The following is a 69,950-nucleotide window of genomic DNA, read 5'->3' on the forward strand; positions in this document are numbered from 1 at the left end:
TCCTCATTTTACAGGAAGCTGAGGCTCTAGGCTAACATCCCTGACAGCAACACCAGCCCCTGAGTACACAGCAGGATCCTTCACTTGGGTGCCCATTATGCAGAATTCCTCAGCACAGGGAAGGTCACTCATCACCCACAGGCCCTTGATCGTTATCCACCCTTTGATGCTGTCAGATTCCAGAACACGCTGCACTAGTCTCTTCCTTCATAGGGAGAGAGGGGAGGTGTTATGAGAAAATCTCTCATCAATCTGACCTAGCTCCCCCAAAAGATGTAACTTTTAAAATGTCAGATGGAAATATTTAAAAAGTGTTATATGCCTGTATAGTTTTAGTATTTTACTTAAAGGGAATGTGGCTGTCTTTACTGGCTACAACCAGTTTAATTCAAGAAGGGCTGCTGGTCATCAGGAGAACAAGCAAGGGTTGATGCTGCCCAGAGTCTCCAGCTAATACACAATATGGACATCCCCTTCCAGGGCAGCGGGAAGAGAGTGGCTCCTTGTGCAGTGAAGCTGACATCCACCAACTAAGGCTTCTGGAAGCATGTGGAGACTCACAGGGAGTGGGCAGGGTCTCAGCATCTGGATAGCGGTGAAAGACCCTGAGAAGAAGGTGCTTTCCGTGTGGATTGGCTCACTGTTCTTGCCCAGCAATGTTCCAGGCCTTTGGTGTCCACCTAGTGTGTATTAACCCACTGAACAGCCACAGAAACTAACAAGGAGTTAACAGACATCTAAAGAAGTGAAGAACTGGAGGAGGCCAAGCCAAGCGTGGTGGTCCACGCCTATACTCCCTGCATTTTGGGAGGCCAAGGCAGGAGAATCACAAGCTCAGGAGTTCCAGATCAGCCTGGGGAAGACAGCGAGGCCTTGTCTCTACTAAAAAGAAGTATCCAGGTGTGGTGGCTCACACAGCTGTAGTCATAGCTACTCAGGAGGCTGAGGTGGGTGGATCGCTTGAACCCCGGAAATTGAGGTTGCAGTGAGGTATGATTGTGCCACTGCACTGTAGCCTGAGTGACAGGAGACCTTTAAAAAACAAACAAACAAAAAAGCCTGACACAGTGGCTCACACCTGTAACCCCAGCACTTTGGTAGGCCTACTTGCATGAATCACCCAAAGTCAGGAGTTTGAGACCAGCCTGACCAACATAGTGAGGAAACCCTGTCTCTACTAAACATACACAAATTAGCTGGGCATGGTGGTGCATGCTTGTAATCCCAGCTACTTGGGAGGCTGAGGCAGAAGAATCATTTAAACCCCAGGTGGAGGTTGCAGTCAGCTCAGATGGCACCATTGCACTCTAAACTCCAGCCTGGGCAACAAGAGTGAAACTCTGTCTCCAATAAAAGAATGGGAGGAAACTGATTACAATAACCAAATTTCATTTAAATGCCTTGATTTTCTTGGGCTGCATCTTATTGATTGGACAACTCAGTCAGTGCCTTTTGTTTTTTCCATCAATAACTGAAGATTCCTGAGGCTTAAACTGGAAAACAGGTTACTTAATAATAGAGGGCACCAGACAGATTCTGCTCAGTTTTCCTTTATTTCTGATTGTTTCTTTACAACCATCCATGCAAGAGTAACTCCCTCATGTATTCTCAAGCCTGAATTCCACTCTAGACATTCAGATTCCCATTTTCGACTCTACAGGACACAGGTCCCCAAAGTCCCATCGAATCCATGGCAACATTTCCCCCAAGTCCGGCCCCTGCTTGATCAGCTTTCCTTTCCCACTTTCAGAGCCTATGTGTGAAATGATGGGTTCTGTGCTCCCTTTAGGATGTACCTAAGACCTAGGTTTTAGTTTCCAAGTGTCCAGAAGAAAGCGTTTGACATACCCATCCAAATAGGCAGGCATTCAACAGCAGTATTGATCTGCCTCCAGGTCATAAAATGACCTGTTGCCACAGTCAGGGCAGTAGTCAGTACAGAACAAGATCCTCTTGGGGTGCCTTAAGTCCCTCACTCTGTTCATCAGCTCAGCCCTAATTTGAGCAAATCTGCTCCAGCAGAGAGTACCATCAGCACCATAACTCTCCCGGGGGGCAGGATACAGCTCCACGCATAAGTTTTTGAGTATGATTGTGTGGCTCAGCAGGTTCTCCAGGGTGGCCATGCAGATGGGATTTCCACAGAAGCTGAAGGTGTTGAGCTCAAAGCAGCGGCTCAGGGCAGGCAAGATGGCGTTGACTTGGGAGTCTATGATGCCACAGTCATCTAAATCCAGGTACTCAAGGGTGGCTGCAACTTTTTCTAGGAGAATTTGGAGAGGCACAAGACTGTAATTGGTCAGTCTGATGCCACTCAGGTCCAGGGTCTTTAGTTGACTGATACTCGGGCACTGGGATAGATGCTTCAAGTCTGATTCCAAAAGCACACAGTTAGTTATTGTGAGGAACTTTAACGAGGTCTTCAGACAGCTGGGGAGAGAGAGCAAGAAGTTAATTCTGGGGAATCATAGGGGTGAGTGGAGGGTGGTGGGGAATGGCTTCAAGGTAATGGATGGAGACCTTTTTGCCCAAGTCCAGGGTCATTCTGATGGCCTGATGGTCAACACTTAGGATGATGTGTGATGAAGAGCTTTGCCACCGAGGTCAATTCCACTTTAGACCCGGCCCAGTAACTCACACCTGTAATCCCAGCACTTTGGGAGGCTGAGACTGGTGGATTCCTTGAGATCAGGAGTTTGAGACCAGCCTGCTGAACATGGCAAAACCTCCTCTCTACTAAAAATCCAAAAATTAGCCAGGTGTGGTGGGGGGAGCCTGCAATTCCAGCTACTTGGGAAGCTGAGGCAGAAGAATCGCTTGAACCCAGGAGGTGTAGGTTGCAGTGAGCAGAGATCATGCCACTACACTCCAGCCTGGGTGACAGAGAGAGACTCTGTATTAAAAAAAAAAAAGGAGAAAAAATAATTCCATTTGAGGCTGAGTCACTTCACCATCATTTATAGGAATGGATCAAGTTCACAGAATCCCTAAAGCTCCCTTTCCTCATCTGTCAGGCAGAAAACCACATCCCTGGGCCACAGGAGCCCAGTGGAGATTCAGGCATAAAGGACAAACCCAGACAGGATCCTGCAACATCAGCTACGGTGGGCGGGCTGCAGGCGTCCCTGACATGCCTGTATCATCAGCAAACCATCTATCACTTTCACCATTCTTTGTGCCTGCACCCTGACCCTCTGTTTCAGAATCATGCATTGCCTAGATAATTAATTTACCTGGAGCTCAAAAGAAACTTTTACAACAGGGAATTAGAGATGGGATCATTCATGTTCACCAAACTGTGGGGCACAAAGCTGATTTTCTGACAAGTGCAGGTTTGCTGAACATTCCCCTCTTCAGTGCCCACTTCACTTCCCTACTTCACATCATCTTCTTAAAAATTATCTTGTTGGCTGGGCGTGGTAGCTCTCGCCTATAATCCCAGCACTTTGGGAGTCCATGGTGGGTGGATCACCTGAAGTCAGGAGTTGGAGAATAACCTGGCCAACATGGTGAAACCCTGTCTCTACTTAAAATATAAAAATTAGCCAGGTGTGGTGGCTCACGCCTGTAATCCCAGGCACTCAGGAGGCTGAGGCAGGAGAATCGCATGAACCTGGGAGGCAGAAGTTGCTGCGAGCTGAGATGTCACAACTGCACTGTAGCCTAGACGATCAAAGAGAAACTCCATCTCAGAAAAAAAAAGTTATCTTGTTTGTTTTTACTTTTGTTTATTCATTTCTGACAGGGGTCTTGGTATGTTAGCCAGACTGGTCTTAAACTCCTAGGCTCAAGCTATCCTCTTGCCTCAGACTCCCAAAGTGATAGGATTACAGGCATGAGCCACCGCCCCTGGCGTATTTTTCATCATCTTAACTTAGACACACGTCCTCAGGAAGAATTCAGAAAGGCACCCTCACTAGATCTGAACCCCCCAGTAGCTGACTTCCTAGCATGGCAGCCTCTCCATAGCATCTCCCCTAGCTGATCCCTCTGCCTCTATTGGGAGGGTTGCATGATACCCATTTCAGGACAGGGCCGCCCACAGGACAATGCATGGACATTCTAGTGTCCCCTTCACTGTTTCATCCTCATAGGCTGGCTCACAGTAGATGCCCACTAGTGTTTACTGTAACAGGCTCTGCTGTGGTCTGCAGAGAAAGCTCACCACCCTCCCTCACCTGAGCAGCTGGTCCAGGTGGCCTTCGAGGAAAGAAACAGAGTTCATATAAAGCTTTTGGAGGCAGCGCAGCTTGAGGAACTGAGTGGTGAACTGGGTAACAATCTCCTTCTTCTGCTCTGGGGAAACGTAGCGAGAGACATCCATGTGGGAGAGAATGAGTTTCTGAAGATTCCTCATGTGGCCCAGGTATGGGGTAAACTGTGTCAGGATGGGCAGTACCCACTTGCAATTCACTTCCACCTCCTGGATACAGTCTAGGTTCACCATTTTCAGGATGCTTCTGATATTGCGGAAGGGCATTCCCAAAATTTTCAGCTTCTTACAGCACAGGTGTAGTAAATCTTTCCTCTGCTTGACCCATAGAAGGAGGCAGGTGAGGTATTCATCCAGAGTCCTGTTCTTGAGCCAAAGTTCTACGAACACAGTCAAGGGCTGCCGTCCTTTCATCCTTGGACAGTCCTCCACTGGTTTTTTGTTCCTCTTGGCATTGAGGAAGCACCCATGGGCCATAGCTTCAGACCAAACCATCCAGAAGTTCTCACAGACATCCTGTAAATCCAGCACTTGAAGTTTCCACCTCCTGTGGGAAAATAGAGGTGAGACTGAGAATTTCAGAACTCATTTCTGAACTTAAACTCCACATCCTGGATAGCAGCTCCTCCCCTCCCTGCTTCTTGTCCCTCTCTCTGACTTTTCTTCACTCTGTTTTCCCCTTGGATCCTGCCCACTTCCACATTGTTTTGTTTTTTTTTTGAGACCAAGTCTCCCTGTGTCGCCCAGGCTAGAGTGCAGTGGTGTGATGTCACCTCACTGCAACCTCTGCTTCCCAGATTCAAATGATTCTCCTGCCTCAACCTCACAAGTAGCTGGGATTACAGGAGCCCACCACCATGCCCAGCTAATTTTAGTATTTTTAGTAGAGTTGGGGTTTACCATGTTGGACAGGCTGGCCTCCAACTCTTGACCTCAGCCTCCCAATGTGCTGGGAATACATTGTGAGCCACCGTGCCCGGCCCAGTTCTCACTTTTCATGGTGCCTTTCAGTGCCATTAGAGGAGAGGTTCCTGTTACCTCCATGGACCTTGCGTGGTGAGCAGTGCTTTCCCTGAGGAGCTGGTGAATGGCCAAGTCCTCTCGGCTTCCTCACCACCACCATCCCCCTTGGGCCTCCTCACTTCTCACGACCCAGCTGTTCCTTCAGTTGGACACCTGGGCCCTCCCCACCAGCCCACCTGGGCCACCTCACCTGGGACGAACCCCTAGGTTAAGCAGTGCATCCAGCCCATCGAGCACAGCTTGGAAGGCCTCCAGACAAGGCATCTTTATCAGAGGCCTCAGAGGGAGGCGGCGGAAGGGCCAGGACTGCACCATCAGCTTCAGGGCCTCACAGCGTCTCCTGCTGAAGGCCTCCATGAACAGTGGGGGGAAAAGTTCTGTGGGCAGCTCCTCCAGGGTGGACATGGCCAAAGCTTGGTCCCTTAGCAGGCTCCGCCCTGCAAGCTCCAGGAGTCTGGGTGGAGTCCAGATGCTCATCTTCATGAATCTGCAGGGAAAACTTCCAGAGGACAAACCCAGAGAAAAGGCATCTCTCTCGGGCCAAGCCCATGCAATCTCATCCTCTCCTATGGCCAAACTCACTGCTCTGGCAATGGTGAAAGAGTCCTCAGTTTACTCCAATTCTACTCTGTACTCAGTGGCCATTAAGCCAGCATTCTGCCTCTGCTGCATCAGCATGAGCGTCTCCGAAGCAGTGAGGAAGCAGGGCCACCACGAGCCCTTCCTTTCTATCCAGTGCTCCATCCAGTGACTAGTGAGTGTGGAGGAACCTGAAAGTGAACCCCTCCTACCATTGGGGGAAACTACTAATTACTCAAGGTTCTAAAACAATGGGAATGGGAATGTCACAAGCCTACATGCCCACATTTTCAGTTCCTACAAATAAGCTTGTTGGGAACATTCATGGGGCATCCCTAGAACAGGTTCTATTTGTTTTCTTTTCATTATTTAAGCTTGCTTTCTCTTTCTCTCTCTTTCTTCTTTCCTTCTTTCCCTCTCTCCCTCCCTTCTTTCTTTCTTTCCCCCTCTCTCTCCCTTTTTTCTTTCTTGTCTTCTTTCCCTGCCTCCCTTCTCTCATTCTCTCTCTCTTTCTCTCTCTCCCTCTCTCACTCTTTCTGACAGAGTCTTGCTGTGTCACCCAGCCTGGAGTGTAGTGGTGGGATCTCAGCTCAGTGCAGCCTTGACCTCCCAGCTCAAAGGATTCTTCCTCCTCAGCCTCCCAAGTAGCTCGGACCACAGTTATGCATCACCACACCCAGCTCATCTTTTATTTTTTGACTTTTTGTAAAGACAGTGGATTTCGCTATGTTGTCCAAGCTGGTCTTGAACTCCTAGTCTCAAGCAATCTACCCCTCTTGGCCTCCCAACATACTGGGATTATAGGTGTGAGCCTCCACCCCAGCCTCATTATTGAAAATTTCAGTGAGAAGCTTTGAAAGCTATGTGACACTGTTATGCATCATTCTCAAGATAGATGTTTCCAATGCACACTTGTTACACATGTTCAAACTGAACCACTTTGGCTGGGTGCAGTGACTCACACCTGTAATCTGAGCATTTTGTGAGGCCGAGGCAGGTGGATCATCTGAGATCAGGAATTCAAGACGAGCCTGGCCAACATGGTAAAACCCTGACTCTACTAAGACAGCAAAAATTAGCCAGGTGCAGTGGTCTGCGCCTGTAGTCCAAGCTACTAGGGAGGCTGAGGTAGGAGGATCACTTGAACCCAGGAGGCAGAAGTTGCAGTGAGCTGACATTATACCACTCCACTCCAGCCTGGGAAATAGGCTAGATTGAACAGAGAGACAGAGAGAGCTACATTTGACTAGACTTCTTAATCTCTACCCAGTTAATCCTTATTGGATTTTTGGCTTTCTTAAAGATTAACTGATCGAATTAGATATTGATCCATCAAAATGAAAGATTTAGGGATAGGGTGAAAGTCCAGGACTCATTCACTGATTCCCTTCACAAACATGGAGTTTTACTAATATGTGTCCTTCAAAGTCCTGAGTGTGAGACAGGGAAGGGTTGAATCTCTTCCTGATATTAGACAGAAAGAAAGAAAACTTGAAAGTATCTTTGTTGAGGGATCCTTGGCCACATCAAATTTATCAAAATATTTCAGAGTTAAAACAGTTTTCAAAGACAGAGATGACAGTCCCTAAGAAAACACAATAGAAATCTTCATGTATCCGATGATCACCTGGGTCATATAATTGTTTTTGGTGCTGAGGGAGCTGAGTCTCACTTCGTCGCCCAGGCTGGAGTGCAGTGGCACCATCATGGCTCACTGTTACCTCCGCCTCCAAGATTCAAGCAATTCTCATGCTTCAGCCTTCCACATAGCTGGGACTACAGGCATGCACCCCCCACAGCCATGCCTCCATTTGGGTGGAAGAGGATGTGATTGGTTTAAAATTAAGGTCAAAGATCCTTTTTGATTGATTTTGTTTTTGTTTTTGGACAGAGTGTCTCTCTTTTGCCCAGGCTGGAGTACAGTAGTGGTGTGAGCATGGCTCACTGCAGCCTCAATCTTCTGGGCTCAAGTGATTCTCCCACACCAGCCACCCAAATAGCTGGGACTACAGATGCATGGTGACTCACAGCTGTAATCCCAGCACTTTGGGAGGCCAAGGCAGGTGGATCACTTGAGGTCAGGTGTTCGAGACCAACCTGGCCAGCGTGGTGAAACCCCACCTCTACTAAAAATACAAAAGTTAGCCAGGCATGGTTTCAGATGTCTGTGACACCAGCTTCTGAGGATGGAGACTGAGGCATGAGAATTGCTTGAACCCGGGAAGTAAAGGTTGCAGGGAGTTGAGATCATGCCACTGCACTCCAGTCTGGGCAACACAGTGAGACTCCATCCCCACCCTCAAAAAAAAAACGTTGTGCAGAGGAGGGTTTTTGTCATGTTGTCCAGGTTGGTCTCAAATCCCTGGGCTGAAATGATCCTCCCACTTTGGCCTCCCGAAGTGTTGGGGTTAAAGGCATGAGTCACTGCTCCCTTCAAGAATTTTAAAATGGCATCAACCAAAGCACAATCAACTTTTTTGAAATAAAGACAGAACTGCCTTTAGAGGAAAAAATTCAAAGCTTCCAATTGTTCATATAAAAAAAAAAAAAAAAGGACAGGATATAGCTCTGTGCCATCGTAGGCTGCACTGTCACCATCCCAGACCGACTGACTGTAGGTCAGATGGGAGTGTCCTTACAGAAATTAGTGACTTACCAGATCTGGATGTAGTCTAGAAGGTTCTCAGATCTCAGGAAGAACCAAGCAGGAACTCCAGGCTTGAAGACTTTGGGTCTCTCCTGTGGGTCCTTAGAAGCTTTTACTGACCTTTCTAATCACAACTCCCACCCACGCCCCTCCACGTATGCACTGCTAGCTTCCAATCAAAAAGCAATATCTGATTGCATTTGTGAAGCTCCACCCAGTTAATCCTGATTGGGTTTTTGGCTTTCCCCAGATTAATGGATTGAGTCAGATATCCATTCATATCACATATCTGTATTCAGTTCGTGAAGCAAGAAATTGACAGTGTTAGGGATAGGGTAGAAGTCAAGAATACATTCATTCAAGGGTGGGCGAGGTGGCTCATACCTGTAATTCCAGCACTTTGGAAGGAGAAGGTGAGTAGATCACCTGATGTCAGGGGTTCAAGACCAGTCAGGTCAAAAAGGTGAAACCCCGTCTCTACAAAAATACAAAAATTAGCTGGGCATGATGGCAGGCACCTGAAACCCAGCTACTTGGGAGGCTGAGGCAGGAGAATTGCTTGAACCCAGGAGGCAATGGTTGCAGTGAGCCAGATTTGTGCCACTGCACTCCAGTCTGGGTGACAGAGGGAGATTCTGTCAAAAAATAAAAAAATCATTCATTCATGAACTCCACAAACACTGATGGTATTTTATTAATATGTGAACTTCATAATCTTGAGTGTGAGGCAGGGAAGGATTTGATCTGTTCCCAACATTAGACAGAAAAATAAAATCTGAAAGTAGTGTTGTTAGGAGATCTTTGGCCACATCAAAATATAAAAATGCTTTCTACTTTAAAAAGCTTTATAAAAACAGAGGAGTCATCCCTACGATATCAGAATAAAAATCTCAATGTATTGAATGGTCTTTGGGATTTTATATAACCTAAGGTAGCAGATTACATGCTCGTTCTGGTGGAGGAGAGGTGCTACTGAGGGCGTGAGTGGTCTCAGTGCTTAGGTTAAGGCTTCTTTGGAAGAAATTGAAACCACATCGATAAACTTTATAAATTTAATCAGTGAAGAAGGGAGGGAGAGAAAGAAAAATAAACCAAGCTTGCAACACATTCAGCATTCATCAGGAGGTCTTCTTGCTCTCTGACCTGGTTCCTCATGGTTGCTGGCAGCCTACTGTTCCAAAATCATATAGACCTTAGATTACAGTTCCCCTTAACTTCCCTGCAGACAACGATTCAAGCATTGTAAAACATTAACTTTTTCATCTGAGATATTCTTTCAGGTTCTGCATGTCAGTGAAACTACTGATGCCAGCTGATCTGAAGGGCCATGCAATGCACCAACTCACCAAAGAATGCAGTTTCTACATCCTGTTGACTTCTTCCCTCTTACCGCTACCCCAACTTTCCGGCCCCTTGCTATCCAGGATCCACTGGAAACCTTCAGTACTCCTTGGGGAGATGAATTTGAGGATCTCCTCCTAGCTTCTCATTCAGCCACCTTGTGATCATTAAACTCTCTGCTGCAAACCCTGCTGTCTCAGAATATTGCTAAGCTACTGTGCAGCAGGCATAGGAACCTGATGGTCCTGTAATAAAGTCATGTCAAAATTACAAATGGAAGTGAGGGTGGAGCTGGTCAGGGTTGAGCTGGGTTTTTAATGGGAACCTGGGAGTGAAGCAAGACTTGCTGAACATGTTGGGGGTTATTGAGTGGGTGTAAGAGGAATCTATCTAACATTGCACTGATGCCCTTTTGGTTTTAATCCTTATGACCAAGTATGAGTCTTTCAAAACAATTTGTATAATCCTCCTTATTTTTCCTTTCAAAACCTTCAACTTCCTTTATCTCCCCAAATAATCTCGCATCTATTGCCACTTCTTTGCTTACTTCATAATAAACTTTTTTTTTTACAGAGTCTTCTTTTCTGTTAAGTACACCATATATGTTGTTGCCACACAAGATGAATAACCTGGTTCTATGGACAGAAAGGGTCAAAAGGATCCCATTCCTCAACAGCTGGGGGTGATGTAAAGGTCATGGTTATTCTTTGTCATATCTGCACCTGCATATTGCCAGTGAAAACTTGCAGGTCACATTGGGCAGGCTTCCAAATTCACCACCTGTGGAAGGTCTTTCGCTTGGCTTACATCCTGTCCCTGAGTAAAGAGTCTGATCGTGAGTTCATGAGTGCTTCAAACTCTACAAGTATTGATGAAGGCTTCCACCCACTGACAGTGAGAAGGCACTGATTTGATGCTGATCATGAAGTTCTGCTGGTTGTCTTGCAAGGAATATGTTTTATTCTTTTATCTTGTCATCTAAAGCCAATGATTGTAACCTCTGTTTGTACCTTCCAATGGAAAAAACAAAAACAAAAACTCAACTCTATTTGACCCTTGTCAGGTCAATAAAACAAAAGAAAATTTAAAAAAATAATTGATAGGAGGAGTTCCTTTCCCAGCCCAGGCAATAGAGTGAGACTCCATCTCAAAAGGAAAAAAAAAAAAATGGCCGGGCACGGTGGTGGCTCACACCTCTAATCCCAGCACTTCAGGAGGCCAAGGCAGGTAGATCACGATGCCAAAAATTGAGACCATCCTAGCCAACATGGTGAAACCCTGTCTCTGCTAAAAATACAAAAATTAGCTGGGCATGGTGGCGCCCACCCATTGTCCTAGCTACTCGAGAGACTGAGGCATGAGAGTCACTTGAACTCAGGAGGAGGCGGTTGCAGTCAGCCAAGATTTCACCACTGCACTCCAACTTGGTGACAGAGCGAGACTGTCTCAAAACAAACAAACACAAACGAACAAACAAAGAAAAAAGCTGGAAAAATAAATTCTGAAAGAATTTCCATCTCTATGAATTCATCTTCAGAAGTGATAGCATTTCCTGCTTGGCATTTTTTGCCTACATTTTTGGCATAAGATCTATCAACAAAAAGTATGAACCCAGGTTTGTGTAATGGAATATCTTAAACATCAATAGGAGGAGTCAATAGTTCTGATGCCACACACACACATGTATGGTCTTCTCCATCATCAGAAAATGGCAACAAAGTGGTAGAGTTATGCAGAGTGTAGCATTTGAAATGGAGATTTGAAGGTGACAAGGAAAGGATTTTGTAAGACATTAGTGTACAAGTTGAGCAATGTTGGTTCCTGTCACAATATTTTTATTGATTTATTTATTTTATTCATTTATTTTTTGAGATGGAGTCTCGCTCCGTCACCAGGCTGGAATGCAGTGGCACGATCTCAGCTCACTTCGACCTCTGCCTCCCCGGTTCAAGCAATTTTCCTGCCTTAGCCTCCTAAATAGCCGGGACTACAGGTGCATGCCACTACACCTGGCTAATTTTTTGTATTTTTAGTAAAGACGGGGTTTCACCATGTTAACTAGGATGGTCTCAATCTCCTGACTTCGTGGTCTGTCTGCCTTGGCCTCCCAAAGTGCTGGGATTACAGGCCTCAGCCACCATGCCTGGTCGGTTCACATCAAAATTTAAGAGGTATTCAATTGCATATGAAATTTGTAGGCAAAGTTTATTTCTTTTTTCTTTAAAGCATTAATTAATTTATTTATTTATAATGTATTTATTTATTAATTTTTTTTTGAGATGGAGTTTCACTCTTGTTTTCCAGGCTGGAGTGCAATGGTGTGATCTCGGCTCACTGCAACCTCTGCCTCCCGGTTCAAGTGATTCTCCTGCCTCAGTCTTCCAGTTAGCTGGAATTACAGGCACAGGCCACCACACACAACTAGTTTTTGTATTTTTAGTAGAGACAGAGTTTCACCATGTTGCCCAGGCTGGTCTGGAACTCCTGACCACAGGTGATGTATCCACCTCGGCCTCTGAAAGTGCTGAGATTACAGGCGTGAACCACCGTGCCTGGCCTAAACTCATCACTTTTAATACTTTCTACATCACATGAGGAAGAAGAGCAGAAACACTTGAGTACTTCATGAAGGTCAAGGTTGGTATGAGTTTGGGTTCTAATATGATCAATTTCTGCTTCTAGGGAACCAAGCAGTTCAGGTTAAGGAAGGTCAGGAAACTCTAGGGTTTTCTCTCCCTCCAAAGAAAGCTTTACGCATCAACTTAACAGAGAAAGCAAATCTCATCCCCATGTTGTCACTTAATAAAAAGCCATACTTTCCTAAAAATGGTCCAAATGTCATTTGGACTGCTTCAAACACAGGAATTTTCTGAACTTCATGTGAAACCCCTCCTCAGAAATATTTTCCTTTCTCCAAGGGATTTGCTGATATATTGGCTGTATACTGGATATGGCAGCCCTGGTTTCCACCAATTCTGTACCTAAGTCTGCAATGATCTTAATCTCACCTTCTCCATTTTTATTTAAGGCTATTATAGAAAACAATTTACCAGAGAGTTATTTTAAATTCCATCAATATGGAGACATCAGAAATGTCCTCTAGCTGGATGTGGTGGCTCCTGCCTATAATCCCAGCACTTTGGGAGGCTGAGGTGGGGGAATAACCTGAGGTTGGGAGTTCGAGACCAGCCTAACCAACATGGAGAAACCCTGTCTCTACTAAAAACACAAAATTAGCCAGCTGTGGTGGTGCATGAATGTAATCCCAGCTACTTGGGAGGCTGAGGCAAGAGAATCGCTTGAACTCGGGAGGTGGAGGTTGCAGTGAGCTGAGATCCCACCATTGCACTCCAGCCTGGGCAACAATAGTGAAACTCTACCCTAAAAAAAAAAAAAGGCAGAAAAGTAAAGAAAAACAAAGAAGAAATGTCCTCTATTGTGAACAACCTCTGGGACAAAAGCATTCTGTCCAATAGAGACCTGGTGCATAGGTGGACAATTTTCATTCCAATGGCCTGTTTCAAGGGTGGCAGGCAACTCTAGCAGGGTTTCTGTGTTTACACCAAACTGGATTTGAGTTTTAATAGTAAGGGGATCTCCCCCATAAAAAACCAACAGAAAATAATGGATGCTATGAAGAATATGGAGAAATGAGAACCCTGGTACAACATTGGTAGTTATGTAAATTCGTACAGCTACTAAGGAAAGCAGTATGGAGTTTCCTCCAAAAAATAAAAATAGGATTACCACATAAACCATAAATCCCACTGCTGGATATATATCCAGAAAAAAAAAAAGAAATATATTCAGGAGATATCTACACTACCATGTTGGTCAGGCTGGTCTCGAACTCCTGACCTCAAGTAATCCACCTGCCTCAGCCTCCCAAAATTCTGGGATTACAGGCATGAGCCACTGCACTCAGCTTGCACTCTCCTATTTATTGTAGCACTATCCACAATAGCCAAAATTTGGAATCAACATAAGTGTCCATCAACAGATGAATGGATCAAGAAAATGTGGTAAATATACACAACAGAATATCATTGAGCTGTAAACATGAAGGAAATCCTGTCATCTGCGACAACATGGATGGAACTGGAGGGCGTTATGTTGAGTGAAGTAAGCCAGATACAGAAAGACAAACATGGATGTTTGCACTCATATTTGGGAATTAAAAAACACGAAACTTAAAAATAGTAAAATGACGGTTATCAGAAGCTAGGAAGGGTACTGGGAAATAGAGAATAAGAAGGGGATGGTTAATGGGAACAAAAACACAGACAGGAATAAGATCTAGGGTTCAGTAGCACAATAGGGCAACTCGTGTTGACAATAGTTCATAGTAAATTTCTACATAATTAAAACAATGGAATTGGAATGTTGCTAACACAAAGAAATGATAAATTCTTGAGATGGTGGCTATTCCTGTTACCATGATTTGAACATTACACATTTTATGCTTATATCAGAATTTCAGGCCAGGTGCAGTGACTAATGTCTACAATCTGAGCACTTTGGGAGGCTGAGGTGGATGGTTTGCCTGAAGTCAGGAGTTCAAGACCAGCCTGGTCAACATGGTGAAACCCCCGTTTCTACAAAAAATACAAAAAATAGCCAGGCATGGTGGCGGGTCCCTGTAGTTCCAGCTACTCAGGAGGCTGAGGCAGGAGAATTGCTTGAACCCAGGAGGCAGATTTCTAGAGACTTCTGATGTATAAATGTCTAAAACAGGTTGATCAATCATGGAAGACACCAGAAAGTTTCCATTCAGGTTCCATTTATTTTTGACATTTTTAAATAACCATCCTTGCAGGGGTAAGTCCTGCATCACTCTAGAACTTCAGGTTCCATTTCTAAGTCTAGGACACAGGTCCCTGAAGGCCTCATTGATGCCAAGTCAGCATTTTTACCCAGTCCTGCCCCTGGCTGAGTCACCTTTGTTTTTCCACTCACAGTGAGCACGTGCCTCAAATACGTGGCTGTGTGCTTCCTTTAAGAAGCGGCTGACCGGGCCCTGCTGCTCACACCTGTAAACCTGGCACTGTGGAAGGCCAAGGTGGTCAGATCACTTGAGGTCAGGAGTTTGAGGTCAGCCTTCGCCAACATCGTGAAGCCCTGTCTCTACTAAAAATACAAAAATTAGCCGGGCGTGGGGGCATACACCCACAACACCAGCTACTTGGGAGGCTGAGGCAGGAGAATCACTTGAACCCAGGAGGTGGTGCTTGCAGTGAGCTGAGATTGTGCCACTGCACTTCATCCTGAGGGACACAGTGAGACTCTGTCTCAAAAAATAAAATAAAATAAAATAAAAATAAAATAAAATAAAAAATATAAAAAATAAAATAAAATTTTAAAAAATGCACCCATGTACAATATTTTAGTTCCCAAGTGTCCAGAAGAAAGCTTATCCATCCCACGAACCAGGCCTTCCCTAGGAGCAAAGATGGAAGTCCACTTTCTCAGATGGCCATGAGCCACAGTTAGGGCAAGGGACGGGACCAAAGAAGATCCTCTTGGGCTGCCTGACTTCCCTGAGTGTACGCATCAGCTCAGCCCGAATTGGGGTGAGGATCTCCCAATTGACATGACCCTTGTAGTCAAGACTCTCCAGAGGGGCAGGATACAACTCCAGGCCTAACTTGCTCAGCCCACGTGTGTGACGCAGCAGGTCTTTCAGAGCATTCATGGAGGTCTCATTTCCATGAAAGTTGAAGGTGGTGAGCTGGGAACAGTGGCTCAGGGCAGGCAGGAGGACCCTGAGTTGGGGGTCCTGGATCCGACAGTCCTTTAAGACGAGGGTCTTGAGAGTAGCAGCAACTTTCTCCAGCAGAACTCCAAGGGGCTCAAGATTGGTGGTCCACATTAGGATATGAATCAGACGCAGCTCCTTTAGCTGACTGAGGCTTGGGTACTGAGACAGACACTCCATGTCCCGATCAGTTAGGTAAGCATCACTGAATATAAAGGCCCCCAAGGGGTTCTTGAGGTACCTGGGGAGAGCAAGAAGTTAGTTATGGGCAATGGTGCCAGTTAGAGGAGGGGGGTGGGAAATCATCTCAATGGTAAACTTGAAGTGGGCATTGAGTAATTCTGCACCTTACTACCACACAGGTGTTATAGTAACTGCAATGGGGAAGCCTGTTTTACCCAAACACAAGTTTGTTCCCATCATCAGATGATGGTCTGCATGCAAGGTGCTGCCTGATGAAGACTCAGATCATTCAGGGGCCACTCCATTTTAGGCTCAGTCCTTTCACCCTTGCCTGTGTGATTGGTACCACTCTCACACCTACTCCCTCACCCTCCATCCCAGAAGCATGCACTTCTGATATCAATTATCTTTCCTGGAGTTCAAAACAACGTTTTACAGACAGGGAATTAGAGCAGTTTGCTAAGCTGCTGAAGACAGAGCTGCTACTGTGGAATGCACAGGTTTGATGTACTTTCTCTTTTTTTTTTTTTGAGACAGTCTCACATTGTAACCTAGGCTGGAGTGTAGTGGCACCGACTCAGCTCACTGCAGCCTCCACTTCCCTTGCCTCAGTCTCCCAAGCAGCTGGGATTACAGGTGCCTGTCTGCATGCCCGGTGACATTTTTTTTTGTATTTTTAGTAGAGACGGGGATTCACTGTGTTGGCCAGACTGGTCTCAAATTCCTGACCTCATGATCTCCCTGCCTTGGCCTCCCGAAGTGCTGGGATTACAGGCATGAGACACCACAACCGGCCACACCTTCCCTTCTTTCATACCATCCTCTGTATGAAGAATGTGTTTTCATCATATTAACTTTATACACTGTTCCTCACAAGGAGTTCACAAATGCACCCTCACTAGATCTGAACCCTCAACTAACCGGCTCCCTACACACCTCTCTCTGTGGCATCTACCCCAGGCCATCCCTCTGCCCTTATTTGAGTGGTCTTGTGATACCCATTTCAGGATATAGAGCACTGAAGAGCATAATGAGTTGACATTCTAGCGTCCCATTCCCTATGACATCACCGGTGGCTGGCACACAGTAGATGCCCACTAACATTTACTGTGAAAAAGAACATAAGTCTGTGGTATGGTCTGCAGAGAAAGCTCACCATCATTTCTTACCTGAGCAGGTGCTCCAGGTGCTCTTTGATATTACTGATCTTTTTTATATAAAGCATCTGGGGGTAGTACAGGCAGAGGAATGGAGAGTCCAAGTCAGGAATGCACGGCCACTGGACGCTCACGTACAACTCACGCTCATAACCGAAGGCTAAAAAGAGTTCACGAAGATTGCTCATCTGGCTCAGGTAAGGGGCAAACTTTCCCGTTTTATTGAGAGAGCACTTTTTCCAGACTTCCAACTCCTGGATACTGTCTGGGTATATCCTTTCCAATAGATTTCTGAAACTTGAAGTGGGCATTGAGTAATTCTGCACCTTACTACAACACAGGTGCACTAGGCCTCTTCTGTAGTGGATCCACCCAAAAAGGTAGCTCAGGCATTCATCCAGTGTACTTTCCTTTAGGCAGAGGTCTATGAACACCTTCAAGGGCTGGCGCTCTCCCATCCTTGGACAGTCCTCCACTGTCTGCCTCTTACTCATGGCCTCTGGGGAGCAGGAGAGGACCCTGGCTCCAGACCATATGGTCCAGAAATTCTCATCAACATCCCTCAAATCCAGCACTTGAAGTTTCCACCTCCTATGAGTAACATAGGGGAAAAGCTCAGAATGTAGGCAAGGACCCACCCCTGACCTGAGCTTTCACTCCACATCCAGGACATCAGTCAGCTGCTCCTGTCCTCAGTGCTCCTCCTTCTGTCTCTTCTCCATCCTGCTCCCTCTTGGATTCTGCCTGGTACCCACTTCTAGTACCTTTACTTTCTGCTGGGAGGAAGCAAGCTCCTGTTTCCTCAGTGGACCCTGTATGGTGAGCAGACCTTTTCCAGAGGATCTGGGCAATGGCCAAGGCCTCTCATGGGCACCGTCAGAAGCCTCTGAGCCACCCTAGCTCCCCAACCCCACTACTCCTCCTGAGCCAGCTGTCCCTTCCCTGGATGCCTGGACCCTTCCCCGAAAGCCACCTGAGTCACCTCACCTGGGGCGAACCTTCTGGGCCACCAGTGTATCAAGTCCCCTCAGGACAGCTTGCAAGGTCTCCAGATGAGGTGTCTTCATCAGGGATCCCAGAGGGAGGCGGAGGAAGGGCCAGGCCTGCACCATCAGCTTCAGGGCCTCAAAACGTCTCATGCTGAAGGCCTCCATGAACATCAGAGGGAAGACCTCCCTGGGCAGCTCATCCAGGGTGAAGATGGTCAAGAACTGGTTCCTCAGCAGGCTCTGCCCTGCCAGCTCCAGCAGTCTGGATGGGGCCTGGAGGCTCATTCTGACAAATCTCCGAGGGAAAACTCTAGAGGACAATCAAGTGAAAAGGCAAGTTTCTCGGGCCATTCCCCAGCAAGCCCCACTTCTCCTAGGGCCAAAGTCATTTCTCTAGCACGTGTGAAAGAGCCCTCAGTTTACTCCAATTCCGTTCTGCAATAAGTGGCTACAGAGGCATGGTTCTGCCCTTCTGGTACCAAGAAGAGTGTGTCCCAACCTCTAAAGAGCAGGCAAGATCCTTCCTAGTCCATGAATTATTAGCCACTGTTGCAATAAACTCATAGCACTGGGAAATGTTACCGAGGATCTCTGAAGCTCGGATCTCATGCCCAGCTAATCTTTTATTTTTTGACTTTTTGTAAAGACAGTGGGTTTCACTATGTTGTCCAGGCTGGTCTTGAACTCCTAGACTCAAACATTCCACCCGCCTTGGCCTCCCAAAGTACTGGGATTACAGGCGTAATCCTCTTCCGGGACTCATTATTGAAAATTTCACCAAGAAGCTTTGAAAGCTGTGTGACAGTGTTATGCATCATTCGCAAGACACAGGTGTTTCCAATACACACCTCTTACGCATGTTCAAAATGAACCACTTTGGCTGTGCGCAGTGACTCACACCTGTAATCCCAGCACTTTGGGAGGCAGAGGCATTGGATTATCTGAGGTCAGGAGTTTGAGACCATCCTGGCCAACATGGTAAAACACTACCTCTACTAAAATTACAAAAATTAGCCAGGTGCAGTGGTCTGCGCCTATAGTCCAAGCTACTAGGGAGGCTGAAGCAGGAGGATCGCTTGAACCCAGGAGGCATAGGTTGCAGTTAGCTGAGATTATACCACTACAATCCAGCCTGGGAAATTGGCTAGATTCAAAAAAGAGAGAGAGAGAGAGAGAACTACATTGGATTAGACTTCTTAAGCTCCATCCAGTTAATCATGATTGGATTTTTGTCTTTCTTCCAGATTAACTATCAAATTAGATATTCATCCATGAAAGTGAAATATTTAGGGATATGGTGAAAGTCCAGGACTCATTCACTGATTTACTCCACAAACATGGAATTTTAGTAATATGTGACCTTTGTAGTTCTGAGTGTGAGATAGGGAAGAGTTGAATCTCTTCCTGACATTAGACAGAAAGAAAAAAACTCGAAAGTATCTTTGTTGAGAGATCCTTGGCCACATCAAATTTATCAAAATATTTCAGAGTTAAAACAGTTTTACAAAGATAGACATGACAGTCCCTAAGAAAACACAGTAGAAATCTTCATGAATCCAATGATCACCTGGGTGGTATAATTTAATTTTTTTCGTGTCGGGGTAGCTGAGTCTCACTTCATCACCCAGGCTGGAGTACAGTGGTGCCATCTCAGCTCACTGTAACCTCTGCCTCCCAGGTTCAAGTGATACTTATGCTTCAGCCTTCCATGTAGCTGGGATTACAGGCATGCACCTCCACACCCATGTCTCCGTTTGGGTGGAAGAGTTACAATGAGGATGTGATTGGTTTAAAATTAAGGTCAAAGATCCTCTTTGGTTAAGATTTTTTTTCTGTAATAGGGCCTCGCAATGTTGCCCAGGCTGGAGTACAGCAGTGGTATGAGCATGGCTCACTGCAGCCTCAATCTTCTGGGCTCAATTGTTTCTCCCATGTCAGCAACCCATACAGTTGGGAAGACAGATGCATGCTACCATGCCCGGCTAATTAAAAAATATGTATATTTTGTAGAGGCCAAGCACCAGTGGCTCATGGCTGTAATTCCAGCACTTTGGGAGGCCAAGGCAGGTGGATCACTTGAGGTCAGGAGTTTGAGACCAACTTGGCCAGCATGGTGAAACCCCACCTCTACTAAAAATACAAAAATTAGCCAGGCAAGTTGGCAGTTGGATGTAATACCAGATACTCAGGAGGCTGAGGCATGAGAATTGCTTGAGCCTGGGAGGCAGAAGTTGCAATGATTTGAGATCGTGCCACTGCACTCCAGCCTTGGAAACAGAGCGAGACTCCATCCCCCCTTCAATAAAGAATATTTTATAGAGATGGGTTTTTGCCGTGTTGTCCAGGTTGGTCTCAGACCCCTGGGCTGAAATGATCCTCCCGCCTTGGTCTCCCAAAGTGTTGGGGTTAAAGGCATGAGTCACTGCTCCCTTCAAGAATTTTGAAATGACATAAACCAAAGCACAATCCAATTTTTTGAAATAAAGACAAAACTGCATTTAGAGGAAAAAATGCAAAGCTTCAAATTGTTCATATGAGAAAAAAAACAAAACAGGATATAACTCTATGCCATCTTAGGCTGCACTGTCACCATCCCAGACCAGCTGACTGTAGGTCAGTTGGGAGTGTCCTTACAGAGAGATTAGTGACTTACCAGATCTGGACTCAGTTTGGAGGGTGCTCAGACCTCAGGAAGAACTAAGCAGGAACTCCAGGCTTGAAGACTTTGGGTCTCTTCTGTGGGTCTTTAGAAGCTTTTATTGACCTTTCTAATCACAACTCCCACCCACACCCCTCCACGTATCCACTGCTAGCTTCCAATCAACAAGTGATATCTGATTGCATTTCTGAAGCTCCACCCAGTTAATCCTGATTGGGGTTTTGGCTCTCCCCAGATTAATGGATTGAATCAGATATCCATTCATATCAGATATCCATATTAAGTTCATGAATCAAGAAATTGACAGTGTTAGGGATAGGGTGGGAATCAAGAATGCATTCATTCAAGACCGGGCAAGGTGGCTCACTCCTGTAATCCCAGCACTTTGGGAGGACAAGTTGGGTGGGTCACCTGAGTTCAGACATTCAAGACGAGCCAGGCCAACAAGGTGAAACCCCGTCTCTACAAAAATACAAGAATTAGACAGGGACGATGGCACATGCCTGTAATCCAGCTACTCAGGAGGCTGAGGTGGGAGAATCGCTTGAACCCAAGAGGCAATGGTTGCAGTGAACCAAGATTGCACCATTGCACTCCACTCTGGGTGACAGAGGGAGAATTTGTCGGAAAAAAAAAATTCATTCATTCATGAACTTCACAAACACTGATGGAATTTCACTAATATGTGACCTGCATAGTCCTGAGTCTGAAGCAGGGAAGGGTCTAATCTTTCCCAGATATTAGACAGAAAACTAAAATCTGAAAGTAGTATTGTTGGGAGATCTTTGGCCACATCAAAATCACAAAAATGTTTTATAGTTAAAATAGCTTTATAAAAACAGAGGAGTCGTCCCTACAAAATCAAAATAAAAATCTCCATGTATTGAATGGTCTTGTGGGTTTTATATCACCTAAGGTAGCAATTTTTTCACTCCTGCTGGTGGAAGAGAGGTGCCACTGAGGACCTGAGTGGTCTCAGGGCTTAGGTTAAGGCTACTCTGGAAGAAATTGCAACCATACTTATAAACTTTATAAATTTAATCAGTGAAGAAGGGAGGGGGAGAAACAGACATAAACCAAGCTTGCAGTGCATTCAGCATTCATCATGAGGTCAGCTTGCTCTCTGACCTGCTTCCTCATGGTTGCTGGCAGCCTGCTGTCCCAAAATCATGTAGACCTTAGATTACAGTTGCCCTTAACTGCCCTGCAGACAACAATTTAGGCCTTGTAAAACATTAACTTTTTCATTTGACATATTCTTTCAGGTTCTGCATGTCAGTGAAGCTACTGATGGCAGGTGATCTGAAGGGCCCTGCAAGGCACCAACTCACCAAGGAATGCAGTTTTGACATCCTGATGACTTCATACCTCTTACTGCCACCAAACTGCACCAACTTTCCAGCCTCTTGCTATCCATGATCCTCTGAAAACTCTCAGTACTTCTTGGGGAGATGAATTTGAGGGTCTCCTCCCAGCTTTTCATTTTGCCACCCTGTGATCGTTAAACTCTCTGCTGCAAACCCTGCTGTCTCAGAATATTAGTATGCTACTGTGCTGCAGGCATAGGAACCTGATGGTCCTGTAAAAAAAGTCATGTCAAAATTACAAAGGGAAGTGAAGGTGGAGGCTGGTCAGGGTTGAGCTGTGTGTTTTAATGGGATCCGGGGAGTGAACCAAGACTTGGTAAACATGTTGGGGGTTATTGAGGGCGTGGAGGAGGAATCTTTCCAACATTGCACTGAGGCCCCCTTGGTGTTGATACTTGTGACCAAGAATGAGTCTTCCAAAACAGTGTATGTAATTCTCCTGATTTTTCCTTTCAAAACCTTTGTCTTCCTTTACCTCCCTGAATAATCTCACATCTATTCCCATTGCTTTGCTCATTTCATAATAAAAATCCTTTTTTTTTTTAAAAGAATCTCTTTCTCTGTGAAGTAGACCATATATTTTATTGCCACACAAGATGAGTAGCCTGGTATTATGGAGAGAAAGGGTCAAAAGGATCCCATTCCCCACCAGTTGGGGGTGATATAAAGGTCCTGGTTATTATTTGTCATATGTGCACCTGCATATTGCCAGTGAAAACTTACAGGTCACATTTTTCAGGAGTCCAAATTAACCACCTGTGGAAGGTCTTATGATTGGCTTACATTCTGTCCCTGAGTAAAGAATCTGATCTTGAGTTCATGAGTGCCTCAAACTCTGCAATTATTGATGAAGCTTCACCCACTTACAGTGAGAAGGACACTGATTTGATTCTGATCATGAAGTTTCACTGGTTGTCTTGCAAGGAAAATGTTTAACTTGTTATGTTGTCAGCTAAAGTCAATGATTGTAACCTCTGTATTGTACCTTCCAATGGAAAAAACAAAAACAAAACAAAAACTCAACTCTATTTGAGCCTTGCCAGGTCAGTAAAACAAAAGAAAATTTAAAAAAAAAAACTGATAGGAGGAGTCTCATTCCCTTCTTTTAACTTTTCTCACAAAAGCATTCCAACTTGTAACAGACTTTGGAACACACCCACTTTGTTGGTCTGTGTCTTCCACATTGATTCTCACATTTAGCTTCCAATGAAGATTTATTTAATTATTTCTGCCTTAAGCGCCTTACCTTCCACTGACACCAGGTTGCATGGTGACAGTTTGAACTGGGGTGGGATGAAAAAATATTTTTATGAATTTTATTAAATAATCCTTGCATGTCATCTCCATTGAAGAATGAATAGGGTCTTCTCCAAATATGTGCTGAGTATGGATGCATCCAATAAATGAAACTATTGTTTATTTCATATAGTAGAGCTATAGATGCATTCTATTTGCCTCGAGTTTCCAATGAACAAATGTCTAGTTTCAGTAAGTTCTCTGATTATATGGCAGAGGATAACATGGTCATGTTCTGATTCTGTGTCTATGTCAATACTTATAGCATTTCAGTCTTCATAATGTGTGTCAAATGAAAGAGTTCGATTCTAGGGGGAGTCTGGGACACTACCTAGATTAGACCCGGTTACACTAATGTTTCCTATGCATGGAGATAAGTTACAAGTAATGAAATCAACAATAGTCATAGGCCACCCATTTGCATCTATAGCTTCTGCTCAGTGCCAAGTCATTTAATTATCAATATTAACCAACCGTGTGTGAGAGCAGGTTCTACTATTAGTTGTGATCCTTCCCATTCATCTAAATGACTCCATAGCCAGTAATTGCTTTGGTTAGTGAGAATGGCTAAATTTTGAATAGGAGAACTTAGAAAGTGTTTGCTTTGACTGGTGAAAGTACGTAACAAAATAAAATGTAGGCTTGATCACTTTGTGTTAATACAAAACAAAACCAAGTCTCAGTCAATGGAAGGAGATCAAATGGAGTTTTGTCCCATTTTCTTAAAAAAGCTGTCTACCATGTGATGATGTCTGCTTCTAAGAAAGACTTTGTTCCTTGGTTATCCTTAATTTTAAGTCACCTGGTATGGTCCCATCCAATGCTGCTCATGGGCAGATTTCCCTTGGTGTCATTTTAAAAGATGCAGTCTCCAAATGGTAGGGCATGAAGGTCCAGTGATCATCGAAACCCTCCTTCACCAACTGGAAATAGGCTTTGAAAGGTCTTGCAGTACTGAGTCATATTGTTACTGAACGATGGGCTCACTCTCCTAAGTGCATAGAAAAGCAAAAAAGGCTGGGCATGGTGGCTGACACCTATATTTGCAGCACTTTAGGAGGCCAAGGTAGGCGGATCACAAGGTCAGGGGTTCGAATCCAGCCTGGCCAATATGGTGAAACCCTGTCTCTATGAAAAATACACAAATTAGCTGGGTGTGATGACCCATGTCTGTAATCCCAGCTACTTAGGAGGCTGAGGCAGAAGAATCACTTGATCCTGTGAGGCAGAGGTTGCAGTGAGCCGAGATTGCACCTCTGCACTCCAGCCTGGGTGACAGAGCAAGACTCCATTTTGGGAAAAAAAAATTTATTAACAGTTAACTGGGCTGGGCACAGTGGCTTATACCTGTAATCCCAGCACTTTAGGAGGCCAAGGTGGGCGGATCACAAGGTCAGGAGCTCCAGATCAGCCTGACCAATATGGTGAAACTCCCTCTCTATTAAAAATACAAAAATTGCTCTCCCTCTCCCTCTCCCCACAGTCTCCCTCTCCCCACGGTCTCCCTCTCCCCACGGTCTCCCTCTCCCTCTCTTTCCACGGTCTCCCTCTGATGCCGAGCCGAAGCTGGACTGTACTGCTGCCATCTCGGCTCACTGCAACCTCCCTGCCTGATTCTCCTGCCTCAGCCTGCCCAGTGCCTGCGACTGCAGGCGCGCGCCACCACGCCTGACTGGTCTTCGTATTTTTTTGGTGGAGACGGGGTTTCGCTGTGTTGGCCGGGCTGGTCTCCAGCTCCTAACCGCGAGTGATCTGCCAGCCTCGGCCTCCCGAGGTGCCGGGATTACAGACGTAGTCTCGTTCACTCAGTGCTCAATGTTGCCCAGGCTGGAGTGCAGTGGCGTGATCTCAGCTCGCTACAACCTCCACCTCCCAGACGCCTGCCTTGGCCTCCCAAGGTGCCGAGATTGCAGCCTCTGCCCGGCCGCCACCCCGTCTGGGAAGTGAGGAGCGTCTCTGCTCGGCCGCCCATCGTCTGAGATGTGGGGAGCGCTTCTGCCCCGCCGCCCCTTCTGGGAGGTGAGGAGACCCTCCACCTGGCAGCCGCCCCATCTGAGAAGTGAGGAGCCCCTCCACCCGGCAGCCACCCCGTCCGGGAGGGAGGTGGGGGTCAGCCCCCGCCAGGCCAGCTGCCCCGTCCGGGAGGGAGGTGGGGGGTCAGCCCCCCGCCCGGCCAGCCGCCCAGTCCGGGAGGTGAGGGGCGCCTCTGCCCGGCCGCCTCTACTGGGAAGTGAGGAGCCCCTCTGCCCGGCCATCACCCCGTCTGGGAGGTGTACCCAACAGCTCATTGAGAATGGGCCATGATGACAATGGCAGTTTTGTGGAATAGAAAAGGGGGAAAGGTGGGGAAAAGATTGAGAAATCGGATGGTTGCCATGTCTGTGTAGAAAGAAGTAGACATGGGAGACTTTTCATTTTGTTCTGTACTAAGAAAACTTCTTCTGCCTTGGGATCCTGTTGATCTATGACCTTACCCCCAACCCTGTGCTCTCTGAAACATGTGCTGTGTCCACTCAGGGTTAAATGGATTAAGGGTGGTGCAAGATGTGCTTTGTTAAACAGATGCTTGAAGGCAGCATGCTCGTTAAGAGTCATCACCACTCCCTAATCTCAAGTACCCAGGGACACAAACAGTGCGGAAGGCCACAGGGTCCTCTGCCTAGGAAAACCAGAGACCTTTGTTCACTTGTTTATCTGCTGACCTTCCCTCCAGTATTGTCCTATGACCCTGCCAAATCCCCCTCTGTGAGAAACACCCAAGAATGATAAATAAATAAATAAATAAATAAATATACAAAAATACAAAAATTAGCTGGGCATGGTGGTGCATGCCTGTAATCCCAGCTACTGGGGAGGCTGAGGCAGGAGAATCACTTGAACCTGGAAGGCCAATGTTGCAGTGAGCTGAGATCATGCCACTGCACTCCAGCCTGGGCAACAGAGTGAGACTCTGTCTCAAAGAAAAAAATAAAAATAAAAATAAAAAAGAGTTAACTGACAAGCAGATAGGAGACAAGTTCTAAACCTGTCTCCCCAATCTGGGGATGGTGGAGCAAGCTTGCATCATCTTTCCAACTGGTTTCAGATGATGCCAATTCAAACAGTCCGCCTGGCTGTGTTAATAGTTAAGAGGTTAAACCTTTTTCCCATCGGACATGCCTGAGCAATTTGGGCTTTGCGTCATCACCTGTAACAACTTAAGCAATGACTAATCTGTTGGAGTTGATCCTCTGGTTACATGATCAGAGCTAAAAAGTGCAGGGGATACATAATGTTCTATTATCAAAGGCATAGGTTCTCCAGTAAATACTTAATTATCAGTGTTTCTGATTGCAGTTGGTGAAAAAAAAATACCTTATGGGGGATCTGGCTGTGTTTTCCCATAGGGGGTGGTAAAAATTTCATTAAAGTAATCCAGTCTTGCTGGACATGATGGCTCACACCTGTAATCTCAGCACTTTGGGAGGCCGAGGCTGGTGGATCACTTGAGGCCAGGAGTTGAGCAATCTGGGCAACATGGTGAAACCCCGTTATCTACTAAAAATACAAACATTAGCTGGGTGTGGTGGTATGCCTGTAATCCCAGCTACTTGGGAGGCTAAGGCATGACAATCACTTGAACCCAGGAGGCAGAGGTTGCAGTGAGCTGAGATAGCACCACTGAACTCCAGCCTGGGTAACAGAGACTCTGTCTCAAAAAAAAAAAAAAAAAAAAATTAACCCAATCTCCTTTGTTAGTTTAGCTAATTTTAGTTTCAAGATACCATTTCTTCACTCGACCTTTGTAGAATACCAAGGATAATGAAGTTAATGGTAGTGCCATTGGATCTGAAAAATCTTATCTGTGTGATCACCTGCCCAGTAAACGGAGTTCTCCTACCACTGGAGATTTCTCCAGAGATGCCCCAGAAAGGAAACACATTTTATAACCATTTATTCACTATGGCTGTGGCATCAGCCTTTCTAAAAAGGTAAGCTACAACCCATCCTGAAAACAGACACACAATCACAAGAATTGTAGCCTTTTTACATGGCTCACTGACATCATTGGTCCATGACATTCCCCTTTCTTGCAGCTATATGTGTGTATGTCTATCTATTCCTATCTATATCTATACTTAATTTTTATTACCATGATTCACTTCCACTCCCCTTTCCATAGATAGCCACTCTACTCTTTGACCTAGCCTTGAATTTGCATGTGACCTCTTAGAATATAAGTATATAGAAAGTATTTAGAATATATACTTAAGATGGCTGAATAGGAACAGCTCCAGTCTACAGCTCCCAGCATAAGTGATGCAGAAGATGGGTGATTTCTACATTTCCAACTGAGGTACCAGGTTCAACTCACTGGGGAGTGCCAGACAGTGGGTGCAGGACAGTGGGTGCAGTGCACCGTGCGTGAGCTGAAGCAGGGCGAGGCATCGCCTCACCTGGGAAGCACAAGGGGTCAGGGAATTCCCTTTCCTAGTCAAAGAAAGGGGTGACAGATGGCACCTGGAAAATCAGGTCACTCCCACCCTAATACTGCGCTTTTCTAATGGGCGTAACAACTGCACACCAGGAGATTATATCCCACACCTGGCTTGGAGGGTCCTGTGCCCACGGAGCCTTGCTCATTGCTAGCACAGCAGCCTGAGATCAAACTGCAAGGCGGCAGCGAGGCTGGGGGAGGGGCCCCCACCATTGCCGAGACTTGAGTAGGTAAACAAAGCAGCCCAGAAGCTGGAACTGGGTGGAGCCCATCACAGCTCAAGGAGGCCTGCCTGCCTCTGTAGACTCCACCTCTGGGGGCAGGGCACAGACAAACAAAAGAAAGCAATAACCTCTGCAGACTTAAATGTCCCTGTCTGACAGCTTTGAAGAGAGTAGTCGTTCTCCCAGCATGCAGCTTGAGATCTGAGAACGGGCAGACTCCCTCCTCAAGTGGGTCCCTGACCCCCGAGTAGCCTAACTGGGAGGCAACACCAAGTAGGGGCAGACTGACACCTCACACAGCTGGGTACTCCTCTGAGACAAAACTTCCAGACGAAAGATCAGACAGCAGCATTTGCGGTTCACCAATATCCACTGTTCTGCAGCCTCTGCTGCTGATACCCAGGCAAACAGGGTCTGGAGTGGACCTCCAGCAAACTCCAACAGAACTGCAGATGAGAGTCCTGACTGTTAGAAGGAAAACTAACAAACAGAAAGGACATCCACACCAAAAACCCATCTGTACATCACCATCATCAAAGACCAAAGGTAGATAAAACCACAGAGATGGGCAAAAAACAGAGCAGAAAAACTGGAAACTCTAAAAATCAGAGTGCCTCTCCTCCTCCAAAGGAACGCAGCTCCTCACCAGCAATGGAACAAAGCTGGATGGAGAATGACTTTGATGATTTGAGAGAAGAAGACTTCAGAAGATCGAACTACTCCGAGATAAAGGAGGAAGTTGGAACCAATGGCAAAGAAGTTAGAAACTTTGGGAAAAAATTAGACAAATGGATAACTAGAATAACCAATGAAGAGAAGTTCTTAAAGGACCTGATGGAGCTGAAAACCATAGCATGAGAATTATATGACGAATGCACAAGCCTCATTAACATATGCAATCAACTGGAAGAAAGGGTATCAGCGATGGAAGATGAAATGAATGAAATGAAGTGTGAAGAGAAGTTTAAAGAAAAAAGAATAAAAAGAAAAAAACAAAGCCTCCAAGAAATATGGTACTATGTGGAAAGACCAAATCTATGTCTGACTGGTGTACCAGAAAGTGATGGGGAGAATGGAACCAAGCTGGAAAACACTCTGCAGGATATTATCCAGGAGAACTTCCCCAATCTAGCAAGGCAGGCCAACATTCAAATTCAGGAAATACAGAGAATGCCACAAAGATACTCCTCGAGAAGAGCAACTCCAAGACACATAATTGTCAGATTCGCCAAAGTTGAAATGAAGGAAAAAATGTTAAGGGCAACCAGAGAGAAAGGTCGGGTTACCCACAAAGGGAAGCCCATCAGACTATCAGCTGATCTCTTGGCAGAAACTCTACAAGCCAGAAAGAGAGTGGGGGCCAATATTCAACATTCTTAAAGAAAAATATTTTCAACCCAGAATTTCATATCCAGCCAAACTAAGCTTCATAAGTGAAGGAGAAATAAAATACTTTACAGACAAGCAAATGCTGAGATTTTTGTCACCACCAGGCCTGCCCTAAAAGAGCTCCTGAAGGAAGCACTAAACGTGGAAAGGAACAACCAGTACCAGCCACTGCAAAAACATGCCACATTGTAAAGACCATCAAGGCTAGGAAGAAACTGCATCAACCAATGAGCAAAATAACCAGCTAACATCATAATGACAGGAACAAATTCACACATAACAATACTAACCTTAAATATAAATGGGCTAAATGCTCCAATTAAAAGACACAGACTGGCAAATTGGATAAAGAGTCAAGACCCATCAGTGTGCTGTATTCAGGAAACCCATCTCACGTGCAGAGACACACATAGGCTCAAAATAAAGGGATGGAGGAAGATCTACCAAGCAAATGGAAAACAAAAAAAGGCAGGGGATGCAATCCTAGTCTCTGATAAAACAGACTTTAAACCAACAAAGATCAAAAGAGACAAAGAAGGCCATTACATCATGGTAAAGGGATCCATTCAACAAGAAGAGCTAACTATCCTAAATATATATGTACCCAATACAGGAGCACCCAGATTCATACTTTTTTTTTTTTTTTGAGCAGTAGCAAGATTTATTGCAAAGAGCGAAAGAACAAAGCCTCCACACTGTGGAAGGGGACCCGAGCGGGTTGCCCCACCCAGATTCATAAAGCAAGTACTTAGTGACCTACAAAGACACTTAGACTCCCACACAATAATAATGGGAGACTTTAACACCCCACTGTCAACATTAGACAGATCAATGAGACAGAAAGTTAACAAGGATATCCAGGAATTGAACTCAGTTCAGCACCAAGCAGACCTAATAGACATCTACAGAACTCTCCACCCCAAATCAACAGAATGTACATTCTTTTCAGCACCACGCCACACCTATTCCAAAATTGACCACATAGTTGGGAGTAAAGCACTCCTCAGCAAATGTAAAGGAACAGAAATTATAACAAACTGTCTCTCAGAACACAGTGCAATCAAACTAGAACTCAGGATTAAGAAACTCACTCAAAACTGCTCAACTACATGGAAACTGAACAATCTGCTCCTGAGTGACTACTGGGTACATAACGAAATGAAGGCAGAAATAAAGATGTTCTTTGAAACCAATGAGAACAAAGACACAACATACCAGAATCTCTGGAACACATTCAAAGCAGTGTGTAGAGGGAAATTTATAGCACTAAATGCCCACAAGAGAAAGCAGGAAAGATCTAAAATTGACACCCTAACATCACAATTAAAAGAAGTAGAGAAGCAAGAGCAAACACATTCAAAAGCTAGCAGAAGGCAAGAAATAACTAAGATCAGAGCAGAACTGAAGGAAATAGAGACACAAAAAACCCTTCAAAAAATCAATGAATCCAGGAACTGGTTTTTTGAAAAGATCAACAAAATTAATAGACTGCTAGTAAGACTAATAAAGAAGAAAAGAGAGAGGAATCAAATAGATGCAATAAAAAATGACAAAGGGGATATCACCACTGATCCCACAGAAATACAAGCTACCATCAGAGAATACTATAAACACCTCTACGCAAATAAACAAGAAAATCTAGAAGAAATGGATAAATTCCTCGACATACACACCCTCCCAAGACTAAACCAGGAAGAAGTTGAATCTCTGAACAGACCAATAACAGGCTCCGAAATTGAGGAAATAATTAATAGCTTACCAACCAAAAAAAGTCCAGGACCAGTTGGATTCACAGCCGAATTCTACCAGAGGTATAAGGAGGAGCTGGTACCATTCCTTCTGAAACTATTCCACTTAATAGAAAAAGAGGGAATCCTCCATAACTCATTTTATGAGGCCAGCATCATCCTGATACCAAAGCCTGGCAGAGACACAACAAAAAAAGAGAATTTTAGACCAATATCCTTGATGAACATTGATGCAAAAATCCTCAATAAAATACTGGCAAACTGAATCCAGCAACACATCAAAAAGCTTATCCACCATGATCAAGTGGGCTTCATCCCTGGGATGCAAGGCTGGTTCAACATACGAAAATCAATAAACATAATCCAGCATATAAACAGAACCAAAGACAAAAACCACATGATTATCTCAATAGATGCAGAAAAGGCTTTTGACAAAATTCAACAACCTTCATGCTAAAAACTCTCAATAAATTAGGTATTGATGGGACGCATCTCAAAATAATAAGAGCTATCTATGACAAACCCACAGCCAATATCATACTGAATGGACAAAAACTGGAAGCATTCCCTTTGAAAACTGGCACAAGACAGGGATGCCCTCTCTCACCACTCCTATTCAACATAGTGTTGGAAGTTCTGGCCAGAGCAATCAGGCAGGTGAAGGAAATAAAGGGAATTCAATTAGGAAAAGAGGAAGTCAAATTGTCCCTGTTTGCAGATGACATGATTGTATATCTAGAAAACCCCATCATCTCAGCCCAAAATCTCCTTAAGCTGATAAGCAACTTCAGCAAAGTCTCAGGATACAAAATCAATGTGCAAAAATCACAAGCATTCTTATACACCACTAACAGACAAACGGAGAGTCAAATCATGAGTGAACTCCCATTCACAATTGCTTCAAAGAGAATAAAATACCTAGGAATCCAACTTACAAGGGATGTGAAGGACCTCTTCAAGGAGAACTACAAACCACTGCTCAATGAAATAAAAGAGGATACAAACAAATGGAAGAATATTCCATGCTCATGGGTAGGAAGAACCAATATGGTGAAAATGGCCATGCTGCCCAAGGTAATTTATAGATTCAATGGCATCCCCATCAAGCTACCAATGACTTTCTTCACAGAATTGGAAAAAACTACTTTAAAGTTCATATAGAACCAAAAAAGAGCCCGCATTGCCAAGTCAATCCTAAGCCAAAAGAATAAAGCTGAAGGCATCATGCTACCTGACTTCAAACTATACTACAAGGCTACAGTAACCAAAACAGCATGGTACTGGTACCAAAACAGAGATATAGACCAACGGAACAGAACAGAGCCCTCAGAAATAATGCCGCATATCTACAACTATCTGATCTTTGACAAACCTGACAAAAACAAGAAATGGGGAAACAATTCCCTATTTAATAAATGGTGCTGGGAAAACTGGCTAGCCATAAGTAGAAAGCTGAAACTGGATCCCTTCCTTACACCTTATAGAAAAATTAATTCAAGGTGGATTAAGGACTTACATGTTAGACCTCAAACCATAAAAACCCTAGAACAAAACTCATAGGTGTTCTCACTCGTAGGTGAGAATTGAACAATAAGAACACATGGACACACGAAGGGGAACATCACACACCGGGGACTGTTGTGGGGTGGGGGGAGGGGGGAGGGATAGCAATAGGAGATATACCTAATGCTAAATTATGAGTTAATGGGTGCAGCACACCAACATGGCACATGTATACATATGTAACAAACCTGCACGTTGTGCACATGAACCCTAAAACTTAAAGTATAATAATAATGAAAAAAGAATATATACTTGCATTTTGTGTGTGTATTTATTTTAATCCACGTATATGCTCTAGTGTATGGTGCTACAGAAGAGGGCCTGACAATTAATTGTCCAGTCCCAGACACTTTGGAGAGTGAAGAGACGTGTTGTTATAATTAATTGCTTTTTTTTTGGAGATGGAGTCTCACTCTGTTGCCAGGCTGGAGAGCAATGGTTCGATCCAAACCATATCACAGGGGGTAATGCTGTCAGACAACGTATTTCTATTTCACTAGTAAAATTTCTTTGGAATAACAGATTTGGCAGTGAATATAAACATAGCAAACATTAGACCTGATGCTCTGGACCCCAACTCTTGCACAAGCCTCTGACTGTGGAGTTTTATTTGAAAGGATGAAAATGAGCAGCACATTGCAGGGACTGGGACAGTATCATGTCACCGCCAAAGATGTTGACAAACAGACATTCCGTCATTCCAGTCCCACCACTTACAGGCTGTCTGGCCTTGAAAATTTCTCCCTCTCTCTTTGAATGTGTCTCTTTCTCCATCAAATGTGTAGAAGGATAATCTCAATCTTCAGGTAAAAATGCTGAGCCCAAAGCATGGGGCATAATAAACCCTCCATAAATGTTGGCTACTTTTGTTGACATTCAAAGACAACAGGCATAATCAGGAAAACAGTTGAGGCCACAGGGGATAACTCAGCCCTGTGCCAACCACTCCCTCTGCCAGGACACAAGCTTCACATCCACCCCAGGAAGAATTAAGAGCAAGTCCTGCTGACTCTGCCTCCAGGACGTCCCTATGCTGTCCATGGCCACTCAAGTGGACACCAGGACCTCCTGTCTGGACAGTGCAAGAATCTTCTGAAGCGTGTCCCTGCCCTCTGGTTGTCCCCTCAGGGAACACGGTCCTCTCAGCCACCTCGGGGATGTGGAAGATAGGCTTCAAGTGGCCTCACAACCCTAATCCCAAACTGCCAATGACCCCTGAGTCACCCTTGCCCCTGGCTGCACCTCTCCAGTCTCATCTCCCTGAGCCAATTCACAACCTGCCAGTTCAGACACTGGTCTTCTCATTCTCTCTGTGTTTCCCCTAAAGCACGTGAACTAGTCATTTTGTCCTTCTTGCTGGGGTCTGAGTCACTGGCCAGTCAAGGCCAAATGCTGGATCAATGAGACAGGAGGAGGCCAATGACTCCAGGCCCCAGGTGAGTGAAAGGGAGGCTTTTATGAACTGGGTGCTATGGGAGAACCGCAGGCCCAGTGGGCATCCCTACAATGACCTCATGGTGTTTACATGTTTATGTGTGTGTGTGGTCAGCTAGGAAGTCACAGCTCTCCAGCATGGCTCCATGGCACAGAAAAGTAAAATATCCCATGTCTCTAGCAGGGCAAGTTTCCCGTGAGTCCAGCAAGAAGGCATGGGATCTGTGGAAAGGAGGCCTCTGGGAAAAACCCCACCTTTGAGGATAATGTTAAAAGCTGAACTTGAGACCCTGAGAATCCTATGTCCTTCCCACTCCCCGCAGGGCTTCTCTTGATCCGGCCCTGACTCCCGGATGCAGAAGCCCAGGGAGGAGCTGGGAGACAGGGAAACTTGCTGGGACGCTCCATGCATTTGTCTCCAAGAGGGTCCCCAAACCCAGGTGCCTGCAGCATCAGGGAGGCTCAGAGTTCCTCTGTCTGCCTGAAGGAAGCCTCATTTGCATGGATCCATGTAAGTTCTGAGATTCCTTCCCACACGTGGCCACCTGCAGGTGCCCCATAAATTCATCTTCCCAAGAAGAGCCAATGGGGATAGGCGAGGACCCCAAACCTGCTCCCAACCCCACATCCACAGGACGGAGAGGGATCACCTGAAGCACAGGCCAGGGGGTGAGTCCTGACCCCACTGTCTCCTCCTAATCCCAGAGGGCAGTGGAGTGGCCACAGGCACCCCACCAACTCCTCCTGTACCCCAAGCCCAAGATGAACAAACTTCCTGACTCACTGGCCTATCCCAACTTAAAAAAAAGCAGGACAACTCTCCCAGGTGGAGAAGACACCAGCTGCCTCTGCGGTGCTGAGCCCAGGAAGAAGATGATCACTGTTCAAACTGCCTTGGCAAGTTGTTTCAAAGAAATAAAACCCTTGGCTTCTCAGTGCTTTGAGTCACATTGCACTTAGTAAATGTTCGTTTTACTAATGTTTTTCACTTCCCTGTATATTTATATTCAGCAGTGAGAGACCTCTTCATATTCCAACAAAAAGTGATTAAAGGATTTGGGACACCTGTGATTATCCCCATGGGTTATTATGATCGCTCTGCACCGCGCAGCCTGCAGAGTTATTTTTCTGACCGGGATTGCAGTGCTGAGCCTGGTGTCCTCTGCTGAGTTCATTCTCCAGCTTCCTTGCATTTTATTCATCTTCCCTGGTAGCACCCGGAATTGCAGGAAGCAATCCCTGGTGCTCAGTGAAGGTCTTTGAATGAATCAAGGGGAGAGGAGTCAGGGGGAGGCAGAGGGTGTGGGAGGAGTCACATGCGCCAGAATCTTCTCTTCAGACATGTCACAGAGAGTCCCCTCCAGGCACTCTTGTTGGGCCTCAGTGCTGGACATTGGAGGACTTTTCTGACTGAGGATCATTGTGCCCTCTCTGGATCCACTGGAAAGCTCTGGGCAGCCATGTGAGCCTTGGTTTGACTTCCATCCTCCATGATTTTCCCTTTGCTTGTCAGAGGAGGTTTGGAATAACTTGGATGTCAGGGACTCTGAGCCAGACCCCATTCTTTTTCATTCCCTCCTGAAAAGCCCAGTCCTCACCGTCCCATAAGGCTCTGACCAGTGAAAAGATGGAGCTGCACGATTTCCAAAGAGAATCCTTTCCTTGGCCTCAAGCCACAGCTGCTTCCTTCTGACCTGCTGCTTGTCTTTGGATCCAGGATGGACACTCGCCACCCGCTCTTCCTCTCCTGGGACTCCCCACTCTCCTGACTCTGTGCCCCTGGGGCAGGATGGGGCAGCCACTAAAACCTCATGCAGACCAGGGCACATAAAGTGTCTTGGGAACTCACAGACCCAAGTCCAAGCCCCAGTGCCCCACGGTCTCAGACACAAGTCCCTGCCTTTCAGAGACACAGCTCTATGAGAGCCAGAGAACCTGGCTCCCTGCTCTGCTGCCACCTCCCTCCTTCCCCTTTATTTCAGCCCCATCAGCTCCTCTGATCACTCCCCTTCTTGGCCCCATTCCTACTTTCAGTCCCTCTGGCTCTGTCCAGCCTGGAGTGAGGGTGCAGACCTCCTCCCACCCCAGGCTCTGAGCACCTCCCTCAGCATCAAGTGTCTGCTTTCAGGGTGACCTTGTCCTCAGACTTGATTGGAGGAAGAAAGAGAGGAAGCCCCTACTTTAGCACACGATGTGCATGAATCTGACCTGGAATCAGACCCGGTTGAGGACCAGAGAAGGGCAACAGGGCCAGAACAGAGATTTTGACTCTTAGAAATGCACAGAGGGTGAACAGCTCAGGCTAAGAAGAGACCTGACTTGGACAGAAACAGACTGACTGCATTCCAGGTGCAGCCTTGTCAGCTCTAAGGCTGACCCAGGGGAGCCTGGGAAGGGATGGCCCCTGCACCGAGACATTTCCCAGGACCTCTTCTCAGCCTGGCACCCATAGGAAGACCAGAGGACTCAGGTCTCCTTCTGCGTGCCAGGCAGGGTCACCCTCCAGCAGTCCTGTCCCAGGGGCCTCTTTAGGGCCAGAGCAGCAGCTGAGGAACTCCCTGCTTTATGGCTTCTCATGTTCACCAAAATAGCTCAATAGAATTTTGGGAGAATTCCTCAATGACTGCTCTGGGGTGAAGGTCTCCCAGCATTGTGGCCATGTTCTGTTGTTCAGGAGATTTGGGCTGAGGTATCCAGGATGCATAAAGAGATACCTGCCTTGACAGCTCAGTCTGCAGGAGGGAAACAGAAGCTCAGAAATATTCTAGAGACCCTGAGCAAGTGCCTGGGGGAGCTTTGGTATTCTGGTGGAGATTCTGTGAGTGGAGAAGGGGTCAGGTCATCTTCTCAGAGGGGCTCTGAAGGATGCTCTGAGTTTGACAGCAGATGAGCACCTTGAGAAGAACAGGTGACAGGACATGGTAGAAATGCCCCCAAGTGCGGGATTCTCACTGGGGTCCTGGGGGTGGTGCTGGACCTTCTGAATTGGGCAGGAAGGGAAAGTCTGTCAATCAGTTCTTTTCAACATTTAGATTATTGAACTCCTTAGGGGATCCTCTGAGCTCCTCACCAGAGGGGTCTGTCCATCATTTGCTGCCTGAACACGGGCAGGTTCCTCTCCCTAGCCAAGTCTCAGGGTCACCACTTTAAAAATGAGGAATATAGCAACATGCCTTAGATTCCTCGTGAGGGAGAGCTGAGATCTTGGATGAATGGTACCAGTCCCTGCTGTGCCTTGTGCATGCTCAATCAACAGAGACACTCAGGATCACCTTTGGTGCTGAGCTCACCCTCAGCCTCAGGCTCACAAAGTGAGGGCAGGTGAAGTAGAAGCCGCACTGAGCACGTTTCAGTTTAACTCGATTGCACACATAGCAGGGCATTGATAGTGAGGTCAGAAACGTGGAGAAAGAACATTTACAGAAATATTCCATGATGGAGAACATCCTTCAAAGTACTTCAGTTTTGGAAGCCAGTGGCATCTCCGGGCTGTTTGGGTTTCATATGGAATGGGAGAGAAAGGCCTGGAGGACTTTCTGGAGGCGGGGGACGTTCTTGCTACTTTGTGCCCTAAAATAGCAGAAGAATGACTGTGTGATCCTGCTTAGGATGGGAGCCATCCCTGAACTTAGCAGATCTTTTAACATGAAATAGAGCTTCCAGGTTTTGTTGGGGAAATGTATTGTACATTTGCACACAATACAACCAGATGTGTGCACCGTTCTTAAAGACAGGAAGGCTGAGTTTCTCTCTCTCTCTCTCTTTCTTTCTTTCTTTCTTTCTTTCTTTCTTTCTTTCTTTCTTTCTTTCTTTCTTTCATTTCCTTCCTTCCCTCCCTCCCTCCCTCCTTCCCTCCCTCCCTCCCTCCCTCCCTCCCTCCCTACCTCCCTCCCTTCCTCCCTCCCTCCCTCCCTTCCTTCCTTCCTCCCTCCCTTCCTTCCTTCCTTCCTTCCTCTGGCATCTGCCCCAGCTCACATTCTCAGATTCCATCTTCCCAGGCTGATTTTCCAAGGCGAGCCCATCATTTTTGGGAGTAAACACGCTTTCCCTTGTAGTAGAGGCCAAGACTGTATCTGCCTCCTCTGCCCTCAAAGACAATGTTGTGTTTGAAGAGTCTGCACTGTCTCTTTTGTAATTATTCCCTTTTTAATTTTTAAACTCAATCTAGACAGAGTCTTTCAATCCTTCTGTGGAGATGCCCACAAAATACCCACCATGTTTTATGCTGTCTTGGTTCCTTCCCAGGGTTCTACTAGAACACCCGGTCCCATCCTGCCCAGCCGCCACCTCACTTTGTCATTCTGTCCTGATTTCCTTCAGTGAAGCCTTGACCTTAGTCTTGTGATCAATCACACCCTCCGTGGTTCCCTTTTCAACCTGAACCCACATATGACCTGCCCTGTTATAAAACATAAAACCCAGGTGACCATTGGATAAAGGAGCTTTTTAATCCGTTTTCTTAGGGTGGACATCACTGTCTTTTTAAAGCTGTTTTAACTGTCTTAACGAAACGTTTTGATAATTTCGATGTGGCCACAGATTTTCCCATAAAGATATCATCAGGTTTTGTTTTTTCTTTCTAATGTCAGGAACAGATTAAACCTTCCATGTCTCTATGAAGGTCACATATTAGTCAAACTTCATCAGTGTTTGGGGAATAAATGAATTAATGAGTTTTGGACTTTCACCCTGTTATTTATTCTTTCACTTTCATAAATGCACATCTAATTTAATCAATGAATCAGAAGAAAGTGTAAAACTCAATCAGGACTAACTAGGTGGAACTTCGGAATCTAATCAGGTATCACTTTCTGATTGGAAGCTGGTGATTGAGAAGGGGAGGGTGTGGTTAGAAACATCAATAAAAGCTCCTGAGTTTGCAAAGGAGAGACCCAAAGCCCTGGTGCCTGGAACTACTGCTTGATTCTCTGAGAGATCCCAGCACCCTACAAACTGAGTCCAGATCTGGTAAGTCACCACCTCCTTAGGAACATGCCCATCTGATCTGCAGCCAGCCAGTCAGGGATGGTGACACACAGCCCAAAGTGGCACAGAGAATTTCCTGTCTGTTTTTTCAATTTAACAGATGTAGGTTTTGATTTTTCCTCTAAATATAGTATTCACTTCATCCCTCAAATTTTGATTTCTGCTTCATTTTTCTCATTTCAAAATTCTTATTGAAGCAGTTTTTTAAAAAAGATATTAAAAATTTACAGTTGGATGAATTTTTATGTCTTGACATGTGAAGTTATTTGTTTCTGTGCCCTTCAGCTACAGTTCACACACTTAGTTGTATTGTGATTTTCTCGAGTCTTGTTCTGAACATGGGATTTATCTCTGCCCTTAGACTCTGTCCCTAAGTGGGTGATTGTGAGTATGTAGAAGGGATGAGTATTGGATCCTTCATCTGAGACTTAGTGTTTCCACCCGCACCTTCCAAGTGCTCTAGAATACTGCCACACTGCTTTTATAGTTTCTCTTATAATTTTTCAAAATAAAAACAAGTGGCATTGATTTTAAGGAGTCACTTCAGTCTTCCCCAAGCATGCTAATTGTGTAAACTGAGAATGCAGGCTGTGTGGGGCCACAGGACAGTCATTCTCATTGTTTTTGGGTGGTAAGTAACAAAAAAATTTCCCTCAAAAAGGTGGAGCTTAGCTTTCAGGATCCTGAGTGACAGATCCCAGTAATCCTGAGTTTCAGTGGAGCAATGTATAGAAATTAATGGGCCACTGGCCACCTCGTCCCCTCCTTGGTGTTTGGAAGACATTCTTTGTGGTAGTCACAGGGGCACAGATACAGATTTGTGGCCACCAAGTGCAGAATGGAACTGGGGGGAATTGAGGGCTTTTCCACCTCCACCAGAGCAATGAGATTAGCAATAGGAGAAGATGAGGTGATCATATTTGGCCTGAGAGTGATGCCTTTTCTCTGGATTTGTCCTCTAGAGTTTTCCCTTGCAGATTCATCAAGATGAGCATCAGGGCCCCACCCAGACTCCTGGAGCTGGCAAGGCAGAGGCTGCTGAGGGACCAGGCCTTGGCCATCTCCACCATGGAGGAGCTGCCCAGGGAGCTCTTCCCCACGCTGTTCATGGAGGCCTTCAGCAGGAGACGCTGTGAAACCCTGAAAACAATGGTGCAGGCCTGGCCTTTCACCCGCCTCCCTCTAGGGTCCCTGATGAAGTCGCCTCATCTGGAGTCATTAAAATCTGTGCTGGAAGGGGTTGATGTGCTGTTGACCCAAGAGGTTCGCCCCAGGTGAGGTGACCCAGGTGTCCAGGTGGGGAGGGCCCTTTTGTCCAGGGTAGGGACAGCTGTTTCAGGAGGAGGAGGGGCACCATGGAGGCCCAGAGGTTTCTGATGGTGCCAGTGAGGAAGCTCAGGAAGGCCTTGGCCATTGCCCAGCCCCTCTGGGAAAGGACTGCTCACCATGCAGGGTCCACTGAGGAAACAGAAACTTCTCTTCTAGTGGCTCTGAAAGCTACAGGCAATGGGGATGAGGCAAAATCCGGAGGGAAAAGGGGTTGGACAAAATCAGAGAGGGAAAAGTGGCAGAGAGGAGAACAGCTGATGTCTGGGATGTAAATAAAAGCTCAGGTCCTTGCCTTAGTTTGGAGCCTCTCTTCTCCTTTACCCACAGGCAGTCAAAACTTCAAGTGCTGGACTTGAGGAATGTGGATGAGAACTTCTGCGACATATTTTCTGGAGCTACTGCATCCTTCCCGGAGGCTCTGAGTCAGAAGCAAACAGCAGATAACTGTCCAGGGACAGGCAGGCAGCAGCCATTCATGGTGTTCATAGACCTTTGTCTCAAGAACAGGACACTAGATGAATGCCTCACCCACCTCTTAGAGTGGGGCAAGCAGAGAAAAGGCTTACTGCATGTGTGTTGCAAGGAGCTGCAGGTTTTTGGAATGCCCATCCACAGTATCATAGAGGTCCTGAACATGGTGGAGCTTGACTGTATCCAGGAGGTGGAAGTGTGCTGCCCCTGGGAGCTGTCCACTCTTGTGAAGTTTGCCCCTTACCTGGGCCAGATGAGGAATCTCCGCAAACTTGTTCTCTTCAACATCCGTGCATCTGCCTGCATTCCCCCAGACAACAAGGGGCAGTTCATTGCCCGATTCACCTCTCAGTTCCTCAAGCTGGACTATTTCCAGAATCTGTCTATGCACTCCGTCTCTTTCCTCGAAGGCCACCTGGACCAGCTGCTCAGGTGAGGAAGGATGGTGAGCTTTCTCTTCAGACCACAGCAGAGCCTTTCTTTGTTACAGTAAACACCAGTGGGTATGCACTGTGAGCCTGTGAGGAAGTAAGAGTGAGGGGACACTAGAATATCCATGCATTATCCTGTTGGTGGCTCTGTCCTGATACGGGTATCACACAACCATCCCAATAAAGTCAGAGGGATCTCCTGGGCTAGATGATATAGAGAAGGTGCCAAGCTAGGAAGCTAGCTACTGCAGGGTTTAGATCTGGCGAGAGTGCATTTGTGAATTCCTCCTGAGGATGTGTGTCTAAGTTAAGATGATGGGAAATAGGGAGGTGAAGAGGGCACTAAAGAGAATGCCCATCCCACTCCTATATTTTAAAATATGAGGTCTATCCTCACCTGCCTAGTGAACAGGCAAAATCCTATGTTTCCCTGTCAGCACCCTGTTTTGAGCTCCAGGTCAGGTAATTAATGTATGGGAAATACATGATGATAGAATAGAGGGTGAGGGAGCAGGAGCAAAGAATGGTAAAAGTGATAGATGGTTTGCTGATGGTACAGGCATGTCAGGGTCCCCTGCAACCTGGCCAACCCAGCTGATGTTGCAGGATCCTGCCTGGGTTTGTCATTTATGCCTGTGTCTCCATCGGGCTCCTGTGGCCCAGAGATGTGGTTTTCTACCTGACAGATGAGGAAAGGGAGACTTAGAGTTCATGGACTTGATCCAATCACCTCGGTGATGGTGAAGGACTGAGCCTCGATTGGGACTGCACTGAAGGAACAGAGTCTCCATTCCCACACCCCAGGTGCTGACTATCCTCAGATGAGCAGAGCAGCCCTGGGTTATGGAGAGCATCATCTCTCACCCTGAAGTCATCCCCACCTCTCTCCTCTAACTCCTTCTTGTTCTCTCCCAGGTGTCTCCAGGCCTCCTTGGAGATGGTCGTTATGACCGACTGCCTGCTGTCAGAGTCAGACTTGAAGCATCTCTCTTGGTGCCCGAGCATCCGTCAATTAAAGGAGCTGGACCTGAGGGGTGTCACGCTGACCCATTTCAGCCCTGAGCCCCTCACAGGTCTGCTGGAGCAAGCTGTGGCCACCCTGCAGACCCTGGACTTAGAGGACTGTGGGATCATGGATTCCCAACTCAGCGCCATCCTGCCTGTCCTGAGCCGCTGCTCCCAGCTCAGCACCTTCAGCTTCTGTGGGAACCTCATCTCCATGGCTGCCCTTGAGAACCTGCTGCGCCACACCGTCGGGCTGAGCAAGCTAAGCCTGGAGCTGTATCCTGCCCCTCTGGAGAGTTATGACACCCAGGGTGCTCTCTGCTGGGGGAGATTTGCTGAACTTGGGGCTGAGCTGATGAACACACTGAGGGACTTAAGGCAGCCCAAGATCATTGTGTTCTGCACCGTCCCCTGCCCTCGCTGTGGCATCAGGGCCTCCTATGACCTGGAGCCCAGTCACTGCCTCTGTTGAATGCCTGCCATCAGGGTGGATATATTTCAAGCTTTCTTCTGGTCATTTCGGAGCTGAAACCTAGGCCATGAGTGCATGTTAAAGGGAGCACAGACCCATCGTTTCAAATGCCTCCTCAGTGTGAATGGGAAAGGAATGAGGATGCAGGAGGGGCAGGACTGGGGGAAAAGTTGACTTGGAGTGGATGGGCTCTTTAGAGACCTGTGTCCCAGAGAATCAGAAATGGGAATCTGAATTGCTAGAGTGAGAATCAGGGAGGAGAGACACATGAGAGGGTTACCCCTGCACAGATGGTTGTAAAGTAACAGTCAGAAATAAAGGGAAACTGAGTGGAAACTATCTGGTGTCCTCCGTAATTGCTTAACATGGCTTAACAATTAAACAATTTAAACCTAAAAAAGTCCAGTTACTGATCGAGCTAATAAGGCACTGATTTGTCTGTGACTGATGAGGTTCAGCTCCTGGAAATCAAACCATCAAAATGGAATTTGATCATTTAGATCAATCCCCCTCCTGTTACCTTCTTGCTATTCTCTGTGCCTATTTAGTGGCACATGAGAGACGCACACAGGGCCTGAAGCATTCTAAGTGCAAAGTGAGTGTCAGCCACTTAAGTTAAGCCCCTTCAGGTGCCCTCATTCTGTCCTGATGCCGAGACCCTGTTCACTCTCAATGGGTGGATTCAGAGCTCTCAGTTCCTGACCGTTACCTGTGCTGGGAAAGGACTTCACTGCCCAAGGCGTGGCCCTGCCCTGGAAGGGGAGCTCCACACTGTATGAGCAGGAGCCTCAGGGCATCACTAACCCATGCCTGTCATGGTGGGTAGCGGCCCTTGCTGAATTAAAGTAGTTGTGGCCAATAAAGACATCCAAATTCCCTTTCAGCAAAATGCTGACATTATGTAGGCATATAATACCTGTAACATCAATGAAAGACCTTTTCTTAACTCCTCCTTTTTCTCCCTGTGAAGGAAGACTAGTGCATGGTAGTAGGAATCACACATCCTTAGAGGGTGGATAATGATCAAGTGCCTGTGGGTAATTAATGACCACACCTGTGCTGAAGGACCCTACACAAAGGGCACCTAAGTGTAGAACCCTGCCGAGGACTCAGGGGCTGGTGCTGTTGGGCACGAAACAGCCAAGAGGCTCAGCTTCCCTGTAAAATGAAGATGATGATGCCACCACCCTATGAGACTATCGTAGGACCCAATGAGATGGTGTATGGTCAGGACTTGGAATGGGGCCTGGCATACAGTAAGAGCTCAATATATGCATCTTGTTCTTTTTTTTTTCCCCTCCTAATAGAAGTCCCATCATTCTTCACCCTTCAATCTCACCTTCTATTCCTGATAATAGGGAGGCAGCAGAAACCCACGGCAGGCAATGGGACTCAACTTCTACACACCACCACCACCACTTAATCGTGATTCCCCCAAACAGCAGAGCCTCAGCAGCCAGCAGAGGTTGGGATGGGTGGGGCAGGACTGAGTTCATCTCTAGTGATCATGAGATAAAAATTTCCAACCCATGAGACTCATGTGCCATCTGCTGGTTGGTCAGACCATCTGGTGTAATTCATTGATGCAAACAGGATGATATTGAGTGGTATCTCCAAAAATCTGCTGTTATGTAAGTGTTTATAGAGAATAAATATTGTGATTTATATATAATTTTATACATATTGAATACATATTTTTACATAAATTTATGTACATAATTTTATACATATTGAATATATATAATTTTATACATATTGAATATATGTATATTGAAATTTTAAATTATAATGGGAATTTAGTATTTTAAAGTATGTAGTGCAATATTTTAAAAAGGTTTGTAGGCTGGGCACAGTGGCTCACGACTGTAATCCCAGCACTTTGGGAGGCTGAGATGGGTGGATCACGAGGTCAGGAGATGGAGACCATCCTGGCTAACATGATGAAACCCCGTCTCTACTAAAAATACAACAAATTAGCCGGGCATGGTGACAGGCACCTGTAGTCCCAGCTACTCAGAAAGCTGGGGTAGCAGAATGGCATGAACCCAGGAGGCAGAGCTTGCAGTGAGCCGAGAGCGTGCCACTGCACCCCAGCCTGGGGGACAGAGTGAGATCCGTCTCAAAAAAAAAGAAAATGTTTGTGTTGGCCTGGGCAGCACGTATACTAAAGTTGGAATGACACAGAGAAGATTAGCATGGCCCCTGCGCAAGGATGATGTGCAAATTCGTGACAAGTTCCATATTTTTCAGGAAACAACAGATGCTGGAGAGAATGTGGAGAAATTAGGCATGCTTTGACAGTGTTGGTGGGAGTGTAAATTAGTTCTAGCATTGTGGAAGACAGTGTGGTGATTCCTCAAGGATCTAGAACTGGAAATATCATTTGACCCAGCAATCCCATTACTGGGTATATACCCAAAGGATTATAAATCATTCTACTATAAAGACAAATGCACACGTATGTTTAGTGTGGCACTGTTCTTAATAGCAAAGACTTGGAACCAAACCAAAAGCTCTTCAGTGATAGACTAGATAAAGAAAATATGGCACATATACACCATTCAATACTATGCAGCCATAAAAAATGATGAGTTCAGGTCATTTTCAGGGACATGGATGAAGCTGGAAATCATCATTCTCAGCAAACTAACACAGGAACAGAAAAGCAAATACCACATGTTTTCAGTCATAAGTGGGAGTTGAACAATGCGAACACATGGATACAGGGAACATCACACACTGGGGCCTGTTGGGGGGTAGGGATGGTGGGGGAGGGTTAGCATTAGGATAAATACCTAGTGTAGATGATGGCTTGATATGTGCAGCAAACCACCATGGCATATGTATCCCTATGTAACAAACCTGCACGTTCTGCACATGTGTCCCAGAACTTGAAGTATATTTAGAAAATGCTTAATGTGGCATTGAGTCTCAAATAAAATGACACCTTCAAAACTGATTTTGAAGATCAATGAATAAGAATTGCTCTTATTTAAAAATATTTAAGTTTATACAATTTTGGAGCTGGAAGGAAGTGCAATATTTTTAGGGATATATGATTTATTTTCTTAGAGCAGTTATAAGGTTGCAGTGAAGTTGAGCAGAAAGTGGATCATTCCCACATACTTCATGACCCCACTCTAGCGCGGACTCCTAAAGGATCAACGTCCTGCCCCAGCGTGGTCCATTTGCTCCAATGCATGAACCACACGAACCATCCTTATCACCCAAAGTTCATAATTAACATTAAGGGTTCACATCTGGTGCTGTATATTCTATGAGTTCTGATGAATTGATGATGACATGTATTCACCCTTATAGCATCATGCAGAGTAGCTTCAGTGCCCTAAAAAAATCACCTGTTCTCTTTCTATCCATCCCACTCTACCCTGACTCCTTGCAACCCCTGGGCTTTCTACTGTGTCCATAGATTTGCCTTTTCCAGAATGTCATGTGGCCTTTTCATGTTGGCTTCTTTCACTTGGTTATGTGCATTTAAGTTTTTTTTATGTCTTTTAGGGCTTAATAATTTACACTGTCAGGATGTGCTACAGTTTATTCATCCATTTATCTGCTGAAGAATATATTGGTCCCTATTAAGTTTTGTCTATTATGAATGTAGTGGTTAAAAACATCCAGGTTTTAGGTTTTCTCATTTGGGTAAATGCCAAGGAGCGTGGCTGCTGGACCATGTGCCTAGGTTGTGTTTGATAATGATTTTTTCCTTGACAATCTCATGTAGACAGAGACTGCTTCTTCAAGGGCAGGGACTGTGTCTCTGTCACCCTGTGGTCCCACAGCAGAGCATGGAACCTGGCAGGTGGCTGTAAATGCTTATTGATCACATAGTGCTCAGAAATCACTTTATAGCCACTACAATGCAAATGTCGGGCAGTCAACATGAGCTGCCACCAATAATATAAACACGTTGAATATGGATGAAGTCACCCTCCTTTTGCCGGGGTCACTACCTGTGTGTCACGGCAGTGCCGTCATCACATGGATGAACTTCATCTGTTTTTTATAGATTTCCCCCCATGTAATACAGGACACAGTCTTTAAACAAAGAGTCATCAGAGTTCCTGATGGCCACTGGTCTGAGTCTGTCCTTTTGGCACTAAGGGCCCTCATAACTGCACTTACCTACCACAGGCGTCCCTGTAAGCACCACTAGAGGGCGAGCATCTTCACCAAACCTGATGGACCCAAGAAGTCTGACCTGAATGTCTCCCTGCTAGGCAGGGGTCCTCAGAGGAATCTTCTATCCAGTCCAGATGGAGGGAACTGGAAGAGTCTCCTCAAACCCAGGACCAACAAAGAGATTCCCTCCAAGATCCCAATTAGGGAGCCAGGACAGGGACTGAGAGGGAACAGGGAAGGGAAGGCACCATGGGTCCCAAAACCTGGAACTGATGGAGAAGGTCCCTTCCAGAAACTGTTTGGAGAGAACCAGCTGGGAAGAATTAAAGTCTCTGAGATCTTCCACCTAAGAGCTGGACATCTGAATTCAGGAAGACTTACCCGAGGCCTTCCCATGGCGCAATCGAGAAGAGCTCACGGGGCTCTTGCCAGTGCAGGATGCATTGGTTCTGGAGGCATCAGGAAGAGATCGGAGGTCCCCTTTGAATCCCACTTCTAACACCAATGAGGTCCACTAAAAATTATGGGGTCTATAGATTTAGAAAAAAGGAGCGTAATTTCTTCTAAAGGTTTACAACCTGCTCGCTGGGAAATGGGCCTCCAGGCAGGACCTGAGGCAAGCGCTTGGAGGGAGGGAAGGTGACCCAGGAATCTATGCTGAACCTGTTGGCCACCAAGTGTGCATATTCAGCAGGTCATTGGAGCAGCTATGAAAATTCACAGGGTGGGGGATGCATGCATGTATGGTAAGCAAATATACATGTCACATACATCCCAGGTTCACCTGGTGGTTGAGGCTTTACATTTAAATGCATTATAATTAGGTTCTCTGCATCCAAAGGAGAAGTTGGGACATGAAGGTCCCCAATTCCTAACTAAAGGGCCTGGGGAGTCACCTTCTACAAATCACAAAGTCCCCTCAGAGGGGGTTTATTTAACCCTATATAAAGTGGCTTAAGGCTGAGTGCAGTGGTTCACGCCTGTAATCCCAGCATTTTGGGAGGCCAAGGTGGGCAGATCACTTGAGGTCAGAAGTTGGAGACCAGCCTGACCAACTTGGAGAAACATCATCTCCACTAAAAATACAAAATTACCTGGGCATGGTGGTATATGTCTGTAATCCCAGCTACTCGGGAGGCTGAAGCAGGAGAATCGCTTGAACGCAGGAGACGGAGGTTGCGGTGAGCTGAGATCACACCATTGCACTGCAACCGGGGCAACAAGAGCAAAACTCGGTCTCAAAATCCATAAATAAATAAATAAATAAATAAATAAATAAATAAATAAATACAATAAAGCGGCTTGTTTTCCAGCCTGACTCAGGGTAGCCCAGAGTCTTCTGATGGTGCTGGTGAGGAAGCTCAAGGAGGCTTTGGCCATTGTCCAGATCCTCAGAGAAAGGACTGCTCACCATACAGGGTCCACTGTGGGAACAGAAACCTGCTTTTTCCCAGTGGAAGGTAAAGGGACTAGAAGTGGGGAGCAGTATGAATCAAAAGAGAAAACGGACTGAGAAAAGTCAGAGAGAGAACAGGGAGCAATGAGAATGAAAGCAAAAGTCAGGGATGGGTCCTTCTAAATTCTGAGCTTCTCCCTTACTTTACCTATAGGAGGTGGAAACTTCAAGTGCTGGACTTGCTGGATGTTGATGAGAATGTCTGGGCTGGATGGCCTGGAGGCTAGGCCCTGTCCTCCTCCCCAGAGGCCATGAGTAAGAGGCAGACAGCAGAGGACTATCCAAGGATGGGAGAGCACCAGCCCTTAAAGGTGTTCATAGACGTCTGCCTCAAGGAAACACCCCAAGATGAATGCCTGAGATACCTCTTCCAGTGGGTTTACCAAAGGAGAGTTTTAGTACACCTGTGCTGTAGTAAGTTGGTGAATTATCTAACACCCATTAAATATCTTAGAAAGTCATTGAAAATAGTCCACCTGAATAGTATTCAGGAGTTGGAAATTCACAACATGTCCTGGCTGCATCTGATAAGAAAGCTTCATTGTTACCTGAAGGAGATGAAGAATCTTCGCAAACTCGTTTTCTCCAGGTGCCATCATTACTCGTCGGACAATGACCTCGAGGAATGGTTACTCACCAAATTCAGCCTGTGTTCCTCAGGCTGGAACACCTCCAATTGCTTAAAGTAAAATTGATCACCTTCTTCAGTGGGCACCTGGAACAGCTGATCAGGTGAGAAAGGATCGTGCACTTTCTCTGAAGACCACAGCACAGCCTTTTTTTGTTACAGCAAACGCTAGAAGGCATAACTTTTGTGTCAGCCAGTGGTGACATCACAGTGAAGGGGACACCAGAATATCAACACATTGTCCCATTCAGTGCTCCATGTTCTGGAGTGGCTATCACAGGATCTCTGCAATGAGGGCAGCGGGGTCACCTGGGGTAGAGGCTAGAGAGCTACATCATGTACAAGCCAGGTAGTGGGGGTTTCAGCTCTACTGGGGGGTGCATATGTGAATTTCTTGTTACAAAGTGTGTTTCAAGTTGATATGATAGGAAAGAGGTAATAGAGGAGGGTATGAAAGGAGGGACAGCGCATCAAACCTGTGCATTTCACAGTAGAAACTCTGTCCTCACCAGCTTAGTGATCACAAATGATCCTGTCTCTATTCCCTGTCTGTAAAAGGTTGTTTTGAACCCCAGGAAAGGTAACTGACATGGGAAATGTGTGCTTCTTGAATGGAGGCTGAGGGAGTAGGCGTGAGAGTGGTAAAAAGTGATAGGTGGTTTGCAGATGCAGGCACGTCAGGGAGCCCCTGCCAGTAGGTAGCCCTAGCTGATGACCCTAGACCTTGCTCAGTTGAGTTCTTCATGCACATCTCCCACCGGGTACCTGTGGCCCAGAGATGAAGTTTTCTGCTAAAAGATGAAGAAAAGAGGCTTTAGTGATGTGATTTTGTGGCCTTGAACCAATCACACAAGCAATGGTGAAAGGATTGAGGCTAAACTAGGACTGCCCCTGAATGATCAGAGTCCTCATCACAGAGCAACTTGCATGTGGACCATCATCACATGATGGGAATAAACTTGTGTTTGGGTGAAGCAGACATTTCCCTTTCAGTTATTCCCCACCACCTTCATCTAACTGGTATCACTGCCCAGAACTAACTTCTTGATCTCCACAGGTGCCTCCAGAACCCCTTGGAGAACTTGGAGTTAACTTGTGGCTACCTATTGGAAGAGGACATGAAGTGTCTGTCTCAGTACCCAAGCCTCAGCTACCTAAAGCATCTGAATCTCAGCTACGTGCTGCTGTTCCGCATCAGTCTTGAACCCCTCGGAGCTCTGCTAGAGAAAATTGCTGCCACTCTCAAGACCCTCATCTTCGAGGGCTGTCAGATCCACTACTGCCAACTCAGCGCCATCCTGCCTGGCCTGAGCCGCTGCTCCCAGCTCACCACCTTCTACTTTGGCAGAAATTGCATGTCTACGGACACCCTGAAGGACCTGCTGCGCCACACCAGTGGGCTGAGCAAGTTAAGCCTGGAGACGTATCCTGCCCCTGAGGAGAGTTTGAATTCCTTGGTTCGTGTCGATTGGGAGATCTTCGCCCCACTTCGGGCTGAGCTGATGTGTACACTGAGGGAAGTCAGGCAGCCCAAGAGGATCTTCACTGGTCCCACTCCCTGCCCTTCCTGTGGCTCATCACCGTCTGAGGAACTGGAGCTCCATCTTTGCTGCTAGGGAAGGCGTGCCTAGTGGGGTTGATAAATCCAAAGTTCTCTTCCAGGCACTTGGACACTAAAATCTAGTATGTAAGTGCAAGTTATGTTTGTTTTTTCTTATTTCCTTTTTTAATAATTCTAAAATTTTATTAAAGAACATTTGAGACAGGGTTTCGCTGTGTTGCCCCAGCTGGTCTGAAACTGCTGGGCACATGGGATTCTCCTGCCTTGGCCTCCTAAAGTGCCAGGATTACTGGCATGAGTGATTGTGACCAGGCCACATGCAACTTACAGGAAGCACAGAATTCTTTGCTTCAGGCAGGTGCTCAGTATGAGGGAAAAAAGATAACAGCAGGGGGCAAGACTGGAGGAAAATGTGGAGGTGGAGTCAATGAGACCTTACGGGACCCATGTCCTACAGAGTCAGAAAGAGAAGCTAAAGTTCTACAGTGATGAGAATGTTATCCCTGCAGGGACGGTTACCAAGAAATATCAGAAATAACCTCAATGAAAACTTTCTGGTGTCCTCTGTATTTGATTGACTTGTTTTAGCGATTTATACATCAGAAATCTCTAGTTATTGAGTTACTGATGGAAAAGTATCAAAGTACTCTGTTGTCTGTGATTGAGATTCAGCTGCAAAACATCTAATTCCCACCCATTCTTTTTCTTTGCTTTTTTTTAAAAAAAAAAAAAAAAAAAAAAAAAAAAAAGACAACATCTTGCTTTGTCACCCAGGCTGCAGTGCAGTGGTCCCATCTGGGCTCACTGCAATCCTACCCTTCGGGGCTCAAGTGATTCTCATGCCTCAGCCACTCTAGTAGGTGGAATTGCATGCAAGTGCCACCAAGCCTGCTAGTTTTTGTATTTTTAGTAGAGACGCGGTTTTTCCATGTTGACCAGGCTGGTCTTGAGCTCCTGGCTTCAGTGATCTGCTGACCTTGGCCTCCCAATGTGCTGGGATTACGGGTGTGCCAATGATCTCCACCCATTCTTTACTTCTCTTCAGTCATCTGTTTTTTCCTTACATTTTCGCCTGCAAGGAGCAGCTCAGTCAGGCACAAAGGGACGGGCAGAGAGGGGCCCCGAGGAGAAGATGGGCTTGAGGTGGTAGGCAGAGCTGGGATCAAGCTACAGGGGCCTTTGTTGGGAAGCAGAAATGGCACCTAGTTCAATGACCTGGCCAGCTATGGGGCCACTGTGCCCACCCTGCTAACAGTGCCAAGTTCCTGGGTGTCGAAGGGAGGTTCTGTGCTAATCCTCCTGGGGCTGCATTTCCAAGATCTGCCCCCCACAGGGGTGACCACAGAGACTGACGTTCCTAATTGCTGGGTCTGGGGACCACGGTCCACCCCTGGAGGCACCCCACCTTGGCAGGGTTGTGAGCCAGGCCTCTGCCCCGTGTTCCTGAGGCAGACAGCTGTGCCACCCACACCCTCTCATGGCTTAATGAGACCCGCTCCCGGGTCTGGAGCCTCTACAAAGCCTCAAACTCACTCCTCACGGCCTGCTGTTAGCCTGCAATATTCTTAACTAGAGTGCAGTTGGGGCTCATTCAACCAGACCCAGAAGCATTGGGTTTGTTTTTGCAGGGTTGGCCAGAGCTGCTGTGAACCTGCATCTCACCTGTCACCTCTGTGGAGAAACACAGAGAGAGGGCATAACTGAGGCTACATACACTTTGAACCTGATGGGATCCTGGGACAAGAGGGAGTCCTGGCCCTCCCGAGTTGGCAGGACAGTAGCTCCAAAGGCACAACTGAAGCTGCCCAGGTCGCAGTTCCAACCAAGGTCCCCCAGTGCTCTTGAGGGCTCAGGAGGTCTCCCCTTCTCCTGCAGCATGGGGGTGTCTGCTCCCACTGTGTGGTCCCTCCTGGCACCTGCTGTAATTTTGGAGCGGAGTTGGGGTCAAGCATGTATGCTGTGGCAGCCCAGATGAGCGTGTGCATGCTCAGGTTCGTGCTGATGCACCGTCTGCCTGCTGTCTTGAACACTCTGGGCTTTGGGCCCTGATGAGCATGGGAGGGAGGCTGAGAGGGGGCTGAGGACAGATCAGTGCTGGCCTTTGGATGCTCCTTGATGCAAGTGACCTGGGCGCCATGGGTGGTGGTGGGAGGCAGACAGACTCCTGGATGGGAAGACGAGGGTACCTGGTGAGGCTCTACCTTGTGACCAAGGCGGGCCTGAAGCCCGTGGGCTGGTCCACCAGTGCTATGGACCAGAGTGGGAATATGTGGTGCCTTTTCTGTGCCTGCCAATGGCTACCTATGACCCAAGCAGCACATACTTCCTTCCCCATGATGCCCCAACAGCCCCAGACTCAGGGAAAACATCAGGATGAACAGTGGCAGAGTGAAACTACCCACTCTTGGGATGATTTTCCTGCAGACAAGCAATCCACTCTGGGGCCTTTTCTCTACTGAGAGCTGTGGAGATGATGAGATGACTTTCCTGGAAAGAGCAGCAGACACCACTGTGTACTCCAGGGACAAACATGGAAGCTGCTTTTGCTGTGCCTGGTTCATTTGCAGCCTTGCAAAAATCTGGCACCTGTGCTGGCACCTGAAGCTGCCTGCCCCACTGCTGTGGGAGCCAGTGACTGTCCAAAGTGACCAGACCCCCTGCTCACTCAGACACCCCTCACTGCTCCAGTCCTGACCCTCCCTTAATAGGCATGTGATCCAGGCCTGAAGCATGAGCCAAGCATAGTCTACCAGTCTGAGTGGGCAGAACAAACCCAGTGAACCCCATCAAAACTCCGGCAAAGGTGCCCCCAGCCATAGAGGCTTCTGGCCAGAAAAGTCACATCCCAAGGATTTCATAAGAGAAAATTACTTAAACACAAAGAAAGACAATAAGAAAGGAAGGATGGAAGAGAGAAGTCTCTAACCAACCAGAAAACAAGAAATTAAATGGGAGTACTAAGCCTTTATCAATAACAACAATGAAGACAATATATCTCAGTTCTGCAAGTGAAAGTCTTAGGGTCGTTGAATGAGTAAAAGAATAAGACCATACTATATGCTGTTTTCCAGAAACTCACTTCACCTATAAGGACACATGTAGTCTGAAAGTGAAGGGGTAGAAAAAGATATTCCATGCAACACACCTGTGTTTCCAGCTAACTGGCAGACTGACATGGGAGGATCATTTCAGCCTGAGAGGCCGAGGCTGCACTGAGCCGAGATTGCACCACTGCACGCCAGCCTTAGAAACAGAGTAAGGCTCTGTCTTTCAAAAGAAGAAGAAAGAAAAGAAAAGCAAAGAAGATGTCTCTTCACATTTTATGCTGCACAGGCATTTTTTTTCTGATCTGCACTGCACTGCCAAGCCAGGTGTATTCTGTTGAGCTCACTTTGCAGCTGCCTTGCTTCTTGTTTATCCTAAGTAGCACCCAGAATAGTAGGTGGCACATTACAGGCACTCAGTCAAAGGTTTTTTTTTTTTGTTTCACATTTTTTTGTCTGTTTGTTTTGTTTGTTTGTTTGTTTTTGAGACAGAGTTTCACTCTTGTTGCCCACCCAGGCTGGAGTGCAATGGCGTGATCTCAGCTCACTGCAACCTCTGCTTCCCGGGTTCAAGCAATTCTCCTGCCACCACACCCGACCAATAGGAAGGGGAGGCACTGGATGTTAATAGTGTCAAATGTGCCAAAATCTTCTCTGTGGTTTTTCCCCAGAGTCTCCCCCTCCAGGGCCACCTGAAAATCCTCAGCCCTGGACAATGCAAGATTTTTTTTGACTGAGGATCACTGTGCTCCTTCTAGATCCATCAGAAAGTGCCAGGCAGTCTGATAGGTCCTGGTTTGACTTACATCTAGCAAGACCTTCACCTGGTTGGCAGGAGTAGATATGGGGGTCACTTGGATGACAGGGACTCCAGTCCAGACCCCATTCTACCTCATTCCCTCCTGCAAAGTTCAATCCTCACAGTCCTATGAGGCTGTGGCAAGTGCAGAGACAGAACTGCACCATATCCAACGTGCCTCCCTTCCCCTGGCCTCACACCAAGTCTCCCTCCCTCTGACATGTCCCTTGTCTTTGCATCCAAGGTGGATGTTTGCCATTGACTCTCTCTCCCCATGTCTCCCTGCTAGACTGACTCTTTGCCCCTGGGGTGAGATGGGGCAGCCACTGGAACCTCATGTAGACCAGGGTGAAATCAAAGGGCCTTAGAAACTCACAGCTCCACATCCAGGCACAGGTCCTTTGAGGATCTCAGACACAAGTCCACAGCTTATCAGGGATGCGGCTCTGTGAAAGCCAAATAACCCGGCCCCCTACCCTGCTGCCATCTCTCTCCTCTGTGCTTACTCTGGCCCACATCAGCTCCTCTGGGCCACTCCCTTTCTGGGCCCTGTTCTTTTCCTTAGTCCTCCTGGCTCCATCCAGCCTGCAGCGAGTTCCGAGACCTTCCCCACCCCAGGCTGCCACAAGCACCTTCTTAGGCATCTACTCTGCTTTCAGAGTGACTTCTCCTCAGATCTTTATTGGGGAAAAAAGGAGGGGCAGCCCCTGATCTTGGAAAAGACGGTCACAAATGCGACCTGGAATGAGATCCTGTTGAGGACTAAAGAAGTCCAGCAGGGCCTGAACAGTGATTTCTACTGTTAGAAACATGGAGAGGGCAAACACCATGGGCAAAGAAAGCCCTGACTCAGAAACAGACTCACTGCATTCCAGGTGCAGCCTCGTCAGCTCTAAGACTGGGCAAGGGGATCCTAGAAGGGATGGCCCCCTGCACTGGGACCTGTCCCAGGCTCTGCCAACAGCCTGGCACTTCTAGGAAAACCAGAGGAGTCAGCTCTTCCTGTGGAAGGCAGACAAACTTCCCCTCCATTGGTCCTGGGTGCCTCTTTAGGTCCGGAAGAGCAGCTGAGGAGCTCCCTGCTTTGTGCCTTGCTATGTGCACCCAAAAAGCTCAGTAGAATTTGGGGAGAATGTATGAGTCACTGCTGATTCCAGGGAGAGTGTCTCTTAGCATTGTTTGTGGCCATAGTCCTCGGTGCAGGAGAGATCGGCTGACATTTCCAGGAAGCAGAGGATTCAGCTTCTCTCACAGCTCAGGCTGGGGGAGGAAAACAGAAATTCAGAAATATTTTAGAGACCCCAATCAAAAGCCTGGAGAAGCTTTGGAATCCCAGTAGAAATTCTGTGAGTGGAATTGAAGTCAGGCCGTCCCTTCAGATGGGCTCTGAAAGCTACTCTGACCTGGACAGCAGAGGAGCACCTTCAGAAGCACAGGCAACCAGAACATGGTAGAAAGACCCCCCAAACTGCAGGATTCTCACTGGGGTCCTGAGGATGGTGCAGGATTCCCCCAAGAGGTTCATTTTTCTCCCAAATTCTTCAGATACACAGCTTGCACCATTCATGCTTCCAGATTGAAAAGTCTCCCTCCTTATGTCTGACCACACTGCTCCTCTCTGGGCTCTGCCCCAGCTCACACACTCAGATTCACTCTTCCCAAGCTGGTATTCTGAGGGAAGCCCATCCTGTTTGCGAGTAATGATGCTTCACCTTCCAGTAGGAGTCAAGATTGTGTCTGCCCTCTCTGCCCTCAAAGACACTGTGATGTTTTACGAGTCTGCATTATCTCTTTTGTAATTAGGTTTTTTTAATTTTTAAACTCAATGTAGAAGGAAGTCTTTCAATCCTTTTGTCTAGATGCCCACAAAATACCTGCCATGTTTTTTGTTGTCTTGGTTCCCTCCTAGGGCCCCATTAGAACAGTCAGTACTGTCCAGCCCAACCTCCACCTCACTTTGTAATTTAGGCCTGATTTCTTTCAGTGATGCCTTGACCTTAACCTTGAGATAAATTACACCCTCAGTAGTTCCTGTCTTCCACCTGAATGGGCATATGATCTACCATGTTAGGTAGCGCAAAACCCAGGTGACCAGTGGATACACTGAGATTTTTATTGTGTTTTTAGGGATGACATCACTGTCTTCTTAAAGCTGTTTTAACTCTGAAAAGTTTTGATACTTTTGATGTGGCCAAAGGTTCTCCAATAAAGATACCATATATAAATATATGTATTTCTAATGTCTGAAACAGATTAAAACCTTCCCTGTATCACTATGAAGGTCACATATTGGTAAAACTTTACCAATATTTATGGAATAAGTGAATAAATGAGTTTTAGTCCTTCACCCTATTATTAATTCTTTCACTTTCATAAATCCATATCTAATTTAATCACTTAATAAGAAGAAAGTTGAAAACTCAATCACCGTTAACTGGGTGGAAGTTCAGGATCCAGTTGGATGTCATTTTTGGATTGGAAGTTGGTAATTGAGAAGGGGGTTGTGGTGAGAAAAGTCAATAAAACTCCTGAAGATGCACAGAAGAGACCCAAAGCCCTGGCTCCTGGAGCTACTGCTTGATTCTCAGAGAGGTCCCAGCACCCTGCAAAGTGAGTCCAGATCTGGCAAGTCACCACTTATTAGGGATGTGCCCGTTTGATCTGATGTTCTGTATAGCATGTCACACAAAAGTCTGGAAGACACTAGCACATACACTGTGAAGAGAAGTCTCAAAAAAAGGGAAGGTTATAGAAGACACTTGCTCTGTGTTTTTGGAATGTTTTGCATTGAGAATTCTGTCCAGAGAAGGGAAAAAGAATGAAAAACAAAGGAAGCTCACCCAAATGTACCTCTATGTACCTTTTACCATGCTGGACTTTCTTTTGTTTTGTTTTCTTTTCTCTCTCTCTCTCTTTTTTTTTTTTTTTTTTGATATGGCATCTCGCTCTGTTGCCCAGGCTGGAGTGCAGTGGCATGATCTTTGATCACTGTAACCTCCACCTCCTGGGTTCAAGCAATTCTCCTCCCTCGGCCTCCCCAGTAGTTGGGATGATACTTGCCACCACGCCCAGTTAATTTTTGTATTTGTTTTTATTATACTTTAAGTTTTAGGGTACATGTGCACAATGTGCAGGTTAGTTACACATGTATACATGTGCCATGTTGGTGTGCTGCACCCAGTAACTTGTCATTTAACATTAGGTATATCTCCAAATGCTATCCCTCCCCACTCCCCACACAACAGGCCCCAGTGTGTGATGTTCCTCTTCCTGTGTCCATGTGTTCTCATTGTTCAATTCCCATCCTATCACAAGGACAAAAAAACAAACACCGCACGTTCTCACTCATAGGTGGGAATTTTTGTGTTTTTAATAGATACAGAGTTTCACCGTGTTGCCCAGACTGGTCTCGAACTCCTGACCTGAAGTGATCCATGCGCCTCAGTCTCCCAAAGTGCTGGGATTACAGACGTGAGCCACCACACCGGGCCAATTGCTGGACTCTCATGTCACACATGGATATGGTATCACAAAGGCAATTTTTTCCATAATCCAATGTATTTATATTATTGGTAGTGAGCTAATGTTGACGTCCCTAAGTTAGCAATTCAGTGGCTATACCCATGACAAACGTTTCCATGCATCACGTGGTCAACAGCATTTGCTTCTGGGTTCAAGAGATTCTCTTGCCTCAGCCTCCTGACTATCTGGGATTACAGGGGCCCGTCACCACCCCAGGCTAATTTTTTGTATTTTTAGTAGGGACGGGTTTTTACCACATTGGCCAGGCTGCTCTCAAATTCCTGACCTAGTGATCTGCCTGCCTCGGCCTCCCAAAGTGCTGGGATTACAGGCGTGAGCCACCACGCCTGGCCATTAACCATTCTTAAAATATCACATTGCATTCTTTAAAAGTTTTATATCTTTCATATACATAAATTACAACACAAATATTTATACTCAACTAGTATTCACATTATAGTAAATTTTCTTTTCTTGCTCTGTTGCCCAGGCTGGAGTGCAGTGGTGCGATCTCAGCTCACTGCAACCTTCGCCTCCCGGGTTCAAGCGATTGTCCTGCCTCAGTCTCCTGAATACCTGGGATTACAGGCGAATGCCACCACGCCCAGCAATTTTTTTTGTATTTTGAGTAGAGACGGGGTTTCACCATGTTGGCCAGGCTGGTCTCAAAATCCTGACCTGAAGTGATCTGCCCGCCTCAGCCTCCCAAAATGCTGGGATTACAGGTGTGAGACACCAAGCCTGGCCATGACAATGGCCTCAGCCTCCCAAAGTGCTGGGATTACAGACATGAGCCACCGCTCCTGGCTCATAATAGTAAATTTAAAAAAATACCATATAATATAATCCTTGCAACATTAAATTACACCATCTGATCTGATCTACCAGCAGATGGCACCCGAGACCTATGGATTGGACATTTTACTCTTCTTAGGAATGAATCCAGTCCAGAAATGCCCACCCTGCCCCCTGCTGGCTCCTGGGGCTCTGCTGTTTGGGGGAGTCATGATGAAGTTGTGGCAGAGGGTAGAAGATGAGCCCCATTGCATGCCCTGGGTTCTTGTTGCCTCCCTGTTATCAGGAATAGGAGGTGAGATAGATTGAAAGATGAAAATTGCTGGGACTTCTGCTGAGAAGAGAAAAAAGAACAAGATGTATTCATCTAACTGTATGCCAGTCCCCATGCCAAGCCCTAAACATGAACCATCTTATTGGATCCTTGCAGGGTCCTATAAGCCGTTGGACATCATCCTCATTTTACAGGGACCTGAGGCTCTTGGTTAAGATCCCTGACAGCAATACCAGCCCCTGAATCCTCAGCAGGATCCTTCACTTGGGTGCCCATTATGCAGGCTTCCTCAGCACAGGGAAGGTCACTCATCACCCACAGGCACTTGATTGTTATCCACCCTTTGATGATGTGAGATTCCAGAACACGCTGCACTGGTCTCTTCCTTGATAGGGAGAGAGGGGAGGTGTTATGAGAAAATCTCTCATCGATCTGACCTAGCTCCCTAATAAGAAGTAACTTTTTAAATGTCAGATGGAAATATTTAAAAAGTGTTACATACCTGTGTAGTTTTAGTATTTTACTTAAAGGGAATGTGGCTGTCTTTACTGGCTACAACCAGTTTAATTCAAGAAGGGCTGCTAGTCATCAGGGGAACAAGCAAGGGTTGGTGCTGCCCAGAGTCTCCAGCTAATACACAATATGGACATCCCCTTCCAGGGCAGCGGGAAGAGAGTGGCTCCTTGTGCAGTGAAGCTGACATCCACCAACTAAGGCTTCTGGAACCATGTGGAGACTCACAAGGAGTGGGCAGGGTCTCAGCATCTGGCTAGCAGTGAAAGACCCTGAGAAGAAGGTGCTTTCCACGTGGATTGGCTCACTGTTCTTGCCCAGTAATGTTCCAGACCCTTGGTTTCCACCTAGTGTGTATTAACCCACTGAACAGCCACAGAAACTAACAAGGAATTAACAGACATCTAAAGAAGTGAAGAACTGGAGGAGGCCAAGCCAATCGTGGTGGTCCACGCCTATACTCCCTGCATTTTGGGAGGCCAAGGCAGGAGAATCACAAGCTCAGGAGTTCCAGATCAGCCTGGGCAAGACAGCGAGACCTTGTCACCACTTAAAAAAACAAGCAAACAGGCATGGTTGCTCACACGCCTGTAGTCCTAGCTCCTCAGGAGGCTGAGGTGGGAGGATCGCTTGAACCCAGGAAATTGAGGCTGTAGTGAGCTATGATTGTGCCGCTGCACTCTAGCCTGAGTGACAGGAGACCTTTAAAAAACAAAAACAAAAACAAGCCTGACACAGTGGCTCACGCCTGTAATCCCAGCACTTTGGTAGGCCTACTTGCGTGGATCACCCAAAGTCAGGAGTTTGAGAACAGTCTGACCAACATAGTGAGGAAACCCTGTCGCTACTAAACATACACAAATTAGCTGGGCATGGTGGTGCATGCCTGTAATCTCAGCTACTTGGGAGGCTGAGGCAGGAGAATCATTTAAACCCCAGGTGGAGGTTGCAGTCAGCTGAGATGGCACCATTGCACTCTAAACTCCAACCTGGTCAACAAGCGTGAAACTCTGTCTCAAATAAAAGAATGGGAGGAAACTGATTACAATAACCAAATTTCATTTAAATGCCTTGATTTTCTTGGGTAGCATCTTATTGATTGGACAACTCAGTGCCTTTTGTTTTTTCCATCAATAACTGAAGATTCCTGAGGCTTAAACTGGAAAACAGGTTACTTAATAATAGAGGGCACTAGACAGTTACCACTCAGTTTTCCTTTATTTCTGATTGTTTCTTTACAACCATCCATGCAAGAGTAACTCCCTCATGTATTCTCAAGCCTCCACTCTAGACATTCAAATTCCCATTTTCCACTCTACAGGACACAGGTCCCCAAAGTCCCATCGAATCCATGGCAACACTTCCCCCAAGTCCTGCCCCTGCTTGATCACCTTCCCTTTCCCACTTTCAGAGCCCATGTGTGAAATGATGGGTTCTGTGCTCCCTATAGGATGTACCTAAGACCTAGGTTTTAGTTTCCAAGTGTCCAGAAGAAAGCGTTTGACATATCCACCCAAATAGGCAGGCATTCAACAGCAGCATTGATCTGCCTCCAGGTCATAAAATGACCTGTTGCCACAGTCAGGGCAGCAGTCAGTACAGAACAAGATCCTCTTGGGGTGCCTTAAGTCCCTCACTCTCTTCATCAGCTCAGCCCTAATTTGAGCAAATCTGCTCCAGCAGAGAGTACCATCAGCATCATAACTCTCCCGGGGGGCAGGATACAGCTCCACGCATAAGTTTTTGAGTATGATTGTGTGGCTCAGCAGGTTCTCCAGGGTGGCCATGGAGATGGGATTTCCACAGAAGCTGAAGGTGTTGAGCTCAAAGCAGCGGCTCAGGGCAGGCAGGATGGCGTTGACTTGGGAGTCTATGATGCCACAGTCATCTAAATCCAGGTACTCAAGGGTGGCTGCAACTTTTTCTAGGAGAATTTGGAGAGGCACAAGACTGTAATTGGTCAGTCTGATGCCACTCAGGTCCAGGGTCTTTAGTTGACTGATACTCGGGCACTGGGATAGATGCTTCAAGTCTGATTCCAAAAGCACACAGTTAGTTATTGTGAGGACCTTTAACGAGGTCTTCAGACAGCTGGGGAGAGAGAGCAAGAAGTTAATTCTGGGGAATCATAGGGGTGAGTGGAGGGTGGTGGGGAATGGCTTCAAGGTAATGGATGGAGACCATTTTGCCCAAGTCCAGGGTCATTCTGATGGCCTGATGGTCAACACTTAGGATGATGTGTGATGAAGAGTTTTGCCACCGAGGTCAATTCCACTTTAGGCCCGGCCCAGTAACTCACACCTGTAATCCCAGCACTTTGGGAGGCTGAGACTGGTGGATTCCTTGAGATCAGGAGTTTGAGACCAGCCTGCTGAACATGGCAAAACCTCCTCTCTACTAAAAATCCAAAAATTAGCCAGGTGTGGTGGCGGGAGCCTGCAATTCCAGCTACTTGGGAAGCTGAGGCAGAAGAATCGCTTGAACCCAGGAGGTGTAGGTTGCAGTGAGCAGAGATCATGCCACTACACTCCAGCCTGGGTGACAGAGAGAGACTCCGCATTAAAAAAAAAAAGGAGAAAAAAATAATTCCATTTGAGGCTGAGTCACTTCACCATCATTTATAGGAATGGATCAAGTTCACAGAATCCCTAAAGCTCCCTTTCCTCATCTGTCAGGCAGAAAACCACATCCCTGGGCCACAGGAGCCCAGTGGAGATTCAGGCATAAAGGACAAACCCAGACAGGATCCTGCAACATCAGCTACGGTGGGCGGGCTGCAGGCGTCCCTGACAAGCCTGTATCATCAGCAAACCATCTATCACTTTCACCATTCTTTGTGCCTGCTCCCTGACCCTCTGTTTCAGAATCATGCATTTCCTAGGTAATTAATTTACCTGGAGCTCAAAAGAAACTTTTACAACACGGAATTAGAGATGGGATCATTCATGTTCACGAAACTGTGGGGCACAAAGCTGATTTTCTGACATGTGCAGGTTTGCTGAGCATTCCCCTCTTCAGTGCCCACTTCACTTCCCTACTTCACATCATCTTCTTAAAAATTATCTTGTTGGCTGGGCGTGGTAGCTCTCGCCTATAATCCCAGCACTTTGGGAGTCCAAGGTGGGTGGATCACCTGAAGTCAGGAGTTGGAGAATAGCCTGGCCAACATGGTGAAACCCTGTCTCTACTTAAAATATAAAAATTAGCCAGGTGTGGTGGCTCACGCCTGTAATCCCAGGCACTCAGGAGGCTGAGGCAGGAGAATCGCTTGAACCTGGGAGGCAGAAGTTGCTGCGAGCTGAGATGTCACAACTGCACTGTAGCCTGGACGATCAAAGTGAAACTCCATCTCAGAAAAGAAAGTTATCTTGTTTGTTTTTACTTTTATTTATTCATTTCTGACAGGGGTCTTGGTATGTTACCCAGACTGGTCTTAAACTCCTAGGCTCAAGCTATCCTCTTGCCTCAGACTCCCAAACTGCTAGGATTACAGGCATGAGCCACCGCCCCTGGCCTATTTTTCATCATCTTAACTTAGACACACATCCTCAGGAAGAATTCAGAAAGGCACCCTCACTAGATCTGAACCCCCCAGGAGCTAGCTTCCTAGCATGGCAGCCTCTCCATAGCATCTCCCCTAGCTGATCCCTCTGCCTCTATTGGGAGGGTTGCATGATACCCATTTCAGGACAGGGCCGCCAACAGGACAATGCATGGACATTCTAGTGTCCCCTTCACTGTTTCATCCTCATAGGCTGGCTCACAGTAGATGCCCACTAGCGTTTACTGTAACAGGCTCTGCTGTGGTCTGCAGAGAAAGCTCACCACCCTCCCTCACCTGAGCAGCTGGTCCAGGTGGCCTTCGAGGAAAGAAACAGAGTTCATAGAAAGCTTTTGGAGGCAGCACAGCTTGAGGAACTGAGTGGTGAACTGGGTAACAATCTCCTTCTTCTGCTCTGGGGAAACGTAGCGAGAGACATCCATGTGGGAGAGAACGAGCTTCTGAAGATTCCTCATGTGGCCCAGGTATGGGGTAAACTGTGTCAGGATGGGCAGTACCCACTTGCAATTCACTTCCACCTCCTGGATACAGTCTAGGTTCACCATTTTCAGGATGCTTCTGATATTGCGGAAGGGCATTCCCAAAATTTTCAGCTTCTTACAGCACAGGTGTAGTAAATCTTTCCTCTGCTTGACCCATAGAAGGAGGCAGGTGAGGTATTCATCCAGAGTCCTGTTCTTGAGCCAAAGTTCTACGAACACAGTCAAGGGCTGCTGTCCTCTCATCCTTGGACAGTCCTGCACTGGTGTTTTGTTCCTCTTGGCATTGAGGAAGCACCCACGGGCCATAGCTTCAGACCAAACCATCCAGAAGTTCTCACAGACATCCTGTAAATCCAGCACTTGAAGTTTCCACCTCCTGTGGGAAAATAGAGGTGAGAATGAGAATTTCAGAACTCATTTCTGAACTTAAACTCCACATCCTGCATAGCAGCTCCTCCCCTCCCTGCTTCTTCTCCCTCTCTCTGACTTTTCTTCACCCTGTTTTCCCCTTGGATCCTGCCCACTTCCACATTTTTTTGTTTTTCTTTTGAGACCAAGTCTCCCTCTGTCACCCAGGCTGGAGTGCAGTGGTGTGATGTCACCTCACTGCAACCTCTGCTTCCCGGGTTCAAATGATTCTCCTGCCTCAACCTCACAAGTAGCTGGGATTACAGGAACCCACCACCATGCCCAGCTAATTTTTGTATTTTTAGTAGAGTTGGGGTTTACCATGTTGGACAGGCTGGCCTCCAACTCTTGGCCTCAGCCTCCCAATGTGCTGGGATTACATTGTGAGCCACCGTGCCCGGCCCAGTTCTCACTTTTCATGGTGCCTTTCAGTGCCATTAGAGGAGAGGTTCCTGTTACCTCCATGGACCTTGCGTGGTGAGCAGTGCTTTCCCTGAGGAGCTGGTGAATGGCCAAGTCCTCTCGGCTTCCTCACCACCACCATCCCCCTTGGGCCTCCTCACTTGTCATGACACAGCTCTTCCTTTGGTTGGATACCTGGGCCCTCCCCACCAGCCCACCTGGGCCACCTCACCTGGGATGAACCCCTTGGGTAAGCAGTGCATCCAGCCCATCGAGCACAGCTTGGAAGGCCTCCAGACAAGGCATCTTTATCAGAGGCCTCAGAGGGAGGCGGCGGAAGGGCCAGGCCTGCACCATCAGCTTCAGGGCCTCACAGCGTCTCCTGCTGAAGGCCTCCATGAACAGTGGGGGGAAAAGTTCTGTGGGCAGCTCCTCCAGGGTGGACATGGCCAAGGCTTGGTCCCTCAGCAGGCTCCGCCCTGCAAGCTCCAGGAGTCTGGGTGGAGTCCGGATGCTCATCTTCACGAATCTGCAGGGAAAACTTCCAGAGGACAAACCCAGAGAAAAGGCATCACTCTCAGGCCAAGCCCATGCAATCTTATCTTCTCCCAAGGCCAAAGTCACTGCTCTGGCAATGGTGAAACAGCCCTCAGTTTACTCCAATTCTGCCCTGTACTCAGTGGCCATTAAGCCAGCATTCTGCCTCTGCTGCATCAGCATGAGCGTCTCCGAAGCAGTGAGGAAGCAGGGCCACCACGAGCCCTTCCTTTCTATCCAGTGCTCCATCCAGTGACTAGTGAGTGTGGAGGAACCTGAAAGTGAACCCCTCCTACCATTGGGGGAAATTACTAATTACTCAAGGTTCTAAAACAATGGGAATGGGAATGTCACAAGCCTACATGCCCACATTTTCAGTTCCTACAAATAAGCTTGTTGGGAACATTCATGGGGCATCCCTAGAACAGGTTCTATTTGTTTTCTTTTCATTATTTAAGCTTGCTTTCTCTTTCTCTCTCTTTCTTCTTTCCTTCTTTCCCTCTCTCCCTCCCTTCTTTCTTTCTTTCCTCCTCTCTCTCCCTCTTTCTTTCTTTCCCCCTCTCTCTGCCTTCTTTCTTTCTTGTCTTCTTTCCCTGCATCCCTTCTCTCATTCTCTCTCTCTTTCTCTCTCTCCCTCTCTCACTCTTTCTGACAGGGTCTTGCTCTGTCACTCAGCCTGGAGTGTAGTGGTGGGATCTCAGCTCAGTGCAGCCTTGACCTCCCAGCTCAAAGGATTCTTCCTCCTCAGCCTCCCAAGTAGCTGGGACCACAGTTATGCATCACCACACCCAGCTCATCTTTTATTTTTTGACTTTTTGTAAAGACAGTGGATTTCGCTATGTTGTCCAAGCTGGTCTTGAACTCCTAGTCTCAAGCAATCTACCCCTGTTGGCCTCCCAACATACTGGGATTATAGGTGTGAGCCTCCACCCCTGCCTCATTATTGAAAATTTCAGTGAGAAGCTCTGAAAGCTATGTGACACTGTTATGCATTACTCACAAGATAGATGTTTCCAATGCACACCTCTTACACATATTCAAAGTGAACCACTTTGGCTGGGTGCAGTGACTCACACCTGTAATCTGAGCATTTTGTGAGGCCGAGGCAGGTGGATCATCTGAGATCAGGAGTTCAAGACGAGCCTGGCCAACATGGTAAAACCCTGCCTCTACTAAGACAGCAAAAATTAGCCAGGTGCAGTGGTCTGCGCCTGTAGTCCAAGCTACTAGGGAGGCTGAGGTAGGAGGATCGCTTGAATCCAGGAGGCAGAAGTTGCAGTGAGCTGACATTATACCACTCCACTCCAGCCTGGGAAATAGGCTAGATTGAACAGAGAGACAGAGAGAGCTACATTTGATTAGAATTCTTAATCTCTACCCAGTTAATCCTGATTGGATTTTTGCCTTTCTTAAATATTAACTGATCAAATTAGATATTCATTCATCAAAATGAAAGATTTAGGGATAGGGTGAAAGTCCAGGACTCATTCACTGATTCCCTTCACAAACATGGGGTTTTACTAATATGTGTCCTTCAAAGTCCTGAGTGTGAGACAGGGAAGGGTTGAACCTCTTCCTGATATTAGACAGAAAGAAAGAAAACTTGAAAGTATCTTTGTTGAGGGATCCTTGGCCATGCCAAGTTTATCAAAATATTTCAGGGTTAAAACAGTTTTCAGAGACAGAGATGACAGTCCCTAAGAAAACACAATAGAAATCTTCATATATCCAATGATCACCTAGGTGGCATAAGTCTTTTTGGTGTTGAGGGAGCTGAATCTCACTTCATCGGCCAGGCTAGAGTGCAGTGGTGTCATTTCGGCTCACTGTTGCCTCGGCCTCCAAGATTCAAGCAATTCTCATGCTTCAGCCTTCCACATAGCTGGGACTACAGGCATGCACCCCCTGCAGCCATGTCTCCATTTGGGTGGAAGAGGATGTGATTGGTTTAAAATTAAGGTCAAAGATCCTTTTTGATTGATTTTGTTTTTGTTTTTTGGACAGGGTGTCTCTCTTTTGCCCAGGCTGGAGTACAGGAGTGGTATGAGCATGGCTCACTGCAGCCTCAATCTTCTGGTCTCAAGTGATTCTCCCACACCAGACACCCAAATAGCTGGGACTACAGATGCATGTCACCATGCTCGGCTAATTTAAAAAAAAAAAAGTAGAGGCCAAGCACCAGTGACTCACAGCTGTAATCCCAGCACTTTGGAAGGCCAAGGCAGGTGGATCACTTGAGGTCAGGTGTTCGAGACCAACCTGGCCAGCATGGTGAAACCCCACCTCTACTAAAAATACAAAAATTAGCCAGGCATGGTTTCAGATGTCTGTGACACCAGCTTCTGAGGATGGAGACTGAGGCATGAGAATTGCTTGAACCCGGGAGGTAAAGGTTGCAGTGATTTGAGATCGTGCCACTGCACTCCAGTCTGGGCAACACAGTGAGACTCCATCCCCACCCTCAAAAAAAAAAAACGTTGTGTAGAGGAGGGCTTTTGTCATGTTGCCCAGGTTGGTCTCAAACCCCTGGGCTGAAATGATCCTCCCACTTTGGCCTCCCAAAGTGTTGGGGTTAAAGGCATGAGTTATTGCTCCCTTCAAGAATTTTAAAATGGCATCAACCAAAGCACAATCAACTTTTTTGAAATAAAGACAGAACTGCATTTAGAGGAAAACATTCAAAGCTTCAAATTGTTCATATGAAAAAAAAAAAGGACAGGATATAGCTCTGTGCCATCGTAGGCTGTACTGTCACCACCCCAGACCGACTGACTGTAGGTCAGATGGGAGTGTCCTTACAGAAATTAGTGACTTACCAGATCTGGATGTAGTCTAGAAGGTGCTCAGTCCTCAGGAAGAACCAAGCAGGAACTCTAGGCTTGAAGACTTTGGGTCTCTCCTGTGGGTCTTTAGAAGCTTTTATTGACCTTTCTAATCACAACTCCCACCCACGCCCCTGCACATATCCGCTGCGACCTTCCAATCAAAAAATGATATCTGATTGCATTTGTGAAGCTCCACCCAGTTAATCCTGATTGGGTTTTTGGCTCTCCCCAGATTACCGGATTGAATCAGATGTCCATTCATATCACATATCTATATTCACTTCATGAAGCAAGAAATCGACAGTGTTAGGGATAGGGTAGAAGTCAAGAATACATTCATTCAAGGCCAGACGAAGTGGCTCACACCTGTAATCCCAGCACTCTGGGACGCAGAGGTAGGTGGATTATCTGAGGTCAGGAGTTTGAGACAAGCCTGGCCAACATGGTAAAACCCTACCTCTACTAAAATTACAAAAATTAGCCAGTTGCGGTGGTCTGTGCCTATAGTCCAAGCTACTAGGGAGGCTGAGACAGGAAGATCGCTTGAACCCAGGAGGCAGAGGTTGCAGTGAGCTGACAATACACCACTGAACTCCAGCCTGGGAAATAGGCTAGATTCAAAAAAAAAAAAAAAAAAAAAAAAAAAAAAAAAAAGAAAAAGAAAAAGGAGAGAGAGAGAGCTAGATTTGATTCGAATTTACCCAGTTAATCCTGATTGGATTTTTGGCTTTCTTCCAGATTTACTGATGGAATTAGATATTCACCCATCAAAGTGAAAGATTTAGGGATGGGGTGGAAGCCCAGGACTCATTCACTGATTCCCTTCACAAACAAAATGGGGTTTTATTAATATGTGTCCTTCACAGTCCTGAGTGTGAGATAGGGAAGGGTTGAATCTCTTCCTGATATTAGACAGAAAGAAAAAACTTGAAAGTATCTTTGTTGAGGGATCCTCGGCCACATCAAATTTATCAAAATATTTCAGAGTTAAAACAGTTTTCAAAGACAGAGTTGACAGTCCCCAAGAACACACAATAGAAATCTTCATGTATCCAATGATCACCTGGGTGGTATAATCTAATTTTTTTTGGTGTGGGGGAAGCTGAGTCTCACTTTGTCGCCCAGGCTGGAGTGCAGCGGCGCCATCTCAGCTCACTGTAACCTCCACCTCTGAGATTCAAGCAATTCTCATGCTTCAGCCTTCCACGTAGCTGGGATTACAGGCATGCACCCCCACACCCATGTCTCCATTCGAGTGGAAGAATTACAGTGAGGACGTGATTGGTTTAAAATTAAGGTCATAGATCCTTTTTGGTTAAGATATTGTTTTTGTTTTTTGGACAGGGTCTCTCTCTTTTGCCCAGGCTGGAGTACAGCAGTGGTGTGAGCATGGCTCACTGCAGCCTCAATCTTCTGGGCTCAAGTGATTCTCCCACACCAGCCACCCAAATAGCTGGGACTACAGATGCATGTCACCATGCTCGGCTAATTAAAATAAAAAAAAGTAGAGGCCAAGCACCAGTGACTCACAGCTGTAATCCCAGCACTTTGGGAGGCCAAGGCAGGTGGATCACTTGAGGTCAGGTGTTCGAGACCAACCTGGCCAGCATGGTGAAACCCCACCTCTACTAAAAATACAAAAATTAGCCAGGCATGGTTTCAGATGTCTGTGACACCAGCTTCTGAGGATGGAGACTGAGGCATGAGAATTGCTTGAACCCGGGAGGTAAAGGTTGCAGTGATTTGAGATCGTGCCACTGCACTCCAGTCTGGGCAACACAGTGAGACTCCATCCCCACCCTCAAAAAAAAAAAAACGTTGTGTAGAGGAGGGCTTTTGTCATGTTGCCCAGGTTGGTCTCAAACCCCTGGGCTGAAATGATCCTCCCACTTTGGCCTCCCAAAGTGTTGGGGTTAAAGACATGAGTCATTGCTCCCTTCACGAATTTTAAAATGGCATCAACCAAAGCACAATCAACTTTTTTGAAATAAAGACAGAACTGCATTTAGAGGAAAACATTCAAGCTTCAAATTGTTCATATGAAAAAAAAAAGGACAGGATATAGCTCTGTGCCATCGTAGGCTGCACTGTCACCATCCCAGACCGACTGACTGTAGGTCAGATGGGAGTGTCCTTACAGAAATTAGTGGCTTACCAGATCTGGATGTAGTCTAGAAGGTGCTCAGTCCTCAGGAAGAACCAAGCAGGAACTCCAGGCTTGAAGACTTTGGGTCTCTCCTGTGGGTCTTTAGAAGCTTTTATTG

At 46.4% G+C, this 69,950-nt stretch overlaps 4 protein-coding genes and 2 pseudogenes across 4 annotated transcripts; 3 read left to right on the forward strand and 3 right to left on the reverse strand.

Annotated features, from left to right (window-relative positions):
- Positions 1 to 1,536: 1,536 nt before the first annotated feature.
- On the reverse strand, positions 1,537 to 8,526 carry PRAMEF4 (PRAME family member 4). The gene is made up of 4 exons (NM_001009611.4): positions 8,472 to 8,526; positions 5,427 to 5,735; positions 4,179 to 4,760; positions 1,537 to 2,430 (listed from the first exon to the last, which is right to left on the reverse strand). Exons 2-4 carry the CDS (start codon positions 5,717 to 5,719, stop codon positions 1,869 to 1,871), a joined length of 1,437 nt encoding a protein of 478 aa, NP_001009611.2. The 5' UTR covers positions 5,720 to 5,735; positions 8,472 to 8,526; the 3' UTR covers positions 1,537 to 1,868.
- Positions 8,527 to 15,220: 6,694 nt separating this feature from the next.
- Positions 15,221 to 20,595, reverse strand: PRAMEF10 (PRAME family member 10). Its single transcript, NM_001039361.4, has 4 exons — positions 20,541 to 20,595; positions 17,886 to 18,197; positions 16,911 to 17,489; positions 15,221 to 15,799 (listed from the first exon to the last, which is right to left on the reverse strand). The coding sequence occupies exons 2-4, from the start codon at positions 18,170 to 18,172 to the stop codon at positions 15,241 to 15,243; spliced, it is 1,425 nt and encodes a 474-aa protein (NP_001034450.3). The 5' UTR covers positions 18,173 to 18,197; positions 20,541 to 20,595; the 3' UTR covers positions 15,221 to 15,240.
- An 18,339-nt stretch (positions 20,596 to 38,934) lies between these two features.
- PRAMEF7 (PRAME family member 7) lies at positions 38,935 to 43,076 on the forward strand. The gene is made up of 4 exons (NM_001012277.5): positions 38,935 to 39,012; positions 39,993 to 40,304; positions 40,687 to 41,262; positions 42,177 to 43,076. Exons 2-4 carry the CDS (start codon positions 40,018 to 40,020, stop codon positions 42,736 to 42,738), a joined length of 1,425 nt encoding a protein of 474 aa, NP_001012277.2. The 5' UTR covers positions 38,935 to 39,012; positions 39,993 to 40,017; the 3' UTR covers positions 42,739 to 43,076.
- On the forward strand, positions 44,879 to 44,984 carry RNU6-1072P (RNA, U6 small nuclear 1072, pseudogene; annotated as a pseudogene).
- Positions 48,487 to 51,207, forward strand: PRAMEF29P (PRAME family member 29, pseudogene; annotated as a pseudogene).
- On the reverse strand, positions 60,797 to 69,905 carry PRAMEF6 (PRAME family member 6). The gene is made up of 4 exons (NM_001010889.2): positions 69,842 to 69,905; positions 64,557 to 64,865; positions 63,309 to 63,890; positions 60,797 to 61,561 (listed from the first exon to the last, which is right to left on the reverse strand). The coding sequence occupies exons 2-4, from the start codon at positions 64,841 to 64,843 to the stop codon at positions 61,000 to 61,002; spliced, it is 1,431 nt and encodes a 476-aa protein (NP_001010889.1). The 5' UTR covers positions 64,844 to 64,865; positions 69,842 to 69,905; the 3' UTR covers positions 60,797 to 60,999.
- Between the last annotated feature and the right edge of the window lie 45 nt (positions 69,906 to 69,950).

This window comes from Homo sapiens, chromosome 1 (assembly GCF_000001405.40).
Source record: "Homo sapiens chromosome 1, GRCh38.p14 Primary Assembly".
Classification (NCBI taxonomy): domain Eukaryota; kingdom Metazoa; phylum Chordata; class Mammalia; order Primates; family Hominidae; genus Homo; species Homo sapiens.

Excerpts from the sequence above, each read along its gene's own strand:
- PRAMEF4 (NM_001009611.4), bottom strand. The coding sequence starts at position 5,719 with ATGAAGATGAGCATCTGGACTCCACCCAGACTCCTGGAGCTTGCAGGG. Across the intron at positions 4,761-5,426 it reads AACCTAGGGGTTCGTCCCAG|GAGGTGGAAACTTCAAGTGC; the intron begins GTGAGGTGGCCC and ends ATTTTCCCACAG. Across the intron at positions 2,431-4,178 it reads CACCTGGACCAGCTGCTCAG|CTGTCTGAAGACCTCGTTAA; the intron begins GTGAGGGAGGGT and ends CTCTCTCCCCAG.
- PRAMEF6 (NM_001010889.2), bottom strand. The coding sequence starts at position 64,843 with ATGAGCATCCGGACTCCACCCAGACTCCTGGAGCTTGCAGGGCGGAGC. Across the intron at positions 63,891-64,556 it reads ACCCAAGGGGTTCATCCCAG|GAGGTGGAAACTTCAAGTGC; the intron begins GTGAGGTGGCCC and ends ATTTTCCCACAG. Across the intron at positions 61,562-63,308 it reads CACCTGGACCAGCTGCTCAG|CTGTCTGAAGACCTCGTTAA; the intron begins GTGAGGGAGGGT and ends CTCTCTCCCCAG.
- PRAMEF7 (NM_001012277.5), top strand. The coding sequence starts at position 40,018 with ATGAGCATCAGGGCCCCACCCAGACTCCTGGAGCTGGCAAGGCAGAGG. Across the intron at positions 40,305-40,686 it reads ACCCAAGAGGTTCGCCCCAG|GCAGTCAAAACTTCAAGTGC; the intron begins GTGAGGTGACCC and ends CTTTACCCACAG. Across the intron at positions 41,263-42,176 it reads CACCTGGACCAGCTGCTCAG|GTGTCTCCAGGCCTCCTTGG; the intron begins GTGAGGAAGGAT and ends GTTCTCTCCCAG.
- PRAMEF10 (NM_001039361.4), bottom strand. The coding sequence starts at position 18,172 with ATGAGCCTCCAGGCCCCATCCAGACTGCTGGAGCTGGCAGGGCAGAGC. Across the intron at positions 17,490-17,885 it reads GCCCAGAAGGTTCGCCCCAG|GAGGTGGAAACTTCAAGTGC; the intron begins GTGAGGTGACTC and ends TGTTACTCATAG. Across the intron at positions 15,800-16,910 it reads CACCTGGAGCACCTGCTCAG|GTACCTCAAGAACCCCTTGG; the intron begins GTAAGAAATGAT and ends TGCTCTCCCCAG.